This window comes from Thalia democratica, chromosome 7 (genome assembly GCF_965202585.1).
Source record: "Thalia democratica chromosome 7, ktThaDemo2.hap1.1, whole genome shotgun sequence".
NCBI classification, from domain to species: Eukaryota; Metazoa; Chordata; class Thaliacea; order Salpida; family Salpidae; genus Thalia; species Thalia democratica.
The window spans coordinates 42,385,645-42,447,806 of NC_139171.1; the positions used below are offsets into that span (position 1 = coordinate 42,385,645).

General features: G+C 23.1%; 3 protein-coding genes across 3 annotated transcripts; 2 read left to right on the forward strand and 1 right to left on the reverse strand.

Moving 5' to 3' along the window:
• Window positions 1-18,440: 18,440 nt before the first annotated feature.
• LOC145841377 (transient-receptor-potential-like protein) lies at window positions 18,441-22,718 on the forward strand. Its single transcript, XM_082948738.1, has 4 exons — window positions 18,441-18,579; window positions 18,837-19,005; window positions 19,740-20,267; window positions 22,303-22,718. Exons 1-4 carry the CDS (start codon window positions 18,510-18,512, stop codon window positions 22,571-22,573), a joined length of 1,038 nt encoding a protein of 345 aa, XP_082804864.1. The 5' UTR covers window positions 18,441-18,509; the 3' UTR covers window positions 22,574-22,718.
• A 5,921-nt stretch (window positions 22,719-28,639) lies between these two features.
• On the reverse strand, window positions 28,640-34,963 carry LOC145840780 (uncharacterized). Its single transcript, XM_082948110.1, has 3 exons — window positions 34,614-34,963; window positions 34,036-34,136; window positions 28,640-29,317 (listed from the first exon to the last, which is right to left on the reverse strand). The coding sequence occupies exons 1-3, from the start codon at window positions 34,735-34,737 to the stop codon at window positions 29,093-29,095; spliced, it is 450 nt and encodes a 149-aa protein (XP_082804236.1). The 5' UTR covers window positions 34,738-34,963; the 3' UTR covers window positions 28,640-29,092.
• Window positions 34,964-42,528: 7,565 nt separating this feature from the next.
• LOC145840949 (uncharacterized) lies at window positions 42,529-54,004 on the forward strand. The gene is made up of 8 exons (XM_082948307.1): window positions 42,529-42,655; window positions 45,022-45,145; window positions 48,458-48,500; window positions 48,983-49,118; window positions 49,549-49,902; window positions 52,362-52,505; window positions 52,583-52,766; window positions 53,780-54,004. Exons 5-8 carry the CDS (start codon window positions 49,754-49,756, stop codon window positions 53,945-53,947), a joined length of 645 nt encoding a protein of 214 aa, XP_082804433.1. The 5' UTR covers window positions 42,529-42,655; window positions 45,022-45,145; window positions 48,458-48,500; window positions 48,983-49,118; window positions 49,549-49,753; the 3' UTR covers window positions 53,948-54,004.
• Window positions 54,005-62,162: the final 8,158 nt, after the last annotated feature.

Consider the following 62,162-nt stretch of genomic DNA (forward strand, 5'->3'; position numbering starts at 1 on the left):
TTATTATTATTATTATTATTATTATTATTATTATTATTATTATTATTATTATTATTATTATTATTATTATTATTATTATTATTATTATTATTATTATTATTATTATTATTATTATTATTATTATTATTATTATTATTATTATTATTATTATTATTATTATTATTATTATTATTATTATTATTATTATTATTATTATTATTATTATTATTATTATTATTATTATTATTATTATTATTATTATTATTATTATTATTATTATTATTATTATTATTATTATTATTATTATTATTATTATTATTATTATTCTTATTGTTATTGTTATTGTTATTGTTATTGTTATTGTTATTGTTATTGTTATTGTTATTGTTATTGTTATTGTTATTGTTATTGTTATTGTTATTGTTATTGTTATTGTTATTGTTATTGTTATTGTTATTGTTATTGTTATTGTTATTGTTATTGTTATTGTTATTGTTATTGTTATTGTTATTGTTATTGTTATTGTTATTGTTATTGTTATTGTTATTGTTATTGTTATTGTTATTGTTATTGTTATTGTTATTGTTATTGTTATTGTTATTATTATTATTATTATTATTATTATTATTATTATTATTATTATTATTATTATTATTATTATTATTATTATTATTATTATTATTATTATTATTATTATTATTATTATTGTTATTATTGTAATTGTTATTGTTATTGTTATTGTTATTGTTACTGTTAGTGTTATTGTTACTGTTAGTGTTATTGTTATTGTTACTGTTAGTGTTATTGTTACTGTTAGTGTTATTGTTATTGTTACTGTTAGTGTTATTGTTATTGTTACTGTTAGTGTTATTGTTACTGTTAGTGTTATTGTTATTATTATTATTATTATTATTATTATTATTATTATTATTGTTATTGTTATTATTATTATTATTATTATTATTATTATTATTATTATTATTATTATTATTATTATTATTATTATTATTATTATTATTATTATTATTATTATTATTATTATTATTATTATTATTATTATTATTATTATTATTATTATTATTATTATTATTATTATTATTATTATTATTATTATTATTATTATTATTATTATTATTATTATTATTATTATTATTATTATTATTATTATTATTATTATTATTGTTATTATTGTAATTGTTATTGTTATTGTTATTGTTACTGTTAGTGTTATTGTTACTGTTAGTGTTATTGTTATTGTTATTGTTATTGTTATTATTATTATTGTTATTGTTATTATTATTATTATTATTATTATTATTATTATTATTATTATTATTATTATTATTATTGTTATTGTTATTATTATTATTATTATTATTATTATTATTATTATTATTATTATTATTATTATTATTATTATTATTATTATTATTATTATTATTATTATTATTATTATTATTATTATTATTATTATTATTATTATTATTATTATTATTATTATTGTTATTGTTATTATTATTATTATTATTATTATTATTATTATTATTATTATTATTATTATTATTATTATTATTATTGTTATTGTTATTATTATTATTATTATTATTATTATTATTATTATTATTATTATTATTATTATTATTATTATTATTATTATTATTATTATTATTATTATTATTATTATTATTATTATTATTATTATTATTATTATTATTATTATTATTATTATTATTATTATTATTGTTATTGTTATTGTTATTGTTATTGTTATTGTTATTGTTATTGTTATTGTTATTGTTATTGTTATTGTTATTGTTATTGTTATTGTTATTGTTATTGTTATTGTTATTGTTATTGTTATTGTTATTGTTATTGTTATTGTTATTGTTATTGTTATTGTTATTGTTATTGTTATTGTTATTGTTATTGTTATTGTTATTGTTATTGTTATTGTTATTGTTATTGTTATTGTTATTGTTATTGTTATTGTTATTGTTATTGTTATTGTTATTGTTATTGTTATTGTTATTGTTATTGTTATTGTTATTGTTATTGTTATTGTTATTGTTATTGTTATTGTTATTGTTATTGTTATTGTTATTGTTATTGTTATTGTTATTGTTATTGTTATTGTTATTGTTATTGTTATTGTTATTGTTATTGTTATTGTTATTGTTATTGTTATTGTTATTGTTATTATTATTATTATTATTATTATTATTATTATTATTATTATTATTATTATTATTATTATTATTATTATTATTATTATTATTATTATTATTATTATTATTATTATTATTATTATTATTATTATTATTATTATTAATATTATTATTATTATTGTTATTATTGTAATTGTTATTGTTATTGTTATTGTTATTGTTATTGTTACTGTTAGTGTTATTGTTACTGTTAGTGTTATTGTTATTGTTATTGTTATTGTTATTGTTACTGTTAGTGTTATTGTTATTATTATTATTATTATTATTATTATTATTGTTATTGTTATTGTTATTATTATTATTATTATTATTATTATTATTATTATTATTATTATTATTATTATTATTATTATTATTATTATTATTATTATTGTTATTATTATTATTATTATTATTATTATTATTATTATTATTATTATTATTATTATTATTATTATTATTATTATTATTATTATTATTATTATTATTATTATTATTATTATTATTATTATTATTATTATTATTATTATTATTATTATTATTATTATTATTATTATTATTGTTATTATTATTATTATTATTATTATTATTATTATTATTATTATTATTATTATTATTATTATTATTATTATTATTATTATTATTATTATTATTATTATTATTATTATTATTATTATTATTATTATTATTATTATTATTATTATTATTATTATTATTATTGTTATTATTGTAATTGTTATTGTTATTGTTATTGTTATTGTTACTGTTAGTGTTATTGTTACTGTTAGTGTTATTGTTATTGTTACTGTTAGTGTTATTGTTACTGTTAGTGTTATTGTTATTGTTACTGTTAGTGTTATTGTTATTGTTACTGTTAGTGTTATTGTTACTGTTAGTGTTATTGTTATTATTATTATTATTATTATTATTATTATTATTATTATTATTATTATTATTATTGTTATTGTTATTATTATTATTATTATATTATTATTATTATTATTATTATTATTATTATTATTATTATTATTATTATTATTATTATTATTATTATTATTATTATTATTATTATTATTATTATTATTATTTATTATTATTATTATTATTATTATTATTATTATTATTATTATTATTATTATTATTATTATTATTATTATTATTATTATTATTATTATTATTATTATTATTATTATTATTATTATTGTTATTATTGTAATTGTTATTGTTATTGTTATTGTTACTGTTAGTGTTATTGTTACTGTTAGTGTTATTGTTATTGTTATTGTTATTGTTATTATTATTATTGTTATTGTTATTATTATTATTATTATTATTATTATTATTATTATTATTATTATTGTTATTGTTATTATTATTATTATTATTATTATTATTATTATTATTATTATTATTATTATTATTATTATTATTATTATTATTATTATTATTATTATTATTATTATTATTATTATTATTATTATTATTATTATTATTATTATTATTATTATTATTATTATTATTATTATTATTATTATTATTATTATTATTATTGTTATTGTTATTATTATTATTATTATTATTATTATTATTATTATTATTATTATTATTATTATTATTATTATATTATTATTATTATTATTATTATTATTATTATTATTATTATTATTATTATTATTATATTATTATTATTATTATTATTATTATTATTGTTATTGTTATTGTTATTGTTATTGTTATTGTTATTGTTATTGTTATTGTTATTGTTATTGTTATTGTTATTGTTATTGTTATTGTTATTGTTATTGTTATTGTTATTGTTATTGTTATTGTTATTGTTATTGTTATTGTTATTGTTATTGTTATTGTTATTGTTATTGTTATTGTTATTGTTATTGTTATTGTTATTGTTATTGTTATTGTTATTGTTATTGTTATTGTTATTGTTATTGTTATTGTTATTGTTATTGTTATTGTTATTGTTATTGTTATTGTTATTGTTATTGTTATTGTTATTGTTATTGTTATTGTTATTGTTATTGTTATTGTTATTGTTATTGTTATTGTTATTGTTATTGTTATTGTTATTGTTATTGTTATTGTTATTGTTATTGTTATTGTTATTGTTATTGTTATTGTTATTGTTATTGTTATTGTTATTGTTATTGTTATTGTTATTGTTATTGTTATTGTTATTGTTATTGTTATTATTATTGTTATTGTTATTGTTATTATTATTATTATTATTATTATTATTATTATTATTATTATTATATTATTATTATTATTATTATTATTATTATTATTATATTATATTATTATTATTATTATTATTATTATTATTATTATTATTATTATTATTATTATTATTATTATTATTATTATTATTATTATTATTATTAATATTATTATTATTATTGTTATTATTGTAATTGTTATTGTTATTGTTATTGTTATTGTTATTGTTACTGTTAGTGTTATTGTTACTGTTAGTGTTATTGTTATTGTTATTGTTATTGTTATTGTTACTGTTAGTGTTATTGTTATTATTATTATTATTATTATTATTATTATTATTATTATTATTATTATTATTATTATTATTATTATTATTATTATTATTATTATTATTATTATTATTATTATTATTATTATTATTATTATTATTATTATTATTATTATTATTATTATTATTTTATTATTATTATTATTATTATTATTATTATTATTATTATTATTGTTATTGTTATTGTTATTGTTATTGTTATTATTATTATTATTATTATTTTATTATTATTATTATTATTATTATTATTATTATTATTATTATTATATTATTATTATTATTATTATTATTATTATTATTATTATTATTATTATTATTATTATTATTATTATTATTATTATTATTATTATTATTATTATTATTATTATTATTATTATTATTATTATTATTATTACTATTATTATTATTATTATTATTATTATTATTATTATTATTATTATTATTATTATTATTATTATTATTATTATTATTGTTATTATTATTATTATTATTATTATTATTATTGTTATTGTTATTGTTATTGTTATTATTATTATTATTATTATTATTATTATTATTATTATTATTATTATTATTATTATTATTATTATTATTATTATTATTATTATTATTATTATTATTATTATTATTATTATTATTATTATTATTATTATTATTATTATTATTATTATTATTATTATTATTATTATTATTATTATTATTATTATTATTATTATTATTATTATTATTATTATTATTATTATTATTATTATTATTATTATTATTATTATTATTATTATTATTATTATTATTATTATTATTATTATTATTATTATTTTTATTATTATTATTATTATTATTATTATATTATTATTATTATTATTATTATTATTATTATTATTATTATTATTATTATTATTATTATTATTATTATTATTATTATTATTATTATTATTATTATTATTATTATTATTATTTATTATTATTATTATTATTATTATTATTATTATTATTATTATTATTATTATTATTATTATTATTATTATTATTATTATTATTATTATTATTATTATTATTATTATTATTATTATTATTATTATTATTATTATTATTATTATTATTATTATTATTATTATTATTATTATTATTATTATTATTATTATTATTATTATTATTATTATTATTATTATTATCTTATTATAAATGTTTTTGCGTAAACTAGAATATGACATTTAGAAATAAAACATCTGTAATAGAAACTTAGGTAAAAAAAACGTGTAAAAAAAACTAAACTGCATAAAAAAGACATTTTAGTTAATTACTGTGCATTACTTTTGTACAGAATGTGAAAAAATTTGCATTTAGATTTTACTAAATAGGTTATATATAACTATCTTACTAATTCAAAGCACTTTTTACACTCTTTTTTCAGAAAATAATTTGCTGTTGTAAGAAGAAAGTTATTATGAAGTTTATAAAAAAAACCTTGTAGAATGCTAACCTGTATTTTTCAAATTTTTAAGCTAAATCAGTAAAGTCTTTTAATTGTTTTAAAATGTTATACAGGAACTTAAAACTAAATTTATCAAACAAATTTGACTTAAAATATATTTTTGCTCAGCGGGCCACATTTACACGCTTGCGGGCCGCAAAATATTCTTTCGCCGCCCCATTCTATTCAAAAAATAACTTGCTTGCGGGCCGCAGATTTATCCTTCGCGGGCCGCAGTTTGCCGACCCCTGTCCTAGGACCTAGTGTACGAAAACAACCTTAGGACTATCGAGTCGTACACCACTTGGATACAGTTTAACGTCATGTCCAGGACAGATAATATTATACTAAAGTTAAACATGTGATATTTGTTTAAAATATTTTAGATAAGTTATAAGACAATAAGAAATAGTATTGACTAACATTAATTATTATAATGATTATACTGTTTATCGTGCAATGTTGGACTCAGGCACCAAAACCTGAGCCACTTAAACAGGACACATAAGATTAAAAATATTTACCTTTATTTCAACAAAAATAACATAAACAAAACATTAAACAAAGGTAAAATTATAAAGAACTCATTAATAGGCTTAAACTTATTTGCTTGATATAAAAGGCAATAACTTAGTACATACAAACACATTGGTTCTAAATTATTAAAGGTAAGTTAATATTCTGTTAGGGAGGAGGCGTAGGAAAAAAAATTACAAATAGAAAAATAAAGAAGTCAGCAGTTAATTTAGATGAGATAAATCTTATAAAAGAATTATTTATTTACTTTTCTCTCTTTAGTGGTTAGTTACTTAATTTTACTGATACTTATATTATTTACACTAAATCTTTTTAGTTTTAAGCGAAAATGTTTCACCCTCTCACACGATACCACATTCTGTATTTCTATATTTTATTTAACTTGAAAAGGTTACAATTTTTTGTCACCGAAACCCGGTTGAGAATGAAGTATTTAATTCGCACAAATTTATTTAAAACTGATTACTAAAAAAAAAGTCTTTGATAATTGATGCAAAGTAGCTAGTATTTTTTAAATGTTAACCTATACTATACTAACAATAGATCTCATTACTCAATGATCACATTTTTTCAAAGATTTAATATAGGTCTATATTTAAATCTATATTCTATTTACTATTGTAAGTTGTCGAAATAATGTTGATATTGAGTGATGAGATAGTTTGTTTTATTTTATCTGATTGTCCAATATAAAGTTTTTGTAGATTTCATTAGGTTCCTATACTAATAAGATTGGCATTAATTTTCACAGACTCAATAATACTCTATTAATTGTTTAATTAAATATTTGATATTATTATAATTATAAGTTCATATGTGATTTGCTTATTGTGTACCGTTTGTATAAATTTTTATAAAACTTATTTTTGTTTTTGTTTTTGTTTTTTATCACAGCATTGCAGTTTGATAATTCGTAGAGCGGTGAAACCGGTAATTGCTAAAACTTATAGTAAGTATCTTGTGATTTTCCGAATTGATTTATATTTTAATAAGTTTAGTAACACCTGCTAATTATTATCTAAGAGCCCATTGTTTTATAAACAGATAATAAATTATGTTTAATTCAAGTGGAAATAAAGAGTTGTTAACAAAATTATATCAATTAAATACTAGGGAAATAGCAGCTATGCATAATTATATCGTTGTTAATTAATTTTGAGTAAGCTACTAATATATCCTGAAAGTTTTAATTAATGCTTGTATTAAGTATAACTTTAACATAGTTGAGTATTTAAGTAACTTGGTATTGATAACTTTGACAACTTGAATAAGTTTAAAGATTTAATTAAAAAACTACTTTAAGGAAGTTTTTAAACTTACTAATACTTTTATGAAAAGTAGCTTACTAAAATATTTTATTAAAACAGTTGTAAATTTTTACTTGTAATTTTTAACTTATATGTTATTCATTCAGTATTAGTTTTATTTTGTACAGCATTCTATGTTTAAGAAAAAAAAAAGTTAATCTTAGGTTTTATAACTTCAAAAAATTCTACTTTATTTACTTAGCGTAAAAAAATATTTTAAGTTTCTAAACGTATTCAACTAAATTCAGAAGCAAAAAAAGGAATTTTTATAGAATACATAGGAATGGATGAGAAGTAAGATATCTTTTATTCTAACTAGTTTAAATAAGATATGTATTGTATCAAGATATCTTTTAAGTTTAAAAATACTTTCTTGAAGTTTGATTTAGGCAAGTATTTAAACTACTTTTTTTTATAATGTAAAATGGCTAATTATATACTCCAAAATAACTTTATGAAACATGTTTAAATAGTAATAGTAAATTTATTATAAAACAATGATTTACTTTCACTAGTTTCTTTATAATGTATAACGTTTATTATAGGATGAAAAAAGCGCTCAAAAATTTTATTTTAAGGACCTGGTGTACGAGAAAACCTTTCGGTTATCGAGTCGTACACCACTATGATAGTTTCTTTTACCATAAATAGGTTTTAGTTTTTTACCAGTAAACTATTAAGTAATTAAACAACTTCTATGCACTTTTAAGAAAGACTTTATTAATTTTTTTTTTAAACGCTAGTTCTAAATTCAAATATACAAAACTCTTTGTAAAACGCCAAATATACTCATACTTTTATGCAAACTAGACTTAGTTCGTGGAGAAACTTCATGACACAAGTTTTAAATATTTTTAAAAAATATTCTAAAAACTACTTTTGATTGTTTTGACTAAATAAGTTGAGTATTATTTATATAAAATTTCAAACTTTTTTTTACAACTTCTATAAAAAAAATAGTTTGTACAAAAATAGTTCTACAAAGTAGTTTGTAATACGACCATTACAATGTTACTGATTGTTAAGTCTATTTGTCTTAAAAATAAATTCATACTATTTGTCGTTAGCATTTATCGGTTTTACTTAAATTTTTAAAAATATTTTCATGCATTAATTAATAACTGTTTAAAATTTTTAGTTAAAATTTTATAGTTCAAATTTTTTAAAACTCATAATCTAACCACTTGTTTTTCTGATAGAGAGTGACAAAAAATATAATAGTGTCAGTAAAATAGAGTTTTTTTAAGTAATCATATCTTAAGAAGCATAAAGTTAGTTAGTCATTTTTGCAAACAGAAACAAATTTGATGAAGATCTGTATGAAGCAGTTTCAAAAAAGGATGTAAAGTTAACCGAAGAAATACTTAAAAATTCTACCATTTCGTCAATTACTAAAAAAAATGTTTTTCAAGAAAATAATTCGTTAAACACAGTTTTACAGTTAGCTGTAAAAAATAATGATATTAGAATGTGCAAAACACTCTTAGAGTATAATGTAAGTCATTTTTACTTAAAGTAAGTTAGTTTTATGATACTTTTATAAAGTTTAATTTTCTTTTACTACCTATAATCATTAAAAACTTTTATCTTGAAAACAATGTCAGTTTAACTTTAGTCTTTGACACTCGTTAGCATTGTCAGTTTGATTTTAATATTTTCAGAATAAGTTCTTTTGAAGTAAAAAGCTTACGTAGTACTTACCACTAACATGGATGTAAAATTTTTAAGTTTTATCTAACGCATTTTTTCTTTCTATTCTACATTTTAAGCCAACACTATATCGTTTAAAATGAAAAGAGTGTCTAGAATATCAATTCTAATATTGGAGTAAAATTATTCAAAAATAATTAACTTGTAAAAAACAAAATTGACTCTAAAAAAACTGAAAAAACTCATTTTTGGCGAATATATACAACTATTATGCATATACTTACCACAGTTAACTCACAAGTTTTTCTAAATTTTCTCTGCTCAATATTTGCAAGTGCAGCCACACGAGTTAGACTTTGAAAGTATGTTTTTAAGAAAGGTTGTACGTCTAAAAACAAACTAAAAGTTGTAGTTAATGCTAAAAACTTATATAAGTATTTAGAACAAAAAAGTGGTACAAAGTATTTAGTCTTAGTCTAAACCAAGTACTTATTATAGTTATAAGTTTAAATCTTGTTTAGACTTTTCTTATTTCTTTTACATAAATGGTTTATGTTTACTTACAATAAAAAATAGCATGCATACTAATAAGATAACTATAAAATTATCAATTTTATTTTTTCGTTTTGCTTATTTATGAAGTACCGTTTTAAGGTGTTTAATAATCAAGTATATAGTGAAGTTTATAAAGAATCTAAGAACACTTATATAACATTAACTTTCATTGTACTTTTAAATTAAACAAAGTAATGAAAAGTATACACACTTTGATTTGTACTTTAATAAAAATTAATAAAAAAAAAGTAAATACTGCGGAAAATATAAACTTTAAGCTTTAAATAGGTTATTAAGCTCAAAGTTTGTTACTAACAAGTCTGAAGTTAAATTAGATTGAAAAAATAAGAATAAAAAGCTTTTAAAATCTTATGAAAACTAAAATATGAAAGTAGTTTTAAGTAATTCAATTTAATCACCGATTTTTTAAAAATAACAACATGTACGTTTTGATTGTATTAGAGTGCTTTTTTGCACTACTACTTTTTAATATATTCGTATTCAAACAATAATAGATGTGAAAACAAAACTAGGACTGTTTTCTTTCGAACTAAGGCTTAATAACTGTTTCGCACAGTACATGTTCATCTAGTTAAACTGTCATCACAGTTAAACACCGTATACTTTTCAGTTTAAACAAATAAACAACTTCCTAATATTAAAATAAAAAGTTCTCACAAATTAATTTTAACAGACAAAATCTTAAATTTAATATATAAAACGTGAACTACCAAGTACGTTTTTTACTTAATAATTACAGATAAGAACTGAAGAAGCTTTGTTTGATGCAATTGAAAAAGGCAACCAGCCTATTGTAGCTCTTATTCTTCGTCAAAAGAGTATGACTGATTTCGCAACTGACAATGAAAATCTCTATCTACCACCAGGGATAACTCCTTATCAGTTTGCAGCTTGGAAAAACCAATTAAAAATTTTGAAAACTTTGTATGAATTTGGTCACAGACTAAAAGTATTTTTTTATTAAAGTAAATCAAAAATCTTAATACTCAAGACATTATATAAGAAAAATGTTTATATAAGTTAGCTAAATATTGATAGAGCATGTTTTATAAATAGAGCATGTTATTTAACAACTAAAGTAGCAGTTTCAAGCTATCTCACTCATAAGAGACTATTTGCTTTTGATGTTAGTCATTTAATCAAAGTGCTTTTTGATTGATTTATTTAATAGACTTGCAACAATTCAAATTATTTTCTAAAAGCTAACTAGGTTATGAGTTTTATATAAAATGCAAAAGGAATTTTTTTCTAGTAAGCTTCACTATTGTTAAGTTTTAGTTGTTATTTTTTGAACTTCTTCACTATTTTATGTGTTTATACAATCCTATTTCAAAGTTTTTTACTTTCATTTTCATAGTCTTTTTTAAGTTTAGAAATTTCATTTTATAACTCTAATATTATTGATATTATTTTTGCCAAGTTTCAATGAACTCTTCTTCACAAATTTATTAACTTTGGTAGACTTTATGATAGTTTTGTTTCAGACTCAGGTATATTTCAGTAAGGCATATATTCATTCATAAAATTTAAAAGTAACTACGTAATCTAAACAAATAAAGTTAAAACTATTTATTTTCTTTGATCGATAGTTTAATAGATTAAATTAATTTAAATTATATGTAAGTAAAAAAGTAATGTTTTACAAGGTTTTGAGCACTTTACTAAGGTTAGAAAATCTCTTTTAAACTATAAAAGTTAAATACTTTTACTAAAACTGTTGAATAACTTGTATCCTAAAAGTTAGTTTTAAAGTTTAAATTTTTGATAATGCATGTTGTCTTTCATCATTTTTATCATATAGGATCTTAAATACTAATTTATTTGATCTTTTACGCTTGTCCTTTTTAAGAATCGGCTAATGTAGCTGTTTATTTTTGATCTAAATTTTTCAATTTTTTGTAAAAAAACGTAACAGATAAAAAGTATTATATGTTCATATTTTACAGACTACTTAACTCCAAATCTTTAATTTTTTTATAAAGCTATTCTAAGTTTATTTATCTTCGTTATTACTTTCAACTTTTCATCAAGTATTCAAACTTTTATTACGGAATACTAAAAATTCATACTTTTACAAATACTTTGTCTTTAATCAAATTCTAAACACTTTTAAGAAACCAAAAGAACTTGATACAGACGAATGGTTGAATTCTAATTATGACTGGGAAATAAACTTGAAAATTAAGTGGTATTACGAAGCTGTTTCTTCAGTTGCTCATATTTCTCTGCTTAATGAGGCAAGTTTAGTAAAAACTAAAGATTTCTTAACATTACAGTTCAGTTAAGTAGCTTTGTAGTGGTAAAGCATGATAACCGTATGTGTATTTTCGACTACAGCCTTCTATGGTTAAGACTCGCTGACGAGTTTAGTCTACCAAGAACTTTGGTCCGAACATCGAAGTGATATGATTTAAAATTTATATGAAGTTTTATTTTTAAGTTCTAATATCATATATGACAAAACACTATTTCAATTTATATATTATGCTTATTACTAAAGATTCACTTAAAAAAGTTAATTTAGATTATTTACATTGTTTAAAGCTTTTTAACGATCCCGATTTACTTTTATTGTTACTTATACACGCGATGCTGGTTATTATCTGACTCCGTGCGTTATAATAGTATCGGTGATGTTATTTAAATGTTTAGATACGACTTAGCTAAGTTATTTAGCTAAGTCGACTTAATGAATTGCGAACTAAACTTAGACTATCTTTTAAGCTTAGCCTAATTAAATAGTTAGATTGTTAGAATGCTTAACTAATTGTGTATATAGAAGTCGAGTCTAGAAACACAAAGCTGTATTAAAATGAATAGAAAATGCGATTACATATAATAACGAAGTATACAAATAAACTACTTCAATTCACAAGTTCATAAAAAACAGTCGCCTTCATACAAGAAGTACGAGGCGAACACATCCTTTTTAACACGATATGTTATTATTACAAAGCTAAAACTAGACTGGCCAAAAATAAGCGCGTTTTCTCAATTTAAGTGGTTTAAAACTTTGAGAGAAAAGGGAGAAAAAGAACACCGCTTTTGACTTTTAGCAAAACAGTGGTAACACTGTTACAACTTTACTACAGAAAAAATAGAAAGGTAAAATTCTATAATCTAGACACAGGCAGGGTTTTCAAAACTCACCGACAAAGTCATCCACTATTCAGGTTGAAATATAAAATCTTCCCCTGATCAAATGTATTTTTGACTAAACATTTAAAATGTAACAATTTCTTGTTCAATCATTCTTTTAAATTTTCTAACACTAGTGTTGTTAATTGTTTTTGAGTGCATAGGCGACGTAGAACTGTTTTAAAACCAAAAACTTTTTATAGATGTTTAAAATAGGACCAGCAAAAAAGAGTTAAAGTTATTTAGACTAGATACCAATCCTTGTTATTATTAGTTACTGTTAACACATTTAAACAAGAAAAAATGCATAGCTATTATTTTAGCTCGTTTAAATTAGATTAAAAACTACGATAATAAAATTCTTTACGAAAGTTCCTTTTAAATTCCAGTTAACTTATAAAAATTAAACCATGAAAATCCAACTAAGTTCCAAGAAGTCTATGTTTAAGAAAACTTTTTTTTACATTGTTGCGCTTAGAAATTGAACTTATAAATCAAAACAACTTACCGTTTTATTAATTTTTGCTGCAGAAAAATTGCTGCTTTTCTTTTTATATTTTACCTATGAATTTAAAATTAAATAAAAAACTAAATTTAAATAAGATAAATTAAAATAAAAAATCCAATCACTTAAAACTGCCTGCCTTTTTGCCAGTTACTAAGCTGTTAGTATCGATCAAAAAGTCGCGACATCACCCATTTGGGAAATTCTGTACTATTCTGTATAATTTAAATATATATATACAAATTGTTTTAGTATGTTTAAAAAGTTTTTAGTTTTACATTTTGAAACTTAAAGTTATAAAAAAAAATAGAAAGAAAATTTGGATCCACTACTAAACTGTATTAGTCTTTATGAAGATTTGAAAAAGAAAAGTGAAAAACTACAAATGTTTAAGCCTAGATTTAAACAATTACAAGAAAAATTAGAAAATTATATCACTTACCTTTTAGACAATGTAAGTTGTATAGTAATTGAAAACTCAATCTTTTTGTGGATTGTAAAATAAGCTAAAAATCCAATTAAAAAGTCTTGTTTAACATTAGTTTTATTATAATATCAAATAAGTTTTTCTAGGTGGTAATTAAATTTAGTTATGTTTAAGAAGTAAAAGTATTGCACATTTTAAAAATAATAAATCTATATTCTAAATTTTTCTTAGTACTGTATATATAAACTATTATACTTCAAAAATATCGAAAAAATTCTTATTTTATATTTATTTATTTTAATGTTTATAAAATAAAAACTTTATCGAATTTTTTGAAGAATAATAATTTATATATACAGTATTAAGACAAAGATAAAAAAATAAAAAATAAAAAAACTTAAAGTTGATTTGAAAATTTTAAGTGTTGTAATATTGTTACTGTTTTTTTATAATTAAGTCAACTTCAATACCAAGTTTTAACAAAATTAAAAAAAAATTTTACAAACAATGTTTTTTATTGATAAAAAAATGCTCATTAATTTTTCTTTAATTGTACATAACTTTTATTTAACGTTTTAAAATAAAAATTTAGTAATTAAACTATTTAAAAATTAAAGCTCTAGTTACAATTAGTTTCAAATACCAGTAACTTTAAAAAAAATTCATTAAACGGAAATAATTTTTTTTTTCATAATGAATTAAAAATAATATACTATTTTTAGTACTGTTAAGCTTTAAAAAGTATTTCTAACCTACTTTTATGGTCTATAAAACTATTTGAAAGCGCCAAACAACTTATATACACGAGTTCTCAAAATATTTTTTGAAAGAAAAAAACACTCTAAACTAGTGATCTACCGGATCCAAATTTCCGGATCCGGCCGAATAATACCTTTTTAGATCCGGATCCGGGCGGATCCTATTTAGAATATTATCCTGAATTGTCCTGATCCTAATATTATGGGTAAGTTAGGTATTTGAAGGGTGCTATAAAAAAACATAACATAGTTATTTAAGGGAACTTTTGGAATTTACACTAGACATTACAGGAAAATTTTGAAACTTACACTGGATATTGCAAAAAAAAATTGAGAGTTTTACAGATTTAATTTAAGTTTTATGAATTTAATATAAAATCCGGAACCGGTTAGATACTAATTTTGTGCACCCGGTAGATCACTACTCTAAATCTTACCTGTTTATAGCTATGTTCAAGAAGCTTTCAAATTTTTACAAATAAAAATCAACATAAGCCCGTTCAAAACAGTATTAGCTAATGTTGCTAAATAAAAAAAGAATTTTGTTTTTAAATAATTTATATTTTAAGAAAACTGAATGTTTAAACTTTTATCAATTTAAATGTGTTCTATATTAAAGAGAAAAAATAAAAAAAATTATAACAATATCTCTTAACAATAATAATTAAAAAAAACAATAAGTATACTGCATCTAAATAATTGTACTATAATAATAAAAGTGAAAAAAATTATAGAAAGTACATACTATTATCTAAAAATATTTTTATGAAGTTTTTTTGTTTTTTAGAATTTTTTCACAAAGTCTAATACGATTTTAAATATTTTAAAGTGTAATGAATTATAATAAGGTACGAAATTCTGAAGAACTTGCTTACTTTTATGAATATGGATTTTTAATTCAAATGGAAAGAAAAGGAAAGTCAACCATAAATGTAGACTACAGCTCAAGTAATGTCATGCACCTTCTTGACAGAGCTTGCAACAACTATATGTATAAAGTAGTAAATCACAGAAAATCAAAGGTAGTTCTCAACACAACTCAAAAATTATAAATTTACAATTATTGCTTATAAAACAAAACTTTCTATACAGAAATTTTTAGTACTTTTAAAGTAAATTAAGACAATGGAGAGGGATAAACTATATTTTTAAAACTTCGTATTATCTCATTGCTTTTTAACTAGGGGTGTGTGTGTTTTGATTTGTTTCTTGTTTCATATGCAACCATTTAACAACTGGAATAAACGTAATAAAAAAGTAGTTAATTACGGTTCTTTTTTAAAACAGTTTACTAAAAGTTTAAATCTATCTATTGAACTTTTGCTATCAAATTTTTTTTGCAAAAATGATGTAGTTTTATAATTTTTTTTGTAGAAAAGGTCTTTATGTACTAAAGTTACTAAAATTTTGTAAAGCAAACAAATTTGGAAAAGGAAACTTTTGATTCAAAACAATCCAATCAAAAGTGCTAAAAAATTTTTTTGAATGATTTTACACTTCCATAGGTTTACTTTTAAAATAGGAACTCACATATTTTTTAAAATTTACAGGATTAGAAAAACCGTAATTTTACATTTGAAAATTTTCATCAAGTCGTAAAATAGTTGTTCACAACTGCTAAGTTAATAGTTTCTTAGCAAAAATGACTAAGTTTTAGTTTAATAAATTATTTTAATTGGAGTTGTTTGACTAGCTAATTTATTTACATATCATTGAATATGTTTTTATCTCTTAATGTGTTTTATTAAAAGCTACAACAAAATGACTTTATTATTAATCAAAAAAAATGCTATCCCATTGAAAAAAGTCTAGACACGGCCCTGGTTTTAACTAAGCTATAAGTTGTTTTATCAGTCTTTAATATTTAAACTAGTTTTAAATATAGCCGGTTAAAGTCCGCAAGCACTATAACTTTTACAATGGAACATAAAACTAAAACAATGAATATATTAAAATAACTGAAAATCTACCTCCTCCTATGTTTAAACTTTTATAAAGTTCCCCTTGCAACAATAGCAATATCAGTTATATAATTTTATCATATGTTTAAAGAAAATGTTTTCTTCGTTTTTTGTCATAAAATTTTTATTTTCTAAATAAATAAAAAAATGTTACAAGGAGCGTTACTTAAAGATTTGCGGTTTTATCTCAAAAAATAGACTATAATAGAAATTTTTATTTGTTATTTTTTTAGTTTTCTTGTATTTTATGGAACTAGTTGTACTCTCCGATCTGACCGGCTATAATAAGAATATTTAAATTTTAAAAATGGTAATGAGCTACTTGCAACTTAGTTTAAACTCAACAATATGCAACCAATTTGTAAAAAAGTGATTTACCCCCTCTCTATGACCTAAATTAAGTCATAATTTTTTATTGATAATGTTTTTTAAGAACAGATACTTTTAACATTGTCAAAAAGTTTTATAAAAAATCTTAACAGCAAACACTTTTATTGTACAAATATCTAATAATCAAACATTAAAGCTATTAAAACAGTCTAAACCCAAGAGTTAAAGGCTGCTTTTGTCAAAATAAAATTAAATCATACGTTAACTACTTTATTTTAATAACTTTATATAAAAAATTTGTACCACAAACAAAAAGTAAATAATAAAAAATGTCAAAAGTAAAAGATATTAGAGAACTTTTTTATGTTAAGTTTTAAAGTAAAAGTTAAAGCTATATACTAATTAAGTTTCGTGATAAATAAACTTTAGCTTACTTACTTTTTATGATTTTATTTATTTATTTATATTTTAGTTTTTATGTCAAAACTTTTATTTTGTTAAAAACCATTGATAAAAGTATAAATAAACTTAAGGCTCGTTAAGGTTCAAAGTTATAAGCAAAATTTATCTGTCTTTTAAACATTTTTTTCGAATAAACTTATATAAACTTTAATTAGTTTCAATAACTATATAAGCAATTATTCAATTTATCTTTTTTTTTTTACACAGCTTGCTGTTGAATACTTGAAAAACGTACATACAGATGTTTTTACGTCAAAAGTACTTCAAAAAATTTTGGTCGTAGTTTGTTCTATTTTCTACCCTATTCTTGCCTTGTTTTATTCATTGAACTACTGTTGTTTTGTAGGAAGTTAGTTTACTATCATAATATAATTATAAAAGTATGTAAGTTTAAATGATAAAAGTCTTTTGGTTCTTTTTTAAGTCGCGTTGTCAGTGCTACAATACTCTACAATTATATTAAAATAAATTTGTATCATATTAAATTTAAAACAGTACATATAAGTTGATATAAACATTGTGATATTAGTTTAGCTAAAAGTTATAAATTCTATCTAAAACTTAAGTATTTCAGATTTTTATAAAGACATTTTATTTACTCAGAGCTAATTACCTACCCTCGGATTGCTTATGGTTGTCACATGTTGTCAGATGTCTATTTTTTTGCCTTGATGCTTATTTATGAATCTTATCGTGAACAACAGTTTACAGGTGAGTTAAATTTTAGTGAGCTATTTAAAGTCTAGATTAAAAATTACCTAGGTGTCAGAAAAATTTAAGGAATCAGTTCTAAAAACATATTGTACATACTAAAGTATGTGTATATAGACCTAATTTAAACATTACTGGATAAGTAGAAGATTTTAAAGTCAATGCATAGAAAAAAGTATGTTAGTTGATAGATTTGATGATAGTCTAACTTCTTAATAAAATTCTAAATTTATAAAGTAGTTTACTTTTTTTAATAGGCCAACAACTAACTTTGATTGAATATATATTTTATTCGTGGGTTTTTAGCAAACTTTTTACTGAAATTCAACAATTGTATAAAAGAGGATATGACAGTTACTGTAACGAAAGATGGAATTTTGTTGAAATGTTTTTTATAAGTTGTTTTTTGCTTTCTTTTTTTTGCAGGTTTGTGGTTTAAATATTTAAGTAATTACAACGACATAGTTGTAAAAAGAAAAATATTTTATAAAGCTTTGAAACTTTATAAGTATTCTTTAAAGTTTAAAAAGGATTTATAACCAAAACCTTCTTGTCTTTAGCTATATTGTTTATGTAAAAGAAAATTTAACCTTTCTTTAAGCGGTAACGCGAACCTAAAACTAAACTATATCGGTACTTTTTATCGGTTTTAATATTTTTAATCCAGATTTAGCCGAAAATAATGATATATAAGTTTAAATAAAGTTATGTTTCATTTTAATAGTATTGTTTATTAACAACAAAAAATAGGCTCAAAAAATTTGGTCCAAGGACCTGGTGTACGAAAAACCTTTTAGTTATTAAGTCGTACACCAGAACAGTTCAATGTAATGTCCAGGACAGTAATGTAATAATTAATAACCTTGCGGATAAAAAAACTTGTAAGGAACTTAAAATTTCAGACTTAAATTTTTCTATTTAAGTATCGGTCCATGAAAAAGTGACGCTCTGTTGTAGATTGACACTGTGTAAAATTGACTCTCTTTTTTATTTTGTTACCCTGGGCAAAAGTGACACTCTGTGCTAAAATGACGACCCGTGCAAAAGTGTCGCTGTACTCTACCAGTAACTCATATCCTTATATATATTTACTTATTTATTATGTAATAATTTTTTTACTGAATTTGTGGATTTTGTTACAACTTTTTTTTAACGTTTAGAGCATATGATTCGTTCTTTTCAACGGATAAAATAGCAAGAAAGGACTGGGAAGATAACGAGACACTACTGATAAGTGAAAATTTTAATGCAATTGGTTACATATTTGTAATAATTAAGATGTTGTTTCTGTTAAAAGGCTATTACAGATTTAGTTCTCTTCTCGAAGCTACACTTGATATAACTGCTGATGTCATGAAGTTTATTGTAGTGTTTGGAATCGTTATGTTTTCATTTTCAATTGGTTTTATTCACATTTTTCAATATTTTAATACAAAAGAGTGGGTAAAAGCCTGCAATTCAAAAGGTGGAGAAGAATGTGACTTAGGTCATTTTAGAAGTATTGAAAAAGCATTTGCTGCTTGCTTTTGGATGATTTTTGGAAGACAAGAAGTATCAAAGTATTACAACTATCCTAAGTTTCAGAGTACTAAGTTAACTGTTCAGTTTTTGTTGGTGTTCTACCACATTCTAGTTAACATCGTTATGATAAATTTGCTTATTTCAGTAATGTCCAATATTTATGATAGGTTAGTTTGATTTGTAAACTTATACAGTAATAGATACTAGTTTTTAATGGGTTTATTTTATTTTCAAAAACTTTAAAAACTAATTCGAAAATATTTAAAACACATTTCTTGATTCCTGTTTGTTTATTTTGACTCAATACATTGACACACTCCGTTTTATATATTTAGGATTTTAATATAATTTTTTCTAAATTTTTCAGTACGAAAGAATGCTTTCCACGTAAAAATTAATTTAACTATGTTGACTGTAAAACTTCATTTTAAAAAGATCATTACTCTTAGTCTAAGTGTCACTTAACTTAAGATAAAAAACGTCTACTTTCAACCATTTTGTTTTTTAAATAACTTAAATTTAAAAAACTTGCTTTGTATTTTAAGAAAAATTTATTGAAACAAGAAATATTCTTAACCAAACATGTCGGAAACCAATGTTGACTTTTATTTTAAGCTCTTTATCATTGTATACAAAGTTTTCAACTAAAGTTTTTATTATGTATGTTATTTAAAAAAATATTGAAATAGTTTTAATTTGCTTAATAATTTTTCATAAAATTTTACGATATTGTATACTATCTTTAAGCATCAGTTTTATTCACGTTTTTATTTAACAGTGGTAAAGTTTATTAACACTACAAAAATTTGAAAGCTAACTAATTATTTTGTTATAACAAAAAAAGGTTGCACAACGATTCAATTCGGACAATTCGAATACCGAAAGTTTATTTTTATATTTTAATTACAAAGGGCAACAAAAAAAACTTTACATTTAAAAAAATAGCGTTTATAGGTAATAATTAGACGTACAACTTGTAGGTCTAATTTTTATCTACATACCCTTTTTTAAATGTTTATGAGATACGGTTGAAATAAATATTAAAGTATAGCAGTTTTAAGTAATTTCTCAAATTCTCTTTTAATAACTTTATCTTTCAATTTTTTACCATCATTATCTTACCAATTAGACCTATAACCGTTTTTTATACCTTATTCAAATATAGTAAAATGTTTAAGTTGTGTCCTTTTAAACTTTATTTTAAGAACTTGAAATGTCAGGATTTGAAAAGTTAAGTAAACTATAAAAATACACTTAATACAGTAAAACTAGGTATATTTCACACTATTTTCATCAGTAGCTACAAAGCCACAGATATAAAGACAAATTTAAATTTATATAGTAATAATCACGTTACACAAACCTTAATTACATACAAAATTAATAACACAAAAAAAATAACCAATTACAGTAACACTATCATCAAATTTCTTTTGCTTACAAAGCGTAGGTTTTCTATCTAAAATACAGATAGAAACATGTGAAAGTTTTAAATCGATAAAAAGATCGTCTATTGCTGAATAGTTAGGGAATAATCAGAGTTGTGCAGAAGATTTTAGTTTGGAAGATTTTAAAACAATTAAAAAACTTTGAAACATTTCCACTAAATTAAAATGAAAAATGTCTGTATTTTTGTAGAAAACCTATGCTTTTTTGTTTTTTTAGGGTTTTTTGATCTTATTAATTTATATTTAATTAACTTTGATTATAATTAGTATATTTTTTAATTTTTTGTGTATTTAATATTCTATGTAAATGAGATTTATATATTATGTTTATTAATATATAAATTTAAATTTGTTTATTTATTTATTGCTATGTATCCACTGATCAAAGTAGTGTGAATTATATTTAGTTTTACTGAATTGAGTTCCTTTTTGTATACTGTTGTAAAACTTATTCCTATAGTTATTTAGTTTATGTGGCAAGTGGATCGTTTTATGTTTTTTTTAATTTAAACAGCTGTTTATACAAACAAAAAAAAAAAGATTTCAAATATTAAAAGTAAACATCTTATACACTATATTTTGTGGATATTATGATGAAGATTTTATATTTTAAAAGAAATGAACAAAATAAAAATATCTTTTTTTTACTTAAGGTTTTATGAAACTATTATAAAATATTAAATTAACAAAAACTTCATTAAAACTAAATATTTATCAAATATTCTAATAGTTATCTATAATATTCATTGTTTAGGTTCAGTGAAGGTAGCGACAGTAAATGGTCTTTAATTAGAACTGCATTGTGGGTAAAATTCATCAGAAGAGAAACAGTTTTACCTGCACCGTTTAATCTAATACCAAGTTGGCTCCATGTTTTTAACTTGTGTTTCAGTTGTTTATCCGGGGGTAAGAAAGTTTTTTGCGTTGGAAACAAGGTAGACTTTGACGACTGCCAAAAGAAAAGAAATGAAATTTTGAAAAGTCTTGTTAAAAGATGTAATCAAAGTGTTTTTGAAATACTTTAAATGTATCATTTTATTTTGTATTTGATACTTAAAAACTCATTAAGTTGATTTAATTTATTTGGTTAGCGTAAACTAAACTGTCCTAGCCTAGGTATTTAAAGCGTAAAAAAGTTATGTTAATAAAAATCAACTGTAATAAGTTTAGTCAAACTACACAGCGACTTTTTATTTTCTTTAAATATTTAGATAGTTAAACAATAGTTAAAAACAGATAGTTCAAAAGTTATTTTTTTAACTGACCGATGATATTCATTATGTGGTATATAAATTCATACCAACACTGGTACAGTTTGGCTTTGTTTAAAACAAAGATTTGTTTAAGTTTTTTAAGTTTAACTTTTCAAACTAACTTTAATAAGTATAGTAAAACTTTTGTTCAAGTTTATTTTTATAATTTTTTTAGCGTCTTAAAATAGTTTACTCGTATAACCAAAGTTTTATTTTATTAAAGGTTATTTAAAGGAGATCTTTATTCCAGCATAACTTTAATTAGAATAATTAATTTTAGAATATTTTTTTTTTGAATAAAATAAATGTAAAATAAAACTACTTGATGACAATATCATTTGCTAGTTTTAAGATTTTTTATGAGAACACGTTTTCTTGCATACAAATCTAATAAGAGACCTGGTATTGTGTATTAAATGTTTTAGCTGGTAAAACTGTGTATTTAAAAACTTCATTTTTTTTACTTTAAGTAACAATCACTTTAAAAAAACTAAAATAAACATATAAATGCTATGTCCTTTATTTAAAGCTAGTAGTGCAGTTTTTTTAGTTGATAAATAACATAATAAAAAGTAAAAAAAAAAATTATATAAGTGATTCTTAAAATAGTGTAAATTTTTTTAAGCGAAATATAAATAAAAAAAGTAGTTAAAATTATAAAACTTTGAATAAAGCATATATAATTTTGTTCACTGTTAAAAAAATGAACATACTACCGTTTAATTTAAAATTTCATTAAGAAAGTTTTTTTTTCTGTTGTTTTAAAAAGTTAAAACTAAAATAAAGTTATGCTATCAAAAATGAATAAAACTTTAGTACTGAGATGTATCAGTTTTGTTTAACTTTTAATAAGCATTATTTAGTAGTTTTGTTAGTACTTATATGTAAAAATTTCATGATAAACTGATAAATATTAAAACCTGTAAAACTCATTTTTTAAAAGCTTAAAAATACGTAGAAAAATACTTAAAACCAATTTAGTTTGAACCTAAAGTAACCTGTTAACTAGGTACGGACTTCCTAGGTTACGTACTGCCAGTATGGTGCGCACTTTTTAGCCGGGAAACGCTGTGTTCAAAGTGTAATTTAATTTTATTTTTTATTTAAAAACAAGCTTTATTCTAGTAATAAAAAAATATCATTATAAAAAATAAATTATACTGTATAAAACTAAAATGAATCAAAATTTAAGAAACTTAAAAAATAAGTTATGATTTTACCAATTTAGTATCACACCTAATATTTAAATCAAAAATATTTGAGTTCAATAATTTAACGAAAATAACGAACAACGCAATTTAAATTTGCATACCCAATGATTTAAACATAGGAATAAAAAATAGCTTAAAAGACGTACAAAATTTAGATAAACGAAAATAATGAACAGTGCATTCAACATTAAGATACCAAATGATTTAACCATAAATGTAAAAACCGTAAAGAATTCAAAAAAAATTAAATAAATAAAAATAATAAACAGTGAAATTGACACTTAAATATCCAATGATTGAAACAGAAATTTAAAGATCGTATTAATGAAAACAAAAAACATCGCAATTGAGATTTGTTTAGAACTAGATTCTTTTGAAAACATGTCTTTTAGTGTAGCTTGTCATTTGGGTTTAGTAGAACTTTTGTTTCTTTTTTTTAACAAACTTGAAATCCCTAAACTAAGTTTGTTGAGGAAAAATGATTTAATAAAAGCATGATCAATTTTTTCATATATACCTATATTTATTTACAATTATTAGTAACGTAATTATATGTCCTATTTTAATTTTAAAGATATTAAAAGTACCTGAATGATAAGAAAAAAAATCTTTTTGGGTTGAATTAATTACTTACATAAAAGTATTTATATTAAAATACATAAATGAAACAAATACTCAAAACTTCTAAAAAACTTTTAACAATTATGTTATGTTTTTATGATGAAGTTTTTTGTTTTGGGGGACTTTGCTTTAATAGCCATTTTTAAAGTTTAGTGGCTTTTAACATGTTTGTATGAAGCTTAATGTATAGTATATAATTAAAAACCAAAATTTCCTAGGTACGCTTTTCCGGTTTGGTACGTAATTTTGTGCTGTGTTCAAAGTGCGTACTTAATTGTCAGGTTACTGTTATTAATTTACTGTCTAAAGAACTATTTTGTGACTTGTTTTAAGAAAAATTTGTTACGCATTTTAAAATAAATGTAAAAAAAAACCTTATTTGTTTAAAAATAGATGTTGTTAAATAAGTTTTTATGAAAACAACACCATCTTTTACTAAGCAAGTTTATCAACACGTAGTTGTTATTGGTAAAAAATAAGAATAAAACACGAATATTTGATTTTACTTAGAGCCAGGCAATTTTTAGATGTTGTTTTTAATAATATAATACACTAACTTTTTCTATTTAAAATAAATGCTTTTTGTCAGTTTTCAATACTGTAATAGAACAAATAGAAAACGCTATTTCAGATATAACCACTTAAACTTGTAGCTAACATTTAATGATTAAAGTTTTTGTAATTCTATTTAAAATTCCTAAACAAGAAGAAGCCTGTTTTTACTGATTTATCAATTCAACGATTTAACTTTTATTACAACGACTTGTTTATATAATTTTTGTTCATTAATGTTTGAAAAAATAATAAAAGCCAAGTCTGTTGCATGAAGTAATAACGCATAACAAGTTTCTAAGAAAATAACTTTATCCATTTCTATAAAATTGACTATCTTTACAACTGAATTTATTATTCAACATATTTTATTTATTTCATTATGATTTTAAAAATATATACTTTTCTCTACGAAACACAAAAAGCTTTAAAATAAAATGGGGATTATTTTTTAGTTATGTTATTTTATTAAGCTCGGACATTAGGAGTTTTTTTAGTGTTTAGGCGATCAGTAAAAATGCTATGTTTACTTAACAAATAAACTTTTTTTTACGGAAAATGTAAAATCTGTTTTCAAATTTAGTTTTTGAATATTTTCAAAACGCTTTTTTTTTTTAAGGACAGCTTGTAAAAGCGATTGATATTTTCAACAAAAAAATATTTTTTCTAATTATTATTATTTTGAATTCTTCGTTGTAATAACTAATGGTAAATTTAAAGTTATTTTTTAATATCAATTTAATATATTAGACATATATCCATGAAATTTACAAAATCTTGTAACTCTTTTAAAAAAAATTAAAACAAGTGAGTTGATTATTCTACAGTTTTTTCAAATGACAAAACCCAATATGAACAACATTGTAGTAATTGTTTAGTTGAAAAAAGCTGACAACTTGAAAAATAAAATAAACGGAATTGAAATCTTATTAGTATTTAAAATCACCGTTTTTTAATAGTTTTGTTTCTTCACTGATAATTTGCTTTTGAACTTGAATAATTATTTTTATGTAGGTCAAATAGCGAGCAGGAGTAAAATACCTGAGCCTCTTGATTTAATCAAGTTTAGTTTATTACACATTCACACCAAATTATCCAAAAAAAAAAACTTCTCTTTGAATGCATACAGTTATTGTTGTTGCAATATTCTAAATCAAATAATCACAGAAATGATAAATCAAATAAAGTTCAAGCCCTATTTAAAAGATACAGAACTTTTTATATAATATAGAAAAGAGTTTTGAATTTCATATTAAATACTTATATGCAATAGAAAACAAATATAGTTTAAGTTGATGATGTTGAAGTTATTTATATATATATATAGTTTTAAATGAAAAGTTAAAAAATAATATAATGATAAACTCAAAAAAAAGCTATATTTGCAAACTTTAACTTGTTTTACCTACACTAATATAAAATAATTCATTTGAAATTATAAAATTTTCTTATTTATTTCAAAAAGTTCTTGTACTGCAAAATATAAGTTGTATGAATAACTCGTTTTTTTTTTGAAACAGTTTATATATATGGGATTATTCTCGATAAGGTTTCTAACCTTTGTCATGCATGAGAAAAATTGTCATAATACTACATATTTTTTGCTTAACTGTCTTTTGTATGTGGATCTTGATTTACATCAAGTTTAGTTGTTTTCGAATATTTAAAAGATTAGCTAAGGAATGAGACTACGAAGCTATGAAAGAAAACATCTATGTATAAACTAGGTTTAAATAAAACTTTTTTTTTAAAAACTAAAACAACTATAGTATTACTTTAGTTGTGTGTATGCGTAGACACTAGAAAGATTAGAAAACCAGTAAAACTTATTTTCAAAAGTTAGGCAACTAAGAATGTATGTGTTTTGCTAATATTTTTTTAAACCTCTTTGTAACTCATCATAATTTGTTTGCAAAGTAAATGAATCTCTATGCACAGATGCAAAACTTTAGAACAACCGGTTTAATATAATAAAAAACGTAGTTCTTCTTAATAATAATTATTAGTAGCTCTACATAGTTCTGAACGTTATTAATACTTTTTTTTTTGGTTTTGGCTATAACTTTAATTTTAAGAGAATATTGTCGCCATTTTAAATGGAATATGTAAAACATTTATATTCATTGATCAATCAAACTCTAGTTTGATATATATTAAAATAAATGTAAAATACTTTTTATAAACAAATATATTTAAAAAAACTGTTATCCTTACAAAGTATAACCTGAATTTAAAGGGAATGTAAAACACTAAATTATATCAATTGCTTTTACTGATGCTATAACGTTGTATCAAGGTAGGCCAGTTGTGATCCAAAATTTTAGAAAACAAACTAAGAAAGTTTTTTAGGTACTATTTCGACAAAAAAAAATTTTATTTGATTTTTAAAGCAATGCTTCAGCGTTAAACAATAGTTTAAAAGTAAAATTTTTGCATGTTCTATACAATATTTGTAAAAGTTGCTCAGCACATTACAAAAAAAAAACGATTGTCTTAATGATAAATGTTGTTGTTGTTTTAGTTAAATTTATATATTTTATAATAAGTGTATTTGAATAGTTTTCTTTTTACTAATAAAATTTAATTCAAAGTATTTGGTAAACTTAACTTGCTTGTTTTATAAAAAATAAGAAGTTAAAAATATATCTTTAAAAGTTTGTTATCGTTTTTAAAATAATTTATTCTGAAAAAACAACAACATGGGATTTTGTTAAGTGATATTTTTAACATAAGATAGAGTCATGACATTGTTCGGCTTGACATACTAAAATATTTTAGACAAAAAAATATAGAATAATTTAAGAGTTATTTAATCGTGAAAACATAACAAACTCGCTGTATTGTTATAAATTTTTTAGTGTTTAATATTGCTACTTTGTTTATAAACAGCTGAAAATTTCTTTTCAGTTGTTTTGATACTTAGCTAAGTTATATTCATCTAAAACCCAAAAAAACTTATAAACACAAGAAGCTAGAAAGTTTGTTGAATAATTTTACAAAAAAAAAACAATTATGAGTTAAAAATACATTAAGGATATATATCATTGAAAAAACTCTTGCTTTCTTTTATCGATTTATTTTTACTTATTATATGTGTATATGTGTATATTAAAACTTTTTACTTGTGACTACCGCTCAAAAAATAATTTTTAAGCACTGTCAATGTAATTTTTAACTCAATGGAAAACTAAAAAAATCTCTAAAACCAAAAAAAAAAGGATAAACACAAAAAATACTATATATTTGTTCACAGTTAATTATAAAGTTATATTTTACAAAGTTTACCTACAAAAAGTTATTTTTTCTTGTTAAAAACTAAAAAAAAAGTAATTAAGTTTTTAATTCAATAAATAATGATTTAAATTCTGCTAAAAATAATAACCTAAAAATTAAGTGAATCTATGATGTTAACGTCTTTTTTTTTTAATATCAAAAAAATAAGTAAAATGTGTAAGCTTAAATAAAAAACATACGTGTTCGACTTTAAAATATTTTTAAAATTATATCGATGGTTACGTGAAAAAGTTATGTTAGTAATATTTGTAATAAACAAGTATTAATTTTATGTTACACACTTGTATTTAACTTTACAGCTTATTATTACTACTTGAACACAAACAAATGTTAGTGTAAATTAGTTTGAACCAGGTTTGTTTTTATATAGAACAAAAGCAAACATAACTAACAATTTTTTTACATGTAAATAAACTGTACTAAATTAGACATTTTGTTACTTTTGGGACAAATATTCATATAAAAAAAAGTTTTATTGCTCTAGAATAAATTTCATGGGTTAAGTGTAAGCAATACAATAAAGTTCAAAAGATAAAAAATAGATATGAACAGATTTTTTATCGTGTTCAAAAATGGTTAGTTTATGTTTCCAAACTCTACTTGTTTCAATGTTTCAGCTGTTTTTATTACCAAGACGTATCTCTACATTGTGTGCTTCAGCGTGTTTATCCCAATACTTTCTTGAAAGAGAGACCAGCTTGTCTAACTCAGACTGAATTGAGCCAATTTTGTTTTCAAGGTCTGTTTGGTGGTCCTGTTGAAATTGTAAGACTTCTTTTTCGTGCTTTTCCTTGAGTTCGCCTCCAATTTGCTGCCTTTGTCGTTCTATATTGTTCATCTGTAATGTGTTGTAATTATTTACATCAAATTTTCAATTATGCTGTCTAACAAGGTCAGGTTTTTTAATGTTAGTTAAAAGACTTTCTACCAAAACTTCGGTAAATATATGAAAAATTTTGTTTTTGTTTTAATAACAGGTATGTTAGCGAAATTAATAGTATAACATTTCATTTAAAATTCTAATTTATTTTCAAGTTTTTAGTAAACAGTTTAAATTTTCATAACTTTAAATTTCAAATTAAAAAAAAAACTAACTTTTATTAAAAGCCTCTACAAAGTTACAATTTTTAATTTTCAACTCAAGCTATTTTCAAAACAAAAAACAAAATAAATTTTTCAATTTTCACTGTAAAACTTATAAACCTATCTGTATTTATACAATTTAAATTTTATTTTACTATTCAAAACAACAAACATTTAATGAGTTTATTTTAATACATTATTTATTCAAACAGTTGGTCTCAAACTTTATACTCTGTAATTAAAATTATTCTTTATATGGACAAATAGATCATAAAAAAGTTTAAAAAATAATTAATGATAACTACTTATTGTTGTATTAAAAGTATTAGTTAATAAAAGTAGGTGCATATAAAACGAGCGTGAACTTGCAAAGCAAAAGAACGTTCTTTAGGATAAAAAAAAAGTTCCAAGTTAGCATTAAAGAATTTAGAAATAATTAGTTTTAAAGTTTGGTTAAAATTAAACTTACAAAAAAAGCCATTCAAGCCAAGTTCACGCTCGTGCACATATAATTCAGAAAACTATGTATAACGACAATGTTGTTGCTGACTTTTGAGCTAAAATGGGGGTTTTTTATAATGCACATACACAAAAAATACAAATACTAAAAAAAAAAAATAATGTTAAAAAAAAACCACAAATACACAAACTAAAAATAAGCAAATAAGTAAGCTAATTTGTTAGTTTTTAAGTAAAAAATTGAGTAATCAATCACCCAACAGTCTAACTACTCTATGTCTTAGTATAACAGATTTTAAAGTGAGAGTATAATGAAAACAGTTCATGTCTTTTTTCTAATTACGTTTTTTGTTTACAAGTGCAATCTCTAAATTTTCTCGCTTATAAGTTTTACAAACTTTTTATTTATTTGTTTTTCCTATTCCATGTTTTATTTTGATAAGTACTGCATGTTTTTGTTAAGACTTCAAAATATACTTTGATAATTCAGTTTTTTTTTTGTATCAGTATTATGAGAGTACTATACTTTTTTAAAATTTCCATCAGGCGGGGGTATATACTTTTTGTTTTTCTGTTAATATTAAGTTTTGCTTCGTAAACAAGGTTTTTTTCAGGAATTCTTTGTTCAACCGACACATTTTTTTAATATGGCAACTATACATACTTACTGCATCATTTCTATTCTCATTTAAGTTTTTACCATTTTATTTTTATTATGTCGATTGATCAATACTCAGATATTGTCCATACAACTGTAAAATTATATTTTGCATTTATTTTTGTTGTACTTTGTGGAAATATCAACAATTTTCAAAGTTTTTTTTTGATTAATTAAAGAAATTTTTACGTATGTTTGTTTTTACACAATATGGAAAGTTAAAATAAATGAATTTTCTTGATAGTTTTGTTTTAATTTTATCACTGCCATTTGTGTTTTTCTTTTGTTAACTTTTCGAATACCTAAGGTATCAATTAAACTTAGTTATTATTTAAGCTTCTTGATATATTAGTATTGCGTTAATAATTTTTTTCTTCATTTTAGATTAAATTTATCTATCCTATTTTATCATTTCAGGTAAGTTTTATTGATAATAGGCGGATGGTTTAAGTTTTTTTCGTCAAAATGAGACTTTGTAAATTTTTTTTTTACATAATTATAAATTCGGTATTTTTTCATAATATACGATATACAAACTTTATGAAGCTTTATCTTATCTAACATAAAACGTTGATTTAGTTTTTTTAATCTCTTAACAATGCATGTACTTAAAATTTTAACAAAAACTTTTATTGTATTCAATTTGTTACAAAGATCTTTAGTTTTGACTTCAAAACCTTTTAATTTGATATATCACTTTACAATTAAGATTAATAAAGTATTAGAATTTATTTTTCAACAGATCCGAAGAAAAAAAGTTTGTTGGAATACAATAATTTATGTCTTTACAATTTTTAATTTACATATACAAAAAAATCTTAACACTTTGTATCAATGTTCTTATTTTTTAGATACTGATTAAAGTCTATGCTAAGTAGTTATAGACAATTTAGTTTATTAAAAGCGATATAGAAAGCAATATCTAAATTATGTTCAATTGAACCGATGTATAAAACGCTCTTTCGATCATCGAGTTATTCGCCACTTAAAAGGTAAATAAATAATGATTTGAATTCATGTTTATATACTTTTTCATTAGCTCTTGTTTTTGTTCAAAATAAAAGCTCTTAGAACTTTTCTGAGTTTTTTTATTCCGCCCTAGACGCATTTAATGTTTAAAAGAAAATTACCTCGGTGTAAGCAAAAGTTTTATTTTGGTAGAAATTCATTTAATTTGCTTAGCTAGAAAGTTCAATTAAATAACAAATTACGGGTCCATTGTAATTCCCTATTGGTACACCAAACAGATTATCTTTTCTGTTATTTGTTATCTATAATTACAATTTTATAACAATATAGGATAAATTTAGTTTCTGAACCAACTGAATATGATGTTTTTTTTTAGCAAAGTCTAAATTATATATTTTAAGTGATATTGGTATAAAACGTTTCATATCATGAAAAATAAAATTTTTAGAGAGTTATTAAAGCAATGCATAAACATTAATACAAAAAAAAAACTTTGTAGTCCATGAAGAAATTAAAATCTCATTAAAACAATTTTAGTATTTATCTATTGTTTATTTTTTCTATAAAGTTTACTGCTTATTAACATTTTCTAGTGCATAAAACACTATAAGTTCTAATAAACTCTTAGTGCAAAATTCTACTTAGTTGGATTTTGTAAAACTATACTAAATCTGAGTTTTTAGTTTGTCGTTTCACTAAATTATGATAAAGTAATCATGAAATTAACACCACACACTACTTAAATTTAATTTTTATCATACTTCTAAGCTTTTGTTCAAAATTTATTTTAGTTTTTTTTACAAATTTCTCTTACTAAACATTTATTTGCAAGTTAGATTCTACCTGCAGGCTATGTTTTCCACCCCTACTCTACAACAAAATTTATTTAACTGAAAGTTCATAATCATTCATATAATTATTAGACTATTAGCCTGAAAATGTTCATAGGTTTCGTAGAGACAAGGTACAGCCAACGAGCTGGACCTGGTCCCCTTAGCAGAAACCTATGAACATTTTCAGGCTAATAATTTTAATTACACTACAATTGTTGTTGTGTAGTTATTAAAATTACGCAGCCAGTCATGGTTTATTTTTTACTACATCCCATCCGCTTAATGAGTTTCTGGTGAGTATGACCCATCGACTAGAAAATTTAAACTTCCTATTACAGGTGATACAAAAAAAAGTTAAATCTTAAATTAAATGTTTAAACAATGTATTTTAACTAAATCCAGATCAAGAAGGGTCTTATTTTGATAAAAAAAGATCCGGATCCGGCAAGACCCTATTTGTAAATCAGGTATATCACTAGTCGTTTTTTGCTTTAAGTCGATAATTAAGATTTACGTTATCTAAACTATTTACTCAATAATCCTAAAATTGACGCCACTTAAAAGTTAAAAGTCAGATACCTACTTTTATACTAAACTATTACGATACTAAATTTTTAACATTAAAAACTGATAATCAAATGCTTTTTTTAAATTTAACAAAAGCCGTAAAAAACTTTAAAAAGTTATAGTCAGGTATTAAAATACATATGCTGTAGGACAGAGTTGCCAGAATTTAAAAATTCTCACATGTGTAATAATTGTATAAAGTACTATACAGCTCTACGTTTAAACAAATTATAAAAAATATGTTGTAGGGTTAGATTAAGCTACTTAGGTTAAACTTATTCTTTTTTGATAGAGTTATGACTTCGAAATGTCTTTAATACAATGTATACAGTAAAGTTATAAAAAATTTAAAGTAGGTTAGTTTTACATGCATACAATAGAGCTATAATTTTATTTGCTTGCTGACAACGCATTTGAAATTACTTTAAACAATAATAATGACTTTGTAATAAAAGCTTTGTTGATTTTTCTGAAATATAATTTTTTTTAATATATATTAATTAAGATAAAAACAAAAACACTCACAAGAAACAATTGACATACCTGAAGCCAAATTTAAAAAACTTAAATACTATAATAAAACTATTTAAAATAACAATTTTTTTGTAAAAAACCATTCCGTAGTTACAATGCATAGCCATGATAAGTTCAACTCTAATGAAAACAAAGTTATGTCGAAAGTTAATATCTATTTATCAACAAGAGAATGTAACAAATAATGTCAATTTAAAACTTGAAAATATATATTTCAAAACATTTAGAAACTTAATACCTTGGTTCAAAACAGTGTTCATCCATAAAAGTTTTAATGTGCTGTATTGTGTTAAAAAAAACTTAGTCATGATTTTACAACTAGTAACTTTAAATGAGTTAGTAAATAATAAAAGTTGTAAACTTTTGAAAATGCATTTAGTAGTTGATTTATATTTAAATAATTATGTTGAAAACCTTTATTAGTTTACTTTGTTTTACTCAAAATCATTTCACCTGAATATCAAACTGTTTTTGGAAACTTAAAAGATCAAGTTCATGTAGTTTTTCTATTTCTTCTAATTTCGATTGATGTTCTTGAGTTATCCAGATAACATCTAAAAATAGTGTGCATTTATTTTCAGTTACCTGTAATAACTTAGAAAAAACTTTTTTGTGAACTAAATTAGTCGTTGGTTATTAAATAAGACTATTTTAATTTTTTGATTTTTTTTAACTTTAAAAAAGACTGTGTTTAGCCTTGGGCAACTTTTGATTTTAAAATACAAAACAAGAAGGACAACAATTTAAAACAGTTTTAGTACAATACTTACTTTATTTGCCCTGTGAAAACTAAAGTATTATTTTTTTAATCTTAAACATACTTCATCAAATAATTCTATTATAAAAAACAGTTGTAAATAGCTGCTCTTTTTGCTTATAGTTAGTATCTAAACACTGAAATAACAAACTTAAAAGCAAAACTGCTCTTTTTTTTTTAATAAAAAGAGAACTTTTTAATAATTAATTTTACAACACAGTGTTTTCATTTTGTTGTAATACATCTTAAACTATTTATATAAAAAAAAACTAACCAAGTAGAAGTAAAATAGTTAAAATAATAAAAATAATTGCGACTTCAAATAAAATTGGTGACGTTCTTCTTGAATTATCAACAATACGTAACAGAGATCGAAAGTACGAGCAAATAGATGCCATAAGTTAGTACTAAATTTAATAATTTCATAAAAAGTTTATTTTATCCAACATTTTAAAATTTTTAACGATGTTTAGCTGTTTTCTAGTTCTATATATTTTTCAAATTGTAATGTGAAAACAAAAAAAAGTTTAGTTTATAACAGAGTTTGCTTTTTTTATCATTCTCTCAAATATGGTTACCTTTAAAAATTAAGTTCACTACCACGAATATTAAAAAGGAACATATTTATATGTTTAGTTTAATTTATAATACTTTAGTTATTGAAATTTTTTTTTTACGTATCGTTTATATTTCATCAAAGTAGTAAAGTTGTTACTACTCTTTTAAGAAAAATGTGCTGTTTTTATTTGATTATGCAAAATTATTAAACTTACTTTATATAATTTTCAGTTTTAATATATAATGTATTAGAATTATATCTTAGTGTCTTTTTTTTTGCACATTTCTTAAATATTAATCATAATAAAGTTTTTACTTGATTAAAAAATATTTTAAACTGTGTAAGAGTTATAGCAGAAAACCTCCAAATCTAAACAAGTTATAGCTTGTTTTATTAACTTTTTCTCAATCTAAATAATAACACAAATATTAAACTATTTACTTTGATTTTAATATGCTACTTCTTGTACAAGTATGCTTTATCAAGTGGTTTTTTGTAGGAATTCATCTATTCAAATGGGAAAAGACAAGCTCGATTAAATTACGCTTGCAATAGATTATTGATAATATATGAAAACTGCGTATTGTAGCTAAATTGATGAAATCGGTTGCTGTAGTCAAAGATCTAATACTCATTGTGTAATACCCAGTGGTTAGTAAAAAATATACAATTTTATTATGAAATATCTGTTGGTAGGTAAAGAAGATCTGATAGCCAATAAAAAACATCAAATATTTTGTGTTGAAAACCTGATGGTAAACAAGAAAAATGCAATGTTTGAAATAAAAAATCCGATTGTCGACATGGAAATAATGATGATTGATACGGAATACCTAATGTTCAATATGGCAGATCCGATCTTGAAGGCGTTATAGAGAACAAGTACTTTTAAACTTATAAGTGATGACAGCAGCTTGCTAGAGAAACAAATTTACCTTTTAAAGAGTTTTTTTGAACTTTTCCTACAGCATTATCGGTCATCTTGAAGAAGGTGAAAAACAACTGTTTTTTCTAGTTTGCCTTATGACAGATATTTGTGAAAAATAATCATAAGATTTTTGACTCACATTAAAATTAGCCTCAGGAGAAATTTGTTGGTATAATAAAGAAATTTGGCAGCAACAATACGGACTAAAGATCCCTTTTGGACGTCAAGGAGCTCAAAGAGGTCACCTCCTTTCTGCAAGAAGCGGTTCCAGTTGTAAAGTAGTTTTGGAAGTGTGCCCTTTAATACAACCGGGTATTCGATAAGAGGCGTAATCATGTGACGCACTAAAAGGAACAGCATGGAAAACTTCAAGGCAGATACAGAAACAGATTACTACTTTTAATCTGTAAGTAGTATATCTTCTTACAAATAACGCATTCCTGTTTCATACACAAAGGTAAACTGAAGAGCGACCATTTAATTGCTAGATTTGTAGTAAGTTGTTTGCAGAGAAAAAGACGATGGAAGATAACAAGAGAAGGTCCACCGAAGGAAGACACTCGAAATATTTTAGGTGTTGGAGTGTGTAAATAGGCTATCAGACTAAAGCACCAACCAAAGTTTAGACATATCAGAAGTGCTGAAGATACCACAGTTGTAATTGAATAAAAAATGTTTCAAAGTAAGAATGTTGTATGTTGTATTTACTTCCGGTGACAGAAACATTTCTCACTAAATGAGAAAAAAAAACAAAAATATATGTCATCTATCCACTGAGGCTATAGACGATTGCGTTCTCCACAATACAGAGACTCCAGATACTCAAAACCTACCTGCATGAGTTACTTTTTGTCCTAATTTAGGGACATAAGCCCCAGTTTAATACTTTATCGTGGAAGCAGCAGATATTATTGCCAATCTAGCAGATTTGAAAACACTTATTAAATCAAAATCTCAAGTTCTAACATATATATTAGAATGCGGTACAATGATTTACAAGCGTTCCACGGTAGCTGTGGAAGTCTATCAGATCAAAAATTTCATGATTCTATTCTATAGACGATGTTAGTTACCATTCCAATGGTGCCAATACCGGTCAACCAATTACAATGCACGTTTTATAAGACCAGGTTTCTGTACTGGCAGTTCAAGAAGACACTTGTCTAAGGAACAAATGCCTTAGGGAGGCAGTAAACAGGTATAAACTAAACAAGAAGTAAAAGGTAAGAGATGTAAACGATGAGCATTTCTGATTGACTTAGCATGGAATTCAAGATAATTTAAACTATTTATGTGTGCATTTTGGTATATTTTTAATTAAAAGTTTTTTATTTGACTTTCTAAAATTGAGCTATAATGAATTTTTTTTTATAGAACCGAGTTCTTTGTTAAAAATTTGATACTTTGTCAATATCCGTTACATAAAGATTTTTTGTGCTTTAAACAAACTAGAGGAATTGTAGAGTTATGTCCTTTTTATGTCGTATTTTACTATCTATTACTGCCTTTACAGACCTTTATTATCCATTGTTTATTATCTTTTTTAACAAGGAAATGAAATATAATTTTTTTAATGAATAAAAGAACACTCAAAATTTTTCATTCCAATATATTTCGTCAAGTTCTCTTCAGGGAAACTACAATTGAAACAATAAAATAAAACACATCAGTATATATATAAAATGATATTTTTTACAAACTAATTAACTGATCAATTAAGTAAACATAAATGTAATCAACGAAAATGTAATCAACAAAGCTTTAAAAATCAACACAAAGTGGTCTTAACTAAATAAGGCTAGGGTGTAATCAAATTCTTTCTTTTTGCATAAATTTGGTTTGTTTAAGTGTATTATAATGGCTTCAAGTCTGATTAATTCCAATGTATTTGAACATTGTCGCATTACACTGAAATTAGATAATGCAAACTTTTTTCCACAACTTGGATTATTCACAAGGTTTTCTGCTATCGCAGATTTTTTTATTGCATTTTTGACTGCAATACTCTTTTCGTCTTTTTCATCTTTAATAATAATCTTTAATAATAATTTATATATTTTTCTTACTTTGCTTGTATTTTTAGCTATTTTGCATAAAAAAATGTACTGTTTTATTACAGTTTTTAATGTTGCAGTACCTAAAGATAAGAGTTGTAATGATGCACAGTAAATTGTGGGGTTAGTTTGCATTTTCAAGCTAACTGAGATGTGTTAACCTTTAAGCATTTTTAGCTCATTTGACATTAATTTATGCTGGGAAATTTTTAAAATAAAAAATTGAAGTCTATCTAGTTATGTTTTAAGATTTTGCTCACTGTTTTTAAAGAGACACCAATAGAAATACTTAGCAGAAAAAAAATCACAAACATTTTTCAATTAATAAAACGATGTCTCCTTTAAAAAACTTTAATTAAAGTTTTTGTTTTGCCAAACTGATTTAAACACTTTATCGGATCATTTAAAGTATTATAAAATAGTTTGTTTCAATCAAACTTTAGTTAAAGCTTTTCAGTATCTGCTGAATAAAATAACACTTGGTTAGAACCTAACCTTCTATTTATCTTCAATTGTTTCAGCTATTCTTAATTTTTTTTTCAATCATTAGATAAAATTTATCTTACATTTAATAAATATATTACACAACGATTAACTAGAGATAAATAGAGCTATTTTAAAGCTGTTTCCGTTCATTTTTCGAGATAAGGGTGATCAGAAGGCCAGTTTGTTTTACTAATGCACTGCACATAATGTTCAGTTCAAAAGTTTAGCCGCGTTTTTTGTTTAATTAATAAGTTTATTTGTTTAAATAAAAATTATGAATGAGAAGGTCTTGTGGAGGTGTACTAGCTGAAAATTTTCTACTAGTCCCAATCTATAGTTATACTTGTTACTCTTCAATGTCTACTATATTTTTTACACAAGACGAAAACCTTTAAATATACTAGTTTGTTTCAGTAAATTTTTGTAAAAATTTTCATTTTTTCAGATATTAGATGACATAATAAAAATTTAACCGTAGGGACATTTATTTTTAAGCTAAGTGAGATCTTTTGTTAATATTACTTAGATTTAAAATATATTTGAATTTTCCTTTATCGTGAAAATTAAAAATAGTCTAGATTTTATTCTATATTAGTTTTAAAAATAAACACGTTAAAGATTTTTTAGGAATTACTTGGATATTTATTTTAGAAAATGATAATCAAGTTCAAAAAAGTTTTATTAGGACTGGAAGCAATTCGGATTTAAACTGATTGGGTGGGAAATAACTCGTTTATAAATAAAATAAAACAAAAATATAAAATCTTAAAGAAACTTTTGAATTTTTTTTTAATGTATTTTACGTTAAGTAAAAAAAAAACACTTACTATTAAAATTACACTGAAAATATTTTAATAGTCTTTTTCAAATTTATTTCTAACAAATTTATTTTTAGCTACTAGATACTTTGCAATACTATACTCACTAATTATTAAACTATGTTTTTATACAGTACTTAAATGTATTCTTTGAGCTAGCCACTAGTTTATGTTGTATAGTTCGTAATTATTTTTCATTTTAAGTCCATTTATTAATTCAGGTCTATAAACTTCATATTTTATAGTTTTTGCGTATTATTGTTAAATTGTTTATTTAAGAAAACTTATATTAAAGTTATCAAATTAGTTATTATTAAAGTTAGTTAAACATATTAAAGTAAGATAATAAATGTAGTTACTCATATCAAGGTAAGATAATAAATGTTGTGTATAGTATAGAATTTGAAAACTATTTATTTTTCTTGCTGTTCGCTATTTTTAAAATGAGAATGGGTCAAAATTGCACGAGTTTACTAAACTGCACCAGGGGACTAAACTGCACGAGAACAAAATTGCACGAGTGCACAAAGTGCACTAAGATACTTTTGCACGAAGACAAACTTGCACGAGGGCACAAATTTTCACGAAGACAATTTTGCACCAAGGGTCAATTTTGCACGAGTTACGTTTGTGCACGAGAGTAAAAAAATAATATTAAAATAATAAAAGATGAATTAATAAAAAAACAAACAGAAAAAAAAAATCAAATTTTGTTCGCTCATGCAATTGTGTGTGCTCGTGCAAATTTGACAGCTACCCCTTTAAAATATATTATAGACAGTTCAAATTTTTCTAAAAATTATTTTAACAGTTTCGACATAAATATTGAATAAAAAATTATATTTTAAGTCAAGCTTTTACGTCTCATAGTCAAAAATTTCAGCTTTTTAATCTTTTTTTTTCAGTTTTGTTATTTGTATTCAAATAACTATTGAAAAATTTACTTGTTTTGTGACTTATTTCAAAAACAATTTAATGCTATAAAGTCAATAAATCATAGATTAAAATTATTTATCATAGTTATTTAAATAGAGACATTTTTAAGGATTTATTTCTATGGACGGACGGTATTTAATACAATTAAAAGAAAAGTCAATTTTTTGATTAGAACATTTTATTGCAAGTAATTATTGTTAAACGTCAAAAATTACAAAAGAATTTATAGTTACTAACGAACAATAGTTTTTTAAACATTGAATTAATTTGCTTAAACAACAAATTAAAAAAAAAAAGTTTAGTCATGAATATATTTTGTTTAAACTTAAGCAGTCAATTACCAATGATTTCATTAAGTGCTTTATTGAAAAATTATATCACTTTATTAGCAGGCATACACAGTTAAAAAGAATTATTGAGAAATGAATAATATCCGGTAAATTTTTTGTTTAATAAAATTTGAAAAAAATGAAAATATATTTTAGTTTATTTAAAACAAACTAATTTCTTCACTTTTCTCTAGTAACTTTATTTTCTAGACATGATTCATTATAAACTTTATCAATTAACTACTTCAAAAAGGTATGTCTATACAGACATCTTAATATTTAATTCGATAGAGTACTATATGTGTTTTTTTGTTTCCGCATAGATACAAATAAAGTTTTTCTAAATTATTTGTCACCAGGAATAAATGTAGTTAATAGACTTAAAACTTTTACTTTTCTTAGTTTGTTAATGTACAATCATATTATAAATAGTTTTAGTTCTTTAAAGACTATTTTAAAAAAGTATAATATTTTAAAACGGTGATTAATGCGACTTACAAGATTCAATTTCAAGTTAAAAAAATAATGATAGTTGCATATTATTACGGTAGTATAGTTATATAAAAGTAAACTTTAATAACTGCCAAAACTTTTTTCTAATTTAAACAAAACATTTTTAAACTAGACCTAACATTAGTTAAAGAGGCTTTAGAAATATATACTATAGAATGGTTTCACATTAATAACCATTCAATCTTTTAAAAAAGAACAACTTCTATCATTTACAACATAGAGTGTGTCTTAAACAAGTAGTAAACCCATAAAAACACTTACCTTACTGAAAAACTTTTTTTGGTAACAATCCCATTGAAAATAAGTTTTAAAGTCATATTTCACGCCAAGTTTTGTATTCTACTTGAAAAAGAATGAAGACTTTTTAAAACTTTATTTTATTGTGTGAGCTATGAATAAGAAAACTAAAAATACTAACTTTATTAATTAGTTCAATATATTTAAGCTCTATTTTTGCTTCAAAAGATCAATTATTAAGGTTTAATAAACAAAGGTTCAATCTTAAATTATTTAAACTAAATACTGAGCGTTTTTATTGGAATACATACTGATAACAGTTAAATTATTTACTGCTGATAAGAGTTTTATTTTTCAAATCTTAATTTGAAGAAGAACTTAGAATTTTTTTGTATGAATTTTGTTCATTTGATTGCTTTTATATCAAAGCAAAACAATTTTATCTATGAAATGCTACGCGGGTAATATAAACACAGCACTAATGTGCTTGGTCACACGAAACAGGAAGGAAACGACACAAAAGTAACTGCAACGCACAAGCCAGCATTCTAAGCAAAAGTAAAATGTTTCTGCTTCCATTGCTTTTAAAACAGATACAAAGTTATGAAGCATTAAAAAGATTATAAGGACTATAGTAAATATAAAAACAGATCAGGAAGGAAGTATTTCTGCTCAACAACTTTATGTGCAGGCTCGTTACGCCACAATTGAGTAAAACTTGTGCTGCCTGTAATTAGTATAATATTTTTATATGCTTTTAAAGCAAGTTATTTAGTTTAAAAATTAATGCAGGCAAAAATGTTTTTAAGTCAGCACTATGAAGATTATTTGAAATTTTAGTTCAAACTAACTGAAACTTTATAAAGAAAAAACGTATTACTATGCTCATAAGTTTTAGAAGTATTTTTTGTTAATAAAGACAGTATAACTTACAAGCTTATATAATTATTTACATGTTTTTTAACAGTTTTGACTATGTACTGAAACTTTTAGTGTAAAACAATTAACATTTGTAAAAAGTTTACTAGATCTTAAGTAAAAAAAAATCGAGTGTTTTTATTTTTTGGAAGACATGGTATCTTAATTGTTTTTTGATACAAAAAAGCTTTTGTCATATCATACAATTACTTAATGCTTTATATTTGTTGCAAGTTCTTACATTAAATAATTTTAAATACTTGCAAGTAGTACACTTTAACTGAAAACTACTTAAAATTTTCAGCTTTTTTCTTGAACTTAAAATAAACAGTTCTTTTAAGTCTTAACATAGTTATTTACAAATGATGTGTTCATCTATATGTGAGTTAAGCGATGATGAACTAGAAAAAGTATCGGCTCTTTCATTAATTATTGATGTAAAAAATAATGAAATAAAGAGAAGAAGCAGTGGTTTCAAAGGAAACAAGACGGAAAAAAGACAGCCTGAAAACAAAGAAGAATCAGAAAACTTAACAAAGTAGTTTTAAATTTGATTTTTATTGTAAAATCAGGTTTTAAAAAATTATCCAAAACTATATACATTATTATTTTTAAACTTATATGCTTAAAACACCAAATTAAAATAGGTTATAATTATACATACTTAAAAAAAAGAGACAGAAAATTGTAACTATCTGTAATAATTGTAACTCTGTAAGATTAAGTTAAGTTGTATATGTCTTGTTAAAGCAAGCTAAGTTAGTTAAACTTCTAATAAGTTTATAAAAATCTATTTAAAGCTATTATGTTATAATACGAAAACCAAACATTTAAAAAAATCTAAAAAGTTTTCGTTTCAATCTTATTATTATTACTTAAAGTACTTTTAAAAGCTTTGTCAGCAAGCAAGTAAAATAATTAATAAGTTTATAAATAAATTCATTTACTCAATTTGAATGATATCTAGTGTTATTTTTTAAGTTTTAAAAGGTTTATTGACTGTTACATTATAACTAGACTAGAAAGTTTTAAGTATTATTTATGGAAGGACAAAAATCGCTCAAAATATTTTGTCATAGGACCTGGTGCACGAAAAAACCTAGGTGTTTAAGTTACTTGGCTAATTTTCTTAAAACTTTTATTACAACTTAATCAGTAATAATTTTAATAAATAAATAAAAGTTAAAACTTAGATATATATAAACAATATGATATTAAACTCTTTTTGATAAATTTTTTGACAAAAACAAAAAAGAATAATTATATCATGGTTTCAAACAGTAGAATAACAAAAAAAAAACTAATAGTTTTTATTTAAATAAACATAAAGATAAAAAGAAAACATTGAAAAATACACAAGAAAATAATAATTATAAAGTACAACTACTTAAATGGTAAACATAGTTATAATGTTACATAGTTATAATTTAAAAATATAATCATATGGAACAAAAACTGTTTTTGCTTGTAATCTTAAGTAAACAGTACTACTACATAATAAAATTATTTTTGCTTCCTGATCTCTGGTCGCTTGTTGTTCCCATTTAAATAATGGTTCCCGTTTCGATCAGACTAACATGATTGTTGCATGAAACAAAGCATTGAGTTTTTCGCAGCTTTTGTGTTTTTTACTAAGTTTTCACGGATCGTAAATCTCTTTGCAGAATTTATCACTGCTTTTTATCTTTCAACAAAATTTTCGACACATTTTAGTTAAAGGTTTTTGATTTTTATCTTAGAATAACGCGTGTTCTGCTAAAGTAGATCCTGTCACAAAAACAAAATGTCTTGTCATAGTGTGTTACTGATTCCTTCACATGGAGACTTATCGTATTCACAAATACTGTTCTGGGTATTATAGGATGATTCCGTGATCATTTTTGTTTTTTTTTTACCAATAATTAGCATTTATTACCTAAGTATAGAAGCTTTAAAACCGCATGAATCTTTTATGGTCCATTATTTACAATTAAAGTAAATTTGTAAAAATTAATTTCTTTACAACGAGAGATTCTGGTTACTCATTCCTACTAAAAATATTTTTTATGTTGCTTATATCTTCTAAGCAACTTTAGAATAGAAATTAAACGTCCTCTATGGTATAGTTTTGATAAAACTTGCCTTTCTTTTTTTTTTGCTACAAAAGGACTGAAAATTTAATTATTGGCCAGTAAAGGATTTTTGTACACTTTAGACCAAAATCTATCATTTTCTCAATAATTACGATGACTAGAAACAGTCAATTCTTGTTACTATCTGCCTCTTTTGTAAAGGATATTTCTTCCTGTAAAACGTTAAGTTTGAGAATAAATGGTAATTCTTATTTTGTTTACTTTTTGAAAACTCAGATGACAAATATAGAAATATATTAGTCTCGAAAATAAAATGAAAAAGTTGAGTTTCCTTTCATATTGTCTGTAATTAATTAGAAGGGACTTATTTTTTCTTATTTGATACATGTATATTTATTATAGTTAAAAAGTTTAAACCGTTAACTTTTATAGATCGGCTGATTGTCTAATTTAGTTACAATATTAGTATTAAGTTATGCAAAACAATAAATGTAGCTGACTTCTTCTAAATCTAAAACATCTATGTTCTTATAAAAATCACAAAGTTTTAAATTCAATCAGTATAAACTATATTATTTAATTTTATTGCTTGATTAGAAACCTAAACTACTCAAAATAATTCAATTTTCTATGATAATTTATTTTTAGTGATCTAATAAAAATTGTAGCTGTAAAACAACTTATTTATTTAGAAAATAAACTTTGAAGTTTTAAATGTTTTTCTTAAAAAAATCTTTACTTACAATACATACAAGTTAAAATAACTTAGTACGTAAACTGTTTTTTTACACATTCTAAGTCTTAACTTTTCTGTAAATAAGTTAACTCTCAGAAAGTGTAAGGGAATCGAATCAATAGCAGACAAACTAAAGAACAAAAATGAAAACAATAACAGTCAAGTAGAAGTTAAAAATGCTAAAAATAAAAGTACTAGGACACTTGACACCAACTTCAACGTTAGTTGACAATAAAGGAAACACTTTTAAATTAAAATAACTTTGTTAGTGAAAGATGTTTAAAATATTCAAGTTTTATTATGTTTGTTATAAATATCCGAATATCCGAACGGTTTAAATTCGTTGGAATAAAAAAGCAATAGTTTAAGAAGTACTTGATCTATTGAAATTGATGTACGTTTCTCTGTGTTAAACTAGTAATAAAATTCAAAGGAGTTATGAAAACATAACTGTTTTAAAGAACAGAAGATAAAATTAAAGATATCTAAAGTTTAAGTAAACAAAATGATAAAAAAAATGGTTGAAACACCCACCAAGTATACATTAATCATAAATAGTATTAGTTGTTATATAAATAAACTTATACAAATTATAGAATACTTGTATACTTCAATAAGGAGTAATTACTTGTAATATTTAAAGCAAATTATGTTGGGATATTATAAAACAGGATTATGCTAACTAAAATTTTATAAATTTACAAGTATTCACCCTCAAAAAAGTTTCTAGTATGTACTTAAAAATAAAACTCAAATTAAAGTTATATACTTTTTAGTTATACCTACGTCATACTATTTGCACACAGTTTTGCATCGCATACTGCAGGGGTCGACAGGCTGGAGGTACTCGCGATCCTAATTTCGATTTTGAAACATCTTTGCGGGTCGCAGTTTTAGTTTAATCACACATTTTAAATTATTTGGTTTCAACTTTATTCAAACTAATACATGAGTCAGTCTAAATTCTAAATAGACATATAGGGTTCATTATTAAAAGGTAAAATTGCGATTTTTGTCTTAATGAACTCACTATCTGTCTAATAAACTATTATTTTTATGCTTAATAATTTTATTACTTAACTATCACCTAGTACCAAAATAAACGAGCTTAAAAAGTAATTTTAGGCCACTTTTTTCAGTTTTCGCTATCAATCTCTTTTTATTAAATCTTTTTATAAGTTGAATATAATCTTTTCCTACTTAAAATTTAATAACTTTCAATACTTGATTAACCTTTATTTTTTTTAATCAACAAACTAAATTAGATAAATAAACTAAAAAATATTCAAATGTACTACAAAAACAAAATTGGCTAACTTCAAAATTTACGTTTAAACTTTTCAGTAAACTGTTTACTTCTCAAACAGAGCCTCATTTTGAGACAATAAAATTAGCCTAACTAATCTAACCTGAATATTTAAAAGTGGAAATAAAATTCATTAAGGCTAATTAAAATAAATAAAGCTAGTCAAGTACTAACACTATTATTATTATTGTTATTTCATAAGTACTAACTACTTGGCTAGAATATGTTAAAGATTTTTTTAATAAAGAACTTATCTAAACTAGCTTTAGAATTATTTATAAAAGTTTCAAGCTAGATTTATTAAAATAAAACAAATTTGGAAAATTATAGTTCTTCAAACTTGCTAAACTAACCTAAATATTTGACAACCCTATTTGGTATAAAACTAGTACAAAAATGTAATGATATAATACAAAACTAACATAGTTTACTAACCTAAATAATGGGCGCGAAAAAACAACTTACTGTGCTCAAACATTTTTAAAGAGGTGAAAATTTTTCTAATCAATACAATATCTTACTACAACTTATGATATTTTAAAATAATTTTTTTAAATCAGTTAAATAAAATGCAGTGAAAAAAATATTTGATGGAAAGTTACATAAAAAGTAATTGTTCAACAAAATACTTAGTGTGATTAGAACTAACTCTTCAGTTATTACTGTGCAAGGCTTAAGTTTACATTATAAACTACTACACTGTGCATTGAGAAAAATCATTTAATAATTACTAAAATTATTACTTACAAAATTCAAGAAGAACCCAAAATATGACAGTATTCCATAGTTTTAATAGTTTGCACTTACAGCTGTAGAAAAAAAATTATGATATTTCTATTGTGAACAAATGCTCATAAATAGACAGTCTGTATTTTTAACTTTTTAAGTTTAAGCAGTAAAATTAGGAGAGTAATTTTTATCAGGGACATAAAATGGAATATGTCAAAATACAGAACTTTCAACAAAAAATTATCTTTTTAAAAAATAAACTTTAGTTTGCCAGATCAACATGCTTGCGGGCGGCATCCAATTAAACATAAAAACATGCTAGAGGGCCGCAGTTGGCCCGGGTCTCAGTCTACTGAAAGCTTGTGGTCTAATGATCGAATGGTATTATCGAAGTTTTATATTAACCTGAGCTTAAAAAATTTAAAACTTTGACTCAGATAGATATTCGCCGATGTTTTCTTAGATCAAAAGTATTTATTAACACACTTAAAATCTATTAAAGCCAGCCTTTTCGATTTAGCTAACAAGATATCTGGGTCTAGTGTATGTTAATCTTTTTTTAGTATTAACATACGCTTTTTTTACACTACATGTTGAAGATAAAACTCTAACAATAAAATATCTAGTTTTAGTTTATATCATTGTGGTACATAAGCTTTTTTTTGTAATAAATTAGCTACTAGTAATTTTTTGCTTTGAAAATTTTATATGCAAATATAAGATATACTTAAATAAGATAAATTTTGTTCAATGTTATATATGTGCAGGATAAAAACAGATACTTTTTTTCCTAACTGAAACTTGGCTAACTCCCAATGTTATTGATTTAAATTTTTGTTTTTTAGTGTATAAAATTGTACTAATGATAGACTAGGTAGGGGAGCGTTGCTGTTATTTATTAAAAATATTTTTAATCTATTAAAATCAAAAGTAATTTTGTTTCCTTTAGTATTTTTAAACTAATACGTTTTAATTAGATTTTTTAAGGCTTGAAACTATATACTAATAACTACTAAATATACTACTTAATATATAACTTACTTTCATATATTAAGTTCTCTTCAAAACATTCTTATTTTTTTAAATATGATTGACTTAATTATACTCAATACCAAACATGTTTCCGTTTTACACTCTTGGTGACTTCAAATACCGAGCACAACACATATTAATGGAACCCAATTTTATTTAAAGTTAGTTTAGAAAAGTTATAACTTCTTAACTTAAATAAATGTGTACCAAAATGGTAGAAGAACGAAAAACAAAATTAACTACCTGGGCCAAATTAAGCTTTAACTTTTAACTATATCACTAAAAAAGTCTATATCCTGTGCACCTAAAAATTTCATACACCCAAAAACTTTTTTTTTCACTACAATATGCACACCGTGAAAATAGTGAGTAAAAAACTAATATATGTTTTTGAAACACGATAAACAAAACAATGTAATGATTAAGTTAAAACTGTATTCATTTAATTTTTATTTTTATACTTAGGTAAAAACTGAAGGTCAATCGTCTTTGAAAGAATCTATCGACTGTTAGTTTATTTTTAGGCTCCTGTCATTTACTGTAACTAAAAAGCAAATATGTCAAACTAATTTTTATTCATACTACTTTTTTTAAAACTTTATCGATCATAATTTATTATAGATTTAGCTTATAAAACTGTTTTAATTTTTTTTATATATAAAAGTGATTTTATCAAGTTCAATCAAATGTGCTTTATAAATTAAGTCCAAAATTTTTAAACAAAAAAATAAACAATTATTAAAAAATTTATTAACTATGTTTAAAACCAATGGAACAAGATAATTGTTTTCTTAGAATATATAGGCTTATTTTTGATTTTTTAAACCATTGGTTTTAATTTGTCTTACAGTTAACATTTTTATGAATAGTTTCAATTATACTTCTTAAAGTATTTTTGACTCACTGTGGGCAATAACCACGTTTAAATAACTTACTACTACCGTATCATGTGAATATTTTTTTTTATAATTTAAAAAAGTAATAACATAGCTAAAGACACAAAAACCTCTAAGCATCAAAAAAGTAGAGAAATCGAAGTCTGTAACAGCGAATTTACAGAAAATAACTTAAAAAAATCAAGTTGTCTAACTAAAGAAAATAGTTTTTGCTCAAAAAATAACAAAAGGTTAGTTTAGATGTTTTAATGAAAGAGTAAGTAATTCCAAGCTTTATTAAGATCTCTAAAATGTAGTGTGTAATGGATTTTTACCTTTTTTTATTATTTTAGTCACAGTGTTTAAAGAGCCTAAGTTAAAAAGCTTATCTGATTACATGTACTTTTCTTTTTACGCGGTAATAGACATCACAAAAATTATGACTAAAAGGCATTAAACGCTTATAATCATATTAATCTCCAAATAAACTGAAAACTCAAAAATTGCTTACTTTTAGTGAAATAAAAATAAGATGATATTTAGAAAGTTAAAACAAAAATGAACTGTTTGATTTACAAAACTTAAAAAGTGATTCGAAAATACTTGTTTATTAATCTTTTTTGATTAAACTTATCTAAATCTGAAAGTGTCATAATTAAATATCTTTATAATGCATTTCAGAGACTTAAAAGAGAAAAGTCCGACGACAGGTTTTGAAGTATTTGCAAAAAAACCAAGAGTTCAAGGAAGCAAATCTTCGGAAACTTTATTTCAAAATTATTCAAATGATCATCAAAAACAAAATTTAAGCTCAAAGGACAACTTAAAAAATAGCTCATCTTCAGAGCAAACGAAAAGTAAAAAAGGCGATTTAAATCAAAGTTCAATGAGAATGATGGAGCTCCGACCAATGCCAAAAAGCTTTATGCCTTACAATCGTGAAAATATTGAAAAAGTCAATTACTGTTGCAGCAGTTCGGACAGCTACAGTTCGCAATGTTATAATAGACAACCTTCCTTAAAAATTAAACCCCAGTTAGTGAACTTTAACTAGGGTTTTCTAATAAGTACATATTATATTGCAACTAAAAAACTAAATGTTTGTAAGCTTTACAAGGAAATATTGCAAAAAAATACTACTAGAGTTAATAAAAATGAACTAGCACGCGATAAAACAAACAAATATATGAAAAAAAAACTTCATTATCATCTTAATAATTTGGTATCAGTCTTCTATGTTTGTTATGGTATAATAACTATTCCTACCCGCGCACAATTCCCACCCGCATGATTCCCACCCGGATCAATTCCCACCCGGATCAACTCGGTGCAAAAGTGTAGTCATAAAAAAGTGATAGTTCGTAGAAAATTGTCACCTATACAAAAATTACTCTTTGTGCAAAATTGATGCCGTGTAAAAGTGAAAAATAGATTGGGTGGAAACTCGTTCGGGTGAAAATTGATCGGGTGGGAATTGTGCGTGGAATGGAAGTGAACGGTATTTTGTATATGCGTCGACTATTCTTTTGTATATCGAGCAATATATTCATTGAGCTTTGTTATTAGAGCGTTCATCTCAGAGGGTTTTCAAAGCAGTCATTAGGCCAGTTAAGCCAACAGGCTATATAATTATAACAACTCTGAAACAAGAAACTCTACAAAAAATATCGACTTTTTTTGTTAAAAAACTCATAAAAAACTTGTGTTTTTTTACTAGTATTACATTTTGAATAGCTTATTTTTAAACTTTCTAATACTGATTTTATTACAAGTTAGTATAATATTCTTTAGGTTTTTTAACTATAATTAACTGTACCAGAAGTATCTAGTTTCATATTACTAACTTTTTCTTTAGACTTGAGAAATATCTGAAGGTTATTCTTTATTTAATCAATAACTTTATTTTTACTAAAAATTTTTAATTTCAAAACTTGCAGAAAAAGGTTAATAGTTTTTTTGTAGTAAAACTACATGTTTTTCATGGTTACAAATAAAATAGCAATTATCGAACTAATCAAAAATAATATATTTAAATCATATTAGTTACTTTATTTTCCGGTATTTGTTGTAATTAAATGCATTTCCGAAATGTTGTAAAACAATTTCCGTTAATCACATTTTTAGACTTTTGAGTAATTAACTATAGCATAAATATTTAAATGCTCATTTTTTTAACTTTTAAAACTTTATTACGCTGTTTTATAATTTAAAAAGTTTTCTTTCAAACAAGACAATTTACAAATAAAAGTTTTAAACTTAGATTCTTAATTATAATATTTATAAACATAATCTAAGTTTTTTTTTAACTAAAATTGATACTAATTTTTCAGTAGATTATTTATTTCTTGTTTAGACTACTCTTTTGTTTTCTTAAGCGTTTCAATAGCATGTAAAACTTATACAAAATATATAAAATTTAGACTGCTACTTCAATATTTTATAATTCTTAGTAATAAGTCTTTTAAAATAAATAGTTATAAAATTTAACCGTTTTTTACATTTTTGCGTATAAACTGTTTTTAATATATGTTCACTTTTTAAATATAAATGTCTGAGTCTTAAAATTTATATACTTTAAATAAAGGCTTAGCAAACAACGGCGGTCCAAATAAAAAATAGGGGATACAGCATTTTGTTTTACTTAAAGTTTTGTACAAACAAACAAAGTTTGTTTCGATTTTGTAATAAAGTTTACAAATTAGCTCTAATTTTAGTACTGAGTAAACAGTAGTACTTGTTTATATATTTTTTATTGAATGACAAAAAAAAAACGCTCAAAAAGATCGGTTTAAGGACCTGGTGTACGAAACAAAAATTCGGTTATCGAGTCGAAGTAAGAACTTACCTTAGTTCTTGTTTTTAAAGTTCTTTAAGTTTCCCCAATGTAACTAATTTTACAGTAGCACTTAAAAAATATGTCAGAACAAACAGTTAACAATCCTATTTATTGGAATAAATATGAAATTCTGAGGTTTTGTATTTTTGGACAACATTGTTTAAGTATTTTTGTTATAATTCTACTTAAAGTTATCTTATACATTTAATAAAATAAACCAAAAATGTTAAAATTAAAATTTTATTGTTGTACTAGTTAATTAGAGCCATTTTGCGTAGATTTAAGTTGTAATTTTGTGGATTAGATTTAGTTCGTTTATAAAATGACAATTTATATAATATTTGTTACATAAAAGTACTGTTTTAATTTGTGTCGTTATAATTGTACTTCCTGCTGATAGTTAAAGAAAATATTAAATAGAATTAAAACTTTTTTATTACGTTTTCTAATATCAATTTTAATTCATTGTCCAACTGTTGACAACAATATACAAAAAAGGCAGCTAAAAACTTATAAGTTCTTGAAATCATTGCGTGTTAATATAGTTTCGTTTTTTTCATTTATAAATAGCAAAAGTTTGATCTATGATTAAACAAAAAAAAAATTATTTTTGTGGAACATATTTTATACCAAAGGAAAAATTTTATTTTATTTACAGGCGCCCATCCCCTGTTAGGTCACCGGGATTAAACTCACACAAAGTAAACACTCAACTTCAGCAACACTTAACAAGAAAACAGCAAACGATGTTTCGAAATGAGTATAAGCAAACATGTTTATTTCAAAATCAAGATAACTTGAAGTTAGCTACATTTATTTTTTTTGTTATTATTAAAATGCTTCTTCCTACTTTTTTTTAATTACCTAAACATATATTAGTTCTAAAAGCTCTGAAGAAAACTCCGTATGCGTCAAAGAACATAAATTTGCTGGAAATTTATCTAAATCTGAAAGAAAAGTTGACAAGCAGTATCTAAAAAAGGCAGCAGAAAAAATGGGAGAATGGGACATTGAATGTGTTTGTAAATTTTTGGATCATATAAACTGTGGACAACACAAAGATGTTAGGTTTTTTTTTTGCGGAGGTATCTAAGTGTAAAAGACTATTTTCTAAAGTTTAACAAGCGAACTTAATTTTTCAATAATGATTCATTATAATGTTTAATTTCTAAAAGCTATAAAAGTTAAAGTTGATCAAAAAATACTAAAATAAGTTCATTTAAAACAATAATAATAATCAGAAAAAAACTAAGGCTAACAAATAAAAAAGAATAATGATAGGAATATTGCAAACTTAAAACAAACAAAACGAACAATAAAGTTTTCTATTTTTTAAGCGTCAACATTTTGGATTACCTTTAAAGTATGATAGACAAACAATAGATGCAGCACAATTCAAGTTCCCACAATTCAAGTTCTTAAAAAATAATTAAGGACCAAAAAAAATAAAAAAATAATGTGAATTCAAAAAAATAAAAAACAAGTGTGCAGGTTTTATTGATATATACTTTTTTCCCCTTTTTTGCAACACTATATTTTTTAAACATGGTTAAAATAACTTTAAACTAGAGTAATTTTAAAATAATCTCAAAAAATATTGGATAATTAATAAGACCTGCAGACGTAATTTTATTGTTTTTAAATGCACATTACTTTTGAAGTTGTGGCCCTTTAAATATTTTTCTAAAAGTTAATTTGTCGGATCGAATTTTCCAAATTCGAATTGTCATGTAAGCAATACTAACCAATATTCAAAGCCCTGTATAAACAAAACTTTTTTACAATACGTATGATATAAACACAACTTTTTCAATGCAATTGTTTGATATGCGATGAGATTTAGGTATAAAATTAATATCTCCTTCAAGCTTTTAAAAAATATTGACGTTATTATTGTAGTGCAATAACGAAACGGTTTATAAACTTTAAGTCTTTTTTATTTCAATTTAAACTTGTACATTTCTTTTTATAACCTTATCAAAGTTAAGTAGTAAGCAAATGTTTAATTCTATTACTGTTATTTTTCATAATAAAAAATAGTTTTTGAACACTTATTCTGAAATTACTTTTTTATAGATTTTTAGGAAAAACTTTATATCGGGAGACACCTTGCCATTCCTTAAAGTAGAGCTTCTTGTAGACTTAGGCTTGCCATTTGGAATTGCATACAAAGTGATAGCTAGAATTCATAGGTTGCTAGGTACTTATCCAAACATATTGTTGGCATATCATAATGCTTTGTAATATTTGAAAAAAATATATATTGTTACGTTCTATTTTGTATTTCTAGCGAATAAAATTTTTATATAACGTGAGTTATTTAGTTTTTAGTTTTTGTTAATACTCTTAGAAACTTACAAACAATATAAGTAGTTCTAAAAACTTAAGGAATTTTAAAGTATAAAAGTTTTTTTTTATCAAATACTATCTAAACTGAAATAAATAAAACCTGTAAAAAAAAAATTTGTTTACTAACTTAATTTACTAAGTATAAAGTATTCTTTCAGATCAATAGACTTTAGTTAAGTATTAGCATTAAGTTTTTGTTTACATTAACTAATAAAACGCTTGAATATGTAACTAAGAACGATTTTTATTACTTTTAAAGGTTTTTAATGTTTAACAATGTACTAGTAAAAAAAGAATAAATAAGGCAATACATTTTGATTATATTTTAAACATTAAAAATTTTTATCACTTAAGGTAAAAACAATGTTTAGTAAAATACGGTCAATTTTTAAGGAACTAAAAAAAAATTTCATTAGATTCATAACAAGTATATAGCACTCTCTAAAGTTTTTTGTTACAGTTTAATATATACTCCTCTACTATTCTTCAGAAACTCATAGTAGAACAGAACATAAAAATACTAATAGTTCTTCACTAAAAAAAAAAAATTTAAAGCTATAAAGTAATTAATAAACGTAAAAAATAATCGGTGTAAAGTAGTTATTAATTAAACTAAAATACTAAAAAAGGAAACAAATTAGCTAATTTAAGTAAATAAAGGCAGTTAGTAATCAAATTCTTTTAGTTTGCACAATTATGGTTTGTTTAAAAATATAGTTTAACTTTGCTGCTTTTTTTCTGAAGTAAATCAATAACTTTTCTATTTAACTAGAACATGTTTTTAATTATTAGAAAGATTTTATTAAACCTTTGAAAATCAAGAAAAAACATCGGCGAAAGTATGCAGAGCAGAAGCCTGGACTCTCGTATGCCGTAATCAAGCTCAAGTGTACAAAAGGGTTGATCACACCAATTCGAACATCAGACCACAAGCTTTTGTACTGAGACCGGTTTCGTCCTCATTAGGACTCATCAGTGAAAAACTTGCAGTCTTCAACTTACAAACGGTTTATCATGCTTTTCCGTGAGACGGCATACGAGAGCTCAGGCTTCTGCTCTGCAGACTTCTGCCGATGTTTTTGTTGATTGTATATAATACGAGCGTACCAGTTGTCTTGCCTAGTGGACAATGTATTGAACGTTGCACGGCAAAAGACAATGCTGACGTCACTGATCAATAAAGTAAACGGTTGCTTCATGTGAAAGCATTATAAACCGTTTGTAGACTGTAGACTGCAAGTTTTTCGGTAAATGAAACATGAAACAAACATGAAAAGCCAGATAACGTCTCATAATCGGAATTTTTTAAAGATAAGGCAGAGGAACGAAAACAATGCAACTGCAGAGATAAATCCATGGTGTATGGCAATTGTTTTTTAACAAATGTTATCTATAGAGCGACGGTAACAACATCAGAGAAAAGTAAGCAGTATGTTGGGTCATGAAGTTTATCGTTTAAAACTAGGTACACACGGCATAAATGTTCTTTTAACAACAGTAGAAAAAGACTAAAAACTACGCTTTCGAAGTATATTTGGGAATTGAAAGATAGAAATAAAGATTTGAGCATTAACTGGGAAGTTTTAGCACGAACAAAAAACAAATTTAATTTAAAAAATGGCTGCACTCTCTGCAATATGGAAAAACGCGAGATCTCAAAATTAAACTCAAATCTAGCTTTAAATAAACGAAAAGAACATTTTTATTATTTGTAAACTTTTTAGAGCTTGTATTTTAGATAATTTTGAACGATATGCAAACTTAGTGTGTCTTATATTCTTAATGACTAATTTAGTGACGTAATAATCTTTAAAATTTTTGCTTAATTTAATTTCCATTTTGCTTTATGTTTTAATATATTTTTATAATAAACAAACTGAAGAGCTGTTCTGTCTAACAGAACAGTGAAACAATTGTATTTGTAAAACGTAGAGTTTTATTAATAGATATATATATATATACATATAAAATAAGGTTCAAACTTGAATACCTTCTACAGAGTCCGCTTGAAGGGCTTTTAAATAATTTATTGGAAAAGTACGTTTTAAAAAATACTGCTACATATTTTTCATAAAGCTTTAATTTTTCATAAAGCTCTAATCATCAGCCAGTTCAATTCAAAATAAAAAGCACTGTACTAAAAATAGATGCAAAATTTATGCAAAAAAACAAAAAATATATATAATAAATATAATATAAATATATGCTAAGCTTATTGGAATATATACCACAGATGTTTTTGTGTTAAAACTTTATTCCGACTAACGGCGTTTCACTGATCTCAAATAAATTTAAGAACAGATCTACGGAGTCTCAAAAAAGCTCTAAGAATAGTATATATTTTTGAGACACCGTAGATGTGTTCTTAGATTTATTTGAGAGCAGTGAAACGCCGTTAGTCGGAATAAAGTTTTAACAAAAAAACATCTGTGGTATATATTCCAATAAGCTTAGCTTATCAGGATCTCTAGGATTTAACGCCTTTTAATGCTACATCTTACACATAGACATATATATTAAAAGTATAAATTAATAAATGAATTTGAAGATATAATTTTTCTATGTTTTTCTATTATATAACTAAGTTAAAAAAATATTTTGCTTCAACAGCTACTGCATACTACACCGTTTATTTTTTTTTTTTTTTTCATCATGGCTAAAAATAGTTTTAAGAAAACTTTTATTAACATGACATTGAAAAGGAAAATAAATTTATTAATTTATATATGACAGTCTTTATTTTATATCTGGACTAAAAATGTGTCGAATTAAATTTAGTTAAAGTAAAATCATCATCATATATCGTAAGCAATGTTTTTGTGCATCCATTTAAGACAAATCAAAAAAGGACTCAGTATATTATAAAAGCATTTTTTCGAAAATTATACAGTTCTATTTACACTAAAAGACAAAATATAAAAAGGATTTATCATTAACAACTTATATTTAATAATAACTAAATTTTCTTAAAAACCTTTAAGTATTTTTTTTTTGTTCTGATCCCGGATACGGCTTAATTTAATTTTACATTTCTTTCTTAAAGATTAATGTTGTAGTTTTTTTTTTGACTACAATAAACCACTTCTGAAAATTTCAGCTAGTTTTTCAATAATCAGAAGTTTTTACGTAAAAAACACAAATAGTATTTATTTATTGTTATCAACAACTTAATTAAAAATAATGATAACATTTTTTGTTTTTAGTCAAATACTTTTTTTTAAATACTTATTTAAGAATTATAAACGTACTTATATTATATCTTGTCTAGTGTATTTTGATGATTAAAGTTTATACAAAAATAAGTTGTTTTAATGTAAGATTCTAAACTAACACCATTTAAATGTTCTCGTTTTATCATAAAATTTTGCTTGCATTCCATTTAATTTCAACTATTGTAGTTTAATTTTAGAATGACAACCGAAATAACATTAAATCTAGTTTTCTTATTAAAAAAAACTTTGGTGCTAAAGGGCTGTTTAAGCACATTAAATCTAGGAAGACCTACTATTATTAAAAATCATGGTAGCAGCTACCAAAATTTCTATAAACTAAATAATAAAAGCAAAAGTGTTCAAACAGAGTACAAAAATTTAATAAAAGAAGTATAATTTAACTGTCTGAAAACTTTTTTAATATTAAGTTTCAATTATAATATTGAGCTACCGGATCCACAACTTAAGATCAGGAGCTTTTTTTTTTCAATCGAGATCTGGCCGAAACCAGAAGTTTCTGTTTAGATAGCCGTGTTCTAAGTAATAAATAAATGAAACTAAGTGAACAATTTATGTTTTTATTAGTTTTAAAGTCAGTCGGTATTGTATTTCTAAAACAATATATGTCATAGAATTGGTGTAAAAGTGTCATAAAAAAGACTGCTAACGGCCCGCGATTAACTTTTTATTTAAGATAAAAATTCTAAAATAAGAAATTTAAACAGTATAATTTAATTTAATTACAACTTATAAGTATGATACGAATCATACTTAAAGTATACTGTAATCATAATTTTATAGTTTGTAGTTAGACATATTAAAAACACTTTTTTTTATAACCCAAATTTTGCCCTTTTACATACAAAAGGCAGCCACTTCCTACAAACCGATTAGAAAGTTGTCCAACCCTGTTAAAATATAAATATATACAAATAAAAAAAATATACAAATTCATTTTTATTTCAAAGTAAAAAACTTCATTTAAGTTTAAAACAGTGCAGAAAAAGAAAATAAAAAACATTGGTTGTTCCTTAAAAAAAGTTCAAACTTATTTGGAATCAATTAATCACATGCTTTTATTTATTTAGTATAGGTATATGTATATAATTTTCAAGGTGGCAATATACTTTTAAATTTATCTTTAATCATTTTAACAAATTCTATACCAACGAAAAAAATATTTATAAATACCTGTGAACCTACATTAACATACATCAATTACAACTGTTAACAGTATCTATTTATAATTAATGTTTTTTATGCTTGCTTGCTATTTTTTGTCTTTCCTATGAATTTTAGTTTTAAGTTTAGTTAGTTTGTTTTGTAAATGCAAAATTTTAGTTTCAACAAAAAATACTCTTTTTCATTTTAATTAAATAGATCCAGATGTATTTAAAGATTAAGATCTGGTCGGATCGGGACTTTATAAAAAAAAATCCAGATCAAAACTCGGATTCCTGAGTCTGGTAAGTATAAAAATATTTTCAAAACAAAGTTTATTTAACAAAAGTTCGTTTTATACTTTTACAACCTTTTTATCTTTGCTTAAAACTTATTTTGTTACTTCAGCTTAATCTTGTTAACTACGTTTAAAGATTTTCTTTTTTTAAGTTTTCATCAGGTTATCAACACTATTCAAAGTTTAAACGGTAAGTCTTGTAAACTAATGACTAATATTAATTACTTTTGAAAATTAAATTATTAATTAACTACTCTATCACAATTATTTTTTGAAAATACCGAAAGTCTTTTTAAAATAACAGAACTATTTTTTGGTGTTTAAAAAGTAAGTTAAAACTTGTACTACTAATTTTTGTGTTTTGTTTTATAATAGTACGGTAGTTTGCTATCAAAAGTGTTCTTTAAGTTGCAAACAACAAATTTGTTTTTCAGTTTAGTATGACGGAACCCAACATCAATTTTCTTACATAGTTCTCCATCAACTACTATTATATCTGAAAGTAAATGTTTTTTATTTATATTGAAACATAACTGACCATTAATGATACAACAAGAAAAACAAGACAAAGAACTTAGTAAACTAAATATATTTCGAGAAAATCTCATCAGTAGAGTACAAAGCTAACAAGAGATAAGATTTTACAAATCTATATAATTATAAAGTGATCATTAAGTTATGAAAAAAGTTTAAAGACAAAAACAATTAGTAACAATTAAAACCATTTAAACTTACTTACTTTAGTAACTAACTAACATTAGATAATTAACTTATATCAAAACTATGCATTAATAAAATGACAATAACACGACATATAAAGTATTTTAGAAAAAACAGTATAATTAAAATTGTTTTGCTTACGTTATAAAAGTTTTTATAATAAAATACAAATAGCTTCTAGTTTAATTAAATCGAAAACACTACTAAAATTTTCAATTAATTTAAGTCTATTTAAACTATAGCTATTTCCATACGATAAATTATTTATTAAATTTTCTGCAATAGACGAACGTTTTAGAGCATTAAAAACTTTAACTGGTATACTATCTTCTTTTATTTCCCTGCACTCTTTTTGACAATCTACACTCTCTCTATTATCCTTTTATTTACCAAAAATTCTCTACACTTTTATAGACATGTTTCATTTATCTTTTTTTCTATCTATCATGTTGTCAAATCTTTATAGCTTGCTTTGCATAACCAGCAGAATTAGTAAAGTACCATACTTTTATTTAAATTTAAAATCGAATCTTTATCACTCGGTGTTATTAGTGGGTTTTACGTGAAGATAATCCTTGAATTCGCTGCATAATTAGTTGTTCTGATCAACTGCTTTATTTTCTTCTCTAACAATTTTTAACTTTAATATACATGAGTTTTGGGACATACTGGTTTAGGACAGTGGCACTTATGATTCCTCGTTGACACAGGCTGTAGAGCTCAGCGAGATAAAAACTTTTAATGTTGAAAGATACAATTGAAAGATATAAGTATCAAGTTGATGCCACCGAATGCGTGGGATTATTCGTCAAAGTTCAATATCCAAATTGATTCGAGTAAAAAGTTTATGCTTGAGATCAGGCTTGTAAAATGACGGCAAGTGTTCCAATTCTTAGAGTGTCAGCATGCCGCTTCTAGTTGTCGCTGCGGTAAATGACCTAGTTCACGCTCTGATTTAGCGTTTTTATACTTGCTTCCGCGTAATCGTTGTGTAACCTAACGCCCTTTGATACCATATATGGCGATATTTGGCGCATTTGATTCACGTGTGAGTTAACTTTTTGAGCTAATGTAACTTATCAGATACATTCTTTCATCGAGTTTATTAAGAGTTTACTTTAGTTCAGTATTCACGAACAAGTTATTATAGTTCAATCGAGAAGTCAGAAAATATAACTAGAATGAATTGGCTTTTACTGTCTGTTATTTGTAAAAACTTTGTTTTTAAGAAGAAAGTTTTATATATTTAATCTAAATTAATAACTTTTACAGTTTTAATAAAGTTTTGTTTGAATTATTGAGTTTTAGACACTTGAAGCAAAAAAGTAAAATTTTACCTAAGTGTCCTACACTATACACCGAAGTTAAAAATCTATTATTTTTTTGTGTAACCTGTTCATCTAAAAAAAAAAAGCTAAAAATGGTTTTAATTATTACTATTTTTTTTGTCTTTTATTACTTTATGGTTACTTTGTTACTATATAAGCTTGTAAAATCTTATCTCTTATTAGCTTTGTACTCTACTTATGAGAATAGCTCAAAAAATATTTATTTTACTGAGATGTGTTTATCTTATTGTATAAAAAAGTTTACTATTAAAAAACTTTAAGTGAAAACTGTTTATTACCTAAATTGTTGCAATTTCTAAACACTGTTTGTTCCAACTCACTTTTTTTTTGCTTGAAGCACGTATTTTTGTCATCTTAAAATAAAAATTTAACAACATTTGTAACATGTAACTTTGCATAGCTACGCAACATTTTTCTTTGAATGTTAATCAAACTACCATTTTCAAACTTTAAGGTTCTTAAGCTATATGATTAAAAAAAAATATAAATAAATATATTGAAGAATATAAAGATATTAAGATCTTAAAACAGAGAAAATTTTTAAACAACTTAAACTTTTTAAAAAAATAGTAAGCTTGCATAAGTAGTTTTTGATTTAAGTTAATAATATTTATTACTTAACAATAAAAAATATAGTTGTTATTGAGAATATCTGTATTTTTTTTCTTTTTCAAAAGATTTCTTAAACGTCAACAACAAAAAATAATTTTTGATGTTTAAGACTATAAAAAAAAGTTGTGTTTTTTTTAGCATTCTTAACAATCCTGTATGAACAGACTTTTTATTTAATGGTCTACTTTGTAAGGTACTAAAACGTTAATTGTAAAGTAAGTATTTTTTAAGTTATAAACTTATATACCATAAACTTTTGTCGTTTGTTTTATCATAACTTTTTTATGTTCTAAATAAATCAGTGAATTTCACAACTGTTTTTGTGTATTAATATAAATTGTGTTTTGTAAAAAATCATGTTGGCTAAAACTAATACTTTGTAATTTAGGAAAACGAGAATTATTATTAATACAAGCTCTAAGAAACCTAAGGAAAATACAGATAATTATTATATATAAAATTGTTAAATTTTTCAGAAAAACTTGGTAAACTAATTCCAAGTTGCTTTTATTTGTTTAATAAACTTTGCATTTTAGCTATAGGCTAGGGGTCGGCAAGCTGCTGCCCACGGGCCACATGCGGCCACGAAAAGGTAACCTGTGGCCCGCGAGCATGTAAATGTAGCCCGCCAAATAAAATTTTAAAACTTTTATTAGATATTCTGAGGTTAAAAGTAAAGAGCAAAAAATGCTAAGGTAAAATTTACAGGAAGTTTTAAAATTACACTAGATATTCTGAGTTTTAAAAGTAAAGCAAAA

Bases quoted from the DNA above. Each gene is read 5' to 3' on its own strand.
- LOC145841377 (XM_082948738.1), top strand. From the start codon at position 18,510: ATGTTGTCAGATGTCTATTTTTTTGCCTTGATGCTTATTTATGAATCT. The intron at 19,006-19,739 runs GTTTGTGGTTTA...TTTAACGTTTAG, and splicing joins TTGCTTTCTTTTTTTTGCAG to AGCATATGATTCGTTCTTTT. The intron at 20,268-22,302 runs GTTAGTTTGATT...TTCATTGTTTAG, and splicing joins ATGTCCAATATTTATGATAG to GTTCAGTGAAGGTAGCGACA.
- LOC145840780 (XM_082948110.1), bottom strand. From the start codon at position 34,737: ATGGCATCTATTTGCTCGTACTTTCGATCTCTGTTACGTATTGTTGAT. The intron at 34,137-34,613 runs GTTAGTTTTTTT...CACTATTTTTAG, and splicing joins AACTATTTTACTTCTACTTG to ATGTTATCTGGATAACTCAA. The intron at 29,318-34,035 runs GTGAAATGATTT...AACACATTACAG, and splicing joins AAAAACAGTTTGATATTCAG to ATGAACAATATAGAACGACA.
- LOC145840949 (XM_082948307.1), top strand. From the start codon at position 49,754: ATGAGAATGATGGAGCTCCGACCAATGCCAAAAAGCTTTATGCCTTAC. The intron at 49,903-52,361 runs GTTAGTGAACTT...TTTTATTTACAG, and splicing joins TCCTTAAAAATTAAACCCCA to GCGCCCATCCCCTGTTAGGT. The intron at 52,506-52,582 runs GTTAGCTACATT...AACATATATTAG, and splicing joins CAAAATCAAGATAACTTGAA to TTCTAAAAGCTCTGAAGAAA.